General features: G+C 35.9%; 1 protein-coding gene across 5 annotated transcripts; it reads left to right on the top strand.

Annotated features, from left to right (window-relative positions):
* The first annotated feature begins 11,789 nt into the window (after nt 1-11,789).
* On the top strand, nt 11,790-48,283 carry LOC131054738 (uncharacterized). Of its 5 annotated transcripts, none has more exons than XM_057989336.2 (23): nt 11,790-11,923; nt 12,013-12,413; nt 12,925-13,614; nt 13,868-13,960; nt 14,293-14,564; nt 14,726-14,815; nt 14,939-15,073; nt 15,237-15,355; nt 15,759-16,061; nt 16,259-16,346; nt 16,658-16,988; nt 17,485-17,648; nt 17,784-17,901; nt 22,502-22,726; nt 22,852-23,042; nt 26,791-26,958; nt 27,081-27,186; nt 45,810-45,947; nt 46,046-46,210; nt 46,335-46,541; nt 46,649-46,843; nt 47,107-47,178; nt 47,364-48,283. In XM_057989336.2, exons 2-23 carry the CDS (start codon nt 12,363-12,365, stop codon nt 47,520-47,522), a joined length of 4,080 nt encoding a protein of 1,359 aa, XP_057845319.1. In that variant the 5' UTR covers nt 11,790-11,923; nt 12,013-12,362; the 3' UTR covers nt 47,523-48,283. The 5 variants fall into 5 exon arrangements, with proteins under 5 accessions (XP_057845319.1, XP_057845311.1, XP_057845324.1 ...); XM_057989328.2 differs by having other exon boundaries at nt 11,800-11,923; nt 12,006-12,413; XM_057989356.2 differs by having other exon boundaries at nt 11,826-12,413; nt 16,658-16,763; nt 16,875-16,988.
* Nucleotides 48,284-72,089: the final 23,806 nt, after the last annotated feature.

Raw genomic sequence — 72,089 nt, 5'->3', positions numbered from 1 at the left:
TTCATACATTCACTATCATTCATTTTCATTCATCTTATTGCATTGAAAAATAAACATATGCATTACTCATTATTCATTCTCATTCATTTATGTGCATATGAAAAGAAACAAAAATAGACATACATATTCATTTGCATTCATACATTCATGCTGAAAAGAAATGCATACATATAGAATAAAGCATATAAAAGACATCTCATAAGCGAATCAACACAAGTACAATGAAGTCAAATCGGATCTCATATATATATCATGTCATGTCTAAAGGTACAAAATGATGTCAAATGACATATAAAAACTCCCATCGGAGCAAGAATCATATAGGCTACAAAAAATGGGTGTGTCTGCAAAAAATATCCAAGCTACAACAAGAAATAATCTAACTAGCACCCTCTCCTTCATCGCCTGGTGGAGGAGGAGCCTAATGACCGGGATCCTGACGAGGCACCTACGCTCCCTCTGATCATGCCATATACTGCGAATAGGGTATCACCTGTTGCGCAATAGGAACTGCGACACTATATGCTGCCACATAGTAGGCTGCCCTACTACTCTGGAGAAGGACCTCCTGTCATAAGGCCTCTATCTTTGCTCTCGACTTTGCCCTCAATGATGCGATCTGATGATCACGCTCGACCATCACCTCGGCAAGTTGTCGGTCTCACTCCGCTAGCTGAGTCTGAGCCACTGTCAACTGTGACTACAGCTCTACAAGACGTGCTCTCATCGATCGCCCTACGTCAATCCCTTTCTCTCTCGCAGGCTCTCCACCCCCATCTCCACCTGTGGCTCCACCCTGCTCATCTCGCCGCTGCCGTACCTGTCTTGGAGTTGTTTGCTCCTCTGCAGTCCCACCCAATCTGACTCCTACATGTCCTAGGGATTCGCCCTCACCCCTCTGTTGTCCACCCTCAACTGGAACCCTGCTACTGCTAGCACCGAGATCACCACCTGTCTGTCGTGGAGCCTCAGCTCTCTGTGCCTGCCCCTGCCTGTGTCCCTATGCCGGTGCAGGGGCATCATTCTCAACATCCTCAATATGAGGAGCCTGCTCACCCAGATCCGTGAATTGAGGGAACATATGCTGCTGAAAATAATCTCTATACTGGGGCAATACCCCCATATCCACCACATCATCCATATAATCCCACCTCAGGCGATGTAAACTAGTCAGCTCCTGCATCGCCAAAGCATAGGACAACCGTGGAGACCATCCCTGTCTCTCCTCATATGCGTAACGAGCATAAGCTATGTACTCTTGCGAGATCCCCTGAGGCCAGCCATACTGCCTCATCACTCGAGAAACGACGAATTGCTCCACAATAGTCTGTGATCTCTCGATTAGTGGGCGTGTAATAAAAAGGTCCCTGCAAACTAGCCTCTAGTCATCCCACAGCTCTAAGCCTCTGTACGGTCTCCATACAATGACTATCAGGTCATCTAGCTACCATCTCCAAAAATTTGTCTTGCCCAGATGGGGCATACTTGTGACCTTATGACCTCACATCTTCGAATGTCGAGAAAATTTTCAAATCTACATCGAAAGTCGAGCACAAAAAAATATTTTTCAACTAAAGAAAAACAATCAAATAAGACCTCATTGCTAGGGGCATCTCAACTTCATCGCTTTATATCAAGTTGAGATTTCTCAATCATCTGGATCAAATCAATCGCTAGGGGCATATCAGTTTCATTGCTTCATATCAAGCTGATATTTGTCTTTTGTTTGAATCAATCTCTTAACGGTAATCAGTTTCATCGCTTTTCATCAAGTTGATTATTCGTTTAAACTCAATCAAGGGTTTAAAGAGTATCTTCGATCACACTCAATCTAAGCAGGTGTTCAGTATTCGTCGCTTTGGATCAAGCTGGACAGTTTATCTTCATCGTATCTTGATCAATCAAGTTCAAGATCGATTGTTATCATCACTCACTGTGTCTAGATCAATCAAGTTCTAGATCAGTAAGATCCGCTTCTTGATCAATCAAGTTCAAGTTCGGTATCTTTTGTTTTCTATCATTCCTAAGTTCAATCAAGTTCAGGATTGGTATTGCTTTAATTAGACTTCATTCAACTTCGTCGCTTTGAATCAAGCTAAACACCTCGCTTTTCATCTAGTTCGTGATCAATCAAGTTCATAACTGGTATCTCCTAGACATCAAATTTTCTTTGAACCAACGCATTGTTCACACATTAATTCAAAGAGGGGCAAATGTAATACCCTAAAAATGGTCATCTAAACCATGGGCCCTTAATCTCGACAACATCGCCAAGGTCTTAACCAAAGACAATTAAATAAATCTTGAGCACACAATGAATTCTAAAATCATCAAATGTCACATGGCAAAATTAATCAATCAATATTAATTAAATATTTATTTAATTAATTAAATCATTCCAAGTAAATCATTTAAAATAATTATCTTATTTATTTTAATTAAATATCTTTTGCATATTTAATTAAATAAATCAATTTGCCATTAAATCATCAAAAAGAGAAATTAATTTAATTAAATAAATCAATTTGCCACAAATCTTCAAAAAGGAAACAAATCAAGAAAGAGGAATTGGAAATTATGAGCACAAATCTTCAAAAAAGGAATTAATTGACAAAAAAGAATTAAAAATTGAGAAAAGAAATCAATTGGAGATAATCTTGAAAAAAACAAATTAAAAATTGATAGATAATCTCAAAGAAAGCAATTAAAACAATTAAATCTTAAAATTGAATGAAATAGAGAATAAATCAGTTTTATCTTAATTTTAGTTCAATTTCCTTTAAAACTGAGAAAAGCATCCAATCACATCAATTCACCTGGATCGTGCTTCCTCTTGGAAAATCTTGACCGCTCATCGTCATTTGATCTCAGCCTTTGGATTCTTTCTGAATTTTCTATAAATTCAGGCTCTCATCTCTCATTCAAAAATCCTGGAGAACGTATTATTATTATGCTCTTTTTGCTCTAGGTTCATTGATAATTTGCATTGATATATTGCATATTAGTTAAATCATTTAGATCATTTATCTCACTTATTGCTTAAATCTTGTTAGATTAATCTTGCATCCATTTACCTTGAATTCATGCTCATATAGATTAAATCCTTCGTTTAGGTGTTGTCTAGTCACTGGATAGATTAGCAATCTGAGAGCAATCTAAACTCGCATCTACTAGAAGGCAATGGGTCAATTTGTTATGGTTTTATTATTCATTGATTATATCTGTCTAACCATACATGTAATGCCTTAATTGAAGTGTTGTGTATTGCAGATATAGATACAGGTCCACTTTTCACACACACAAAACATAGCGATGATCAAGTAACTAGGTGAAGAGTTAAACGTTGCAGTTTTAAAAGAGTGTTGAAGATAGAAACATGAACTTATGTTCCAAACCGCATCAACAGATTCAGTGTATTGAGTGAGTTATGATTGACTGTTGTGAACTTTGTGAAGAAAAATGTATACTGATAATAGATCTTTAACCGATAATGATTTAAGGTTTAGTAGTGGATCTTATCATGATCATAACTTAGTAATGACGTGTTATAATTTGTGTGTAATTATAAGATGGTGTTTGAGCATGTACACGGATCAGATTTCTTAGGAAATAACAAAGTGCTTAGTAGAATGTGACAAGGGTTTGATTGCTTATCAAATCCACGTGCGGTGATGTGTGGTGATCATTCAACGGTGGAAATTGTCTAGAAATTTGTTGTAATGATATGTAATGTATTTTAGTGGATTGTTTTGCTGCGCTAAATGTAAATTCATTGTATTTTGAATATAGTTAAGGTTATGTAGCCAACCTAACTAAAAAGTGTATTTAGGGCTAGTTGGAGAAGAGATTTTGTGTCAGTAGTTTGAGAAGAAGGTATTGCCGAACTAGATTGAAGTGTTTGCATGTGTGTAGCAGAGTTGTGTTGAAAAGGATATGTACTAGCAAGCAAGGAAGTGTTGTAATTAGATCATTTTCATTGTTGTTCCCTAACAGTTACAATAATTTGAAATCCCTTAACAGGGTGGATCCTAACAGGTCTTATATTGTAAATCCCTTCACCGGGTGGCTCATTAATTTGAGTTTAAAATACTCTAACAGGGTAGAGCTCCTAACAGAGCTGAGGCAACCCCTTGACCAAGTGACTCCTAACAGGGTCTTCTCTTAACCGGGCATATTGTAAAGATCTCAACCGGGCACATTCCAAAAGAGTGCAAATATTTTGTGGGTGCTAATTCCCACTGTTGTTTTTCCCATTTGGGTTTCCACGTGAAAAATCTTTGTGTTCATATGGTGGTTGCATTGTTGATTTGAGCATTTGATATATTTAGCTTTTTTACATATTGATGAACACTTGAGTGAATGATTTCTTAAATCTACTTAAGAAGATTGTTTGAGTAGTTACCAATACAATTTTTTAAAGTATTGCATAATTGTTTGACTACTGATTCACCCCCCCTATCAGTGGTTACTAGATCCTTATAATAACATAGCCATCATGTCTCTTTAGGCATTTAATGCCTCTTCCCTCTCCTATCAAGCCCTCTCATGTTGCCACTTGTGACCATTGCATTGGTGGAAGTTGCAAACATGGATTGAGGATCATGTCCTCCTCATGCAATCCTAGCCCTTGCTAAGCCAGATCAATCCTAGCCATCCAATTGCCCATTTTTCCTATAAAAGGAACCCTCATCCTTAATTGCTTGAGGAAGCATTTTTATGTAGTTATTATGTTAGCATAGATACTCACATTTAGCTTTATCATAGTAATTCTATTTATGAATTTGCATAGCAATAGGAATTTATTTTCAACCATTCAATCCTTCATTTGGCATCCATGGTTACATTCTAAAACTGAGAGCTACGCTTAAGAAAGCTTTTGGCTCTTAGAGAGGAGAAGAACATGGGAGAGCTATTGAGAGCACAATGGGAGCATCTTAGGGAGTCTTCTTACTCTTCTTTCACTTGTTTATGCTTATTTTGTTTGATATTCATCTCCTTTGATATGCATTTGAAGGTTTTTAGAGTTTGTTGTTCTTATTTGGTTTGTGGTTGAAACTAGCAGTACTAACTCTTTAGGCTCTTGTTTGCTTGTCCCCTTTCACGTGCATCGGTAGTTAGATAGGTAAAGACACATAACTTATTTGAATTTTCTTGAGAAATCCTAATTTATCTATTTAGTAGACTAGAGCATCATGAACTAGAATGTTTTTTCTTTTCTTTTTTCTTTTATAGGAAATGAGGTTAAAAATTAATGCTTTCAGTCCTTGTAAATGGTGAGGTTTTTTTAATTCATGTGTTTTTAAGTGGCTTAATTTTCCTTTACAACGTTGCCTTGAAATATTTTAGTACTTTGGCAATCACTTTACCAAAATGTAAAATATTTCATAAGATTAAAATGGCAACCTAGTATTTTCATTAAGATGGTGGAGTTATCATTTTTTTATATTAAATATATAAAATAATTCCATTTTTATCTTTATTAATCTTCTATTACATTATTTCCTATTGTAGAATATAATATTTTGCATCAAATATTGAGTGGTTGGAAATGAGACTATAAACATTTCCAGTAACTATTTTGTATCCAAGGTATGAAATAAATTACTTTGTATCTCTTTTAGTCTTCCATTATATACTATTACTTTATAAATTATAATATTTTACATCAAATACTATCAAGGTAGATGAGACTAAACACCTTCTGATTAAGCATGTTCAATGTTCATTGTATAGAATTAATCACTTTAAATTTTTTGGATTTTCCATTATATGTTTGTCCAAATGAAAGTTTTTATTGTTTGGGTAAATAGGCTTTGTAGATATCCTAGAACTCAACTACAACAAAATTTCCGCTTCAAAGAACAATTGAGCATCAACAAAACAACTAGTGAACCAAATTTCAAGTGAGACATGATAAGCAATACAAATAAAAAACCACAAACATAAGGACCGACTACAACTTCCTTAATGTTTCTACAACCTCCAATTCCCCATCATGAAAGTTTTATGTAACTTATCTAACTCTTGCAAATCCTTCTCTTTAGTTCTAGCCCTTTTTAGCTTGCTTCTCCTACTCCTAGTATTAGGTTACTCCACATCGCTTCTTTTAGCTTGAGGAGCAAGGTCACTATAAACATTTTTCCATTTTCCATTTAGAATTTTTAATCTCGTTACACTATTTTTTATACTGTACTTGTTGAATTGTAAGGCACATTTTTTTCCTTAATCTTTTTTGACTCCTCTAAGGAAACTAATTAGTTATTGAGACAGTATCTCTCCCTCCTTTTATTGTCTTATAAGGATTTTATTCTTCTCTTGAATTATAGGTGGTCAACCTCAATTCTTCCCACTTTGACAAGACATTTCCATTTGTGAAGCAAAAGCTTATTGTCTTTGGGATTAATTTCCCATTGATATTTTCTATATTACCCCACATTGAAATTTTAATACTCCATTTATTTATCTCCATGAAGAGCCATTTAGTGAGTGTACTCTATACATCAAAGGATTCTTAAGTAACTATCACATTATGTATCATAAAATTCACCACCTCATCCATGCATTTCAATGAGCTTGGTTCCACCTTAGGAGTGCCATCAAATTCAACATTGTTCAACCCTAGGGTTCGAACCTCTAGGAACTTATCACCAATCATATATTCTAGTAGAGGGGATGTGATACCCTTCCTCTTCATATCCCTACCTTTATCTATAGTTATAGCATAGGCTTGTCTTGTGTCAAAAACTTGCCCATGCCTCTCCTTCATATTGTTCTCACCTCTATTTCTTTTCAAGTGTCTTATTGCCAAACCAAGACCACTCTTCACCTCCAAACCCATAGCCTTCACACCAATATCCATTGAGGTAGGGGAATCAAAGTTAAAATTATATTTTGGATCCAATCAAGAGTGGATGGGTTGGAAGAGTGAGTCCAAAGGGCTAACTCCATAGAAGCAACATTCTTAATGCTTTATGATTAACATACTACACATGTTTTTTTTTTCAAATATAAATTAAGATAATGAGCACTTGGTGAAGGGAAATCACTACAAGCACACACCTCCATACATTCACTAGCATAGTTTTTTAGAGAAGATAAAAGATAAAGAGAAACAAAAAATGACTTTTATGCTTAGAATGGTTTAGACAAATAAAGTGATATGAAGACAAATATTTGAATCTTCCTTCCAAAGTAACATACTTCAACAGACATATGGAAATTTCTTCTCAGTAAGGACCAATAGATTTTGCAAACATGTGTTTAGTTAGCTCATAGCAAATAGTGAAATGGGTAGGAATCAACCAAATTTGAATTTGAATTTTAAAATTTTAGGGAGCAAAATAATGGGTAAATATGGAATCAAGATAAAAATGTATAAGAATGTTTGTAAATGGGGATGGATGATAGTGTGGCTAATGGGTCCAAATCCACACAAGTTTGAAGCATTTTTTAATATGTAATTATATCAAGTCATTTTATCAAAATGGGCATAAAAATAAATAGAATTTGGCATGAATAGCATAAAACTAAATAAGAATTGGCATGAATATACAAATTTTACCATTACATTTTCCCCTCACTTTGAGGTGCATGTGAATCATATAATGCATCATGTATCTCAAAGAATGTATAACTCAAAAATTGCACAAAAAATACATAATCAAACATAAAAGGATATATGAGTCCATATATAAAGTAGTGGACCCCATTGCACGTCATCGCGTATGTTTGTCCTTTGGCGCACATCCTCTACAAGTACTTACAAAGAAAAGGATAAATATATGATAAGTATATTTTGTCGCTCGAGTAAAGAAAGCTAAAAGTTAAGTTTTATTATCATTGATCATGAAAGAGGAAGATAGAAAGCGATACGAGAGCATTTGAGTGTTTGTGCAATTCTCATCTCCTCAATTTTTTTTCTCTCTTTCAGTTTTACTAAACATGAATAAATCCTTACTTGGTTCTCTAAGTTTTATTCTTTTGTAAACACCAAAGATTCCAATTACACAAAGTTCTTCGACCATCTAACTTTGTTTTAAAACCTAGTTTGAGACCCAATAAGGTTTTGTTAACCCATCTCAGCCTTGACAAGCTTCTTAATCGATGGCAACAAACTTAACAAGTTCACAAATTAATTCACTTCTTTTAGAAAATAAGGTAATGATTTTTTGTCTATAAAGAAAGTGGTAACACTCCACTTGGTGTCATGGTTTTTGGATGATATGTCATATTTGGAAATACCATGTCACAATATATGATAATGATCTATTTAGGTATGCTTATGAGCTTTTGTGTAAGCACCTTTGACTATCGACAATATCAACATAGGAGTGTTAGTGGTATAATATGTCCCCCTTTAATTGGTCACATCCAATGAATGTGATAAATCTATGGGGGAGGGAAAACATTGAATAAAATATAAATATAATCTCAACATGTAAGATGTATGTAAATCATGCATACAAAAGATTCTAATACATGCATTATGTATAAAGCTATTAATATATCTCAAATAATAAGCATGACAAGTGCATGGGCCAAAGATAATCACCAAGGTGTCTAAATTTTACCCTAGTATAGGAAAATAAATAATAGTGATACAAAGCTCAATGAATAGGAGAGCTTGCATTATGTGGGAAACTAGGTTACATATTCCCTTAATATAAAATCTAAGAGCATGATCTTGCACTTGTTAGGTGAATTGATAATACATCAATGACAATATAAATCTTGATACATGAAACATGTAATTGATAAAGAGGGGAAGGTTATGGTTTCCCTATTGTAACTCTTAGTAGATGGTTAAGCCATATGAGTACATGATGTGATAGGAAAGACATAATGTATTATATTGCCAATCTAGCATTCAAGAGCATGATATTTCATAGGTTAGGTGAGTCAATTGGTAATGGTAATACAGATCTTAACACTTGGTATAACGAATAATTAATGGGGAGGGGGAGGTTATGATGTACATAATATAACTCCTAGAACAAGATTATGTCATCTTAGAATATGATGTGACAAGGAAGACATAATACACCATGCCCCTAATTTGGTAAGTTGACTCTTAGAACATGGTTAAATCATGTAAGTGCAACAACAAAAAATGTGATTGTGATAGGGTATGTCAAATGGTTGCTCCCATGCGGAAAGAAATGGAATAAGGCATAAATAATGTAATGGGCATAAGTGTGATCATAATTGATGCACAATTAACTAAGTGAAAAGCTAATATAATCCTCAGTGGCCAAATAACCATGATGCGATAATAAAGATAGGTAAAACATTGATGGATAAGCACATAAGGTGTACATATATAAGATGTGTTATCAAGACATGCAAAGATAATTATCCCCAACAAGGACAATATGATAATATACCTCTAAAAAAATGGCATGTAATTTAAATTTCATTTGAAGATAAGATATTTAAGTGAGATTGAAGCATAAGATAAAGACATGATCAGGTTCATAGGAAACCACATGAATGTTAAGGTGAGATGGCAATGATTGTTACTGAGCCAATTGCCAATTATTTGGTGAAGGATGAGCAAGCTTGTGAGTGACTATTTTAAAGAATGTACTTGGAATGTGCTTTGTCAATAGTTCTTGTTGGATGGATTGTTGGAAGATTGATGATTGTTATTGATACTAATACTAATAGAGGACAATCGAGGATTGATTGCCTATAAAAGGACAAGTGCTTTCGCCAAACATGCTTTTAATGATCTGTAAATGCCCTAAGATGATACTTTTATATACACTACCTTAGATGCATAATTTTAAATTTCCATTGCCTATGTTGACAAGTGATGTTTAGGTCTTAAGGTTGACCTTAGGATGCAAGAGCTGCAAATTTAAAAAATAGAGTACATGATCAAGTACACACAATCCTTTATAGGGAATGAGATCATAATTGCAATATTTTCCAAGAAAAAAAAGACTAGGGTAAAAGTACAAAGTTGTGTCACACTTTAGGCTAGCTTATTAGCACAAGCGAATTTAAGTATTTCTAACTAAAACATATTTTTGTTTAAACATATTATTTAGCAAGATTCATTATAGCTAAATTAGATATGAGCCACAACTTTTCCAATTGGAAGTGTCTACTAAGTGCATACTTTGTACCACTTTAAGTACAATTACCAAAAAAATAAAATTATTTTAAAAACGTGATTTTTTAACAACTCCTACTTTTAAAAATAATATTTTCAAAAAATACATAAAAATATCATTTTGTAGATCTATAAGTGAAGTTTTTTAAAATATATATCTTCTAATATTTTAATTAGTTTTATATTATATTTTTATTGAAAGCAAGTCACCAACACTAAAATATAAGGTTATTATATTGTCAAAGAAAAATACTAAAATATATTTATTTATTTTTTTAAATTACGGTAGAGAAAAGAATGTATGTCAAGATCATATAATTCTTTTATTTTTTGGATAAATAATTAATACAAAATGAATATATAAAAATAGTGAAAACATATCTACACTAAAATTTCAAGTCATCAATACCTATAAAAAATTGAATAAAAATAGATAAAATTTATTATATAATGAGTGACGCTCCATATAACTTCAATTTCAACATTTTATCAACAACTAAAATTTTAGTGCTTATTTTAAAATTTACTATTAAAAAATTAGAAAATCACAAATATTAAATATATTAATTAGTTTACATCATTTCAAAATTCAAAGCATATATGTCACTTTTAAAATTCAAAGCAAAATTCAAAGCATATATGTCACTTTCTAGGTATTCAATTAAAAAAATCAAATTAGCATAATTTTAAATTTTCCATGTTAACAAACAATGGTTAACAAATATATGAAAAGACAAACACATCTTAAAAGGGGGTGATAAATGATATAAAATAATGAAAATAATAAAAATAAATTAAAATAATATTAATTATTTTAAAATAAAATTCGTTTGATCATGTTTAGTTGTTCATCAAGATCACTCTTATATATTCATTATAAGAGTGAGCTAGATCAGATTATTTTATTTAATTTTTATTATTTTTATTATTTTATATCATTTATCACCCCTTTTATTAAGATGTGTTTGTCTTTCCACATCTATAGATTCTCTACAACTCCTCCCTTTTTTTGAATGAAAAATTTATTTTAGGAATCTATATATATTTATATTCCACTATAAACATACTATATACCAAGTTTGAATAAACACACTCATTCCCTTCCCCTTTTTGTCTTGTCTTCTTAAAAAAGATGAAGAAAAGACACTCCGCACATGCTGTGACTATGACAATGACTAAGGTTATCATCAAATATTTGAAATTTTATTTTCCACCATTTTTTTATTTAATAAGAAAATTTATTTCTTAACATTTTACTCTCTTTGGGCCCCACCCACCTGGCACCGACAAAAGCCATAACGTCAGAAAAAACGGCGAAGATCACGGACTCCAACCTAAAATTATTCACAATTTAATTCCCCATGCGTCGTTATTCCGATTCAAATGCCGTCAAACTTGGGTGCCCTTTTTCTCATTAAAGCTGCGCATTTACAGACGACAGGCCGTCAGACTGCAACCGTCAAATGACTATAAAACGGAATTTGCCAAACAGTGAATTCCGTTTCCGTTGAGCGTCATGACGGCACGGCAAATTTGCTCCGTCAGATCTTTACTTTTGAGTCTGCTGACGTGGCTCGATCGACGGTCGGCAAAGAAGGTCAAAATCCGAGGTGGACGGGATCAGGAGGTCCCGAGATAATTTCCAACGGAAATATATCAGACGTGGCGTGGTAATCGCGCTTAATTCATTAGAAAACACAGAACGGAGATTTTTAAAATGTGTACAGATATTGTTTTGGAGTGAAAAAGAAAAGCAAGAAATATTAAACAACATCAAAAGCACGGAGATGGAATGCTGAAGAACTGGTACGAGTTTGTAGGCTGTTTTTTTTGTTTTGTTTTTCACATTGTTTGAAGATCTTAAATCGTCTGAGGAAAATAATGCTAGGTGGCAGTTCGAAGCGTGGTAGATAGCAGCACAAGTTTCAGAGTTTGAAACCGGTATAACTCTTTGAAATAATGGAGGATTAATGTCAGAAGAGGGTTTTGTTTTCGGAGAAAGAAGTACATTGGAGTTTTGACCAGGTTTTGAAGTTCCCTGTTTCAATGGGGGACGGATTGTGAGCAACTTACCGAATTGCGGTGCAGCTGGAGAGTTTTGTTATCGGGCTTTGAAGCTTTTTTTTTTTGAAGTTGTGGAGTTGGGCGGCGGCTTTGTTTTTGGTTTTATATATAAAATTATTGGTCTTCAATGCTTTTGCTCCAAGTTGAAGCAGGGTAAATCGGAGAACAGCGTTTAGAAAGGATGATGTTCACGGAAGGGCTAGATTCAAGCGCCATTAACTGGGTTAGAAAGGTGAGTAAAGAGTTTCTCTATTTTTTTTTGTTGGATAGTTTATAGGACAATGTAGCTGATCTTTACTATACAATGGATTCCAGCAGTACTTTTCTGGTTGTTGTTGGTGTTTAGATATTCTTTTAGCTTCCAACTGAATTCGCTAGTAAGCGGTACAAAACGGAAGACGAAAACACAGAAAATAGAAGAACCAGGGAACTCATAATCCTGCTTCTTGTCTCTATTTTGTAGTAATAATTTAGCTGGTATTTACTTAGATCAAAGCTGTTCCTTTTAAAAAACAAAGCTATAGCCGCCATTTAAAGCTCTTTTGCTTTTGCGCATGTGAACAATCTTTATTGCTATTATAAATTTGTTTTTTATCCAATGCTCACAACAGTAAGAATGGAACCCTGGTTGAGATGAGTTGGTAAGAGACTATACATCTTTAAGAGAATTTTAAATTGAGCCGAATGTGTTGCAACAGTCTGTTTGAACTTGCCTGAGATCCGGAGTTTGAATTCGGAGGAAGTTAACTTTTTTGCAGGGTGTGGAGATTAAACGACATCCGACACAAGCACAGTATCCTACTCATAATATGGATCCAGTTTACAATGACCGAAGTGGAAGCCGAGGCTTCGGTCTTCCTCCGTCACAGTTGCGGAGTGCTCATGTCCTATCCGGTCCAATTCCCAATCCTCGATCAGCTCGAGATCCTGCTGTCAAAGAGAATGTTGGTAATCATACCTCAGAGTATGAAGAAACATCAGACTCTGGTGGCGAGCGAGAATATGGAAGATATTCAGGCGATTCTTCTCCACAGGAAGATCAAAATGGAAATCACTATAGAGACTTTGAACATGGTTATAATGGCACCGGTATGGCACGCCGGTCTATGCCCCCTACGCAACGCAGAGAAACATATACAGGCGATTATTTGTACTCTTATGGAAATTCCTCATTGCGCTCACAGAGGCAGCAGCATATCTCTAATGATTTACCAGAGCAAAGGAACTTTGGGCATCAACTGGATTTAGGAGCAGGCGAGCAGAGATATCCTTATAGTTATAATAGTAGGCAACAAAATGAATACATTGAAGATGAATCTTCAGAAAGTGGAATGAGTTTTGAAGAATTTGAAGATCGTTTTCCTAGAGATCACGTTATTCGCCAAGGGACAGGTGTTCCCAATTTTAAGGTTGTTGCGGAGAATATTCAAGAGGTTTGCACATTTAATTTCCTATATGTTCTTTTTCATTATGGAGAACGTACAGAAGTTTGTTAAGTTCCTTTTTTTGAGAAGAATAGTTGCTATGCAAAACTAGAATGTTCAGGAATATAGCGACTCCTTTTGGAAACATTTGCATAAGAATTACGCTTGTTTAGTGCTTGCAATTTAGAATCCCGAAATATACTTATTTGGCTTTGGTGGTCTGTAAATAATCATCCATTGATCCAATCTGCGTCCGTCACAGGATACAACCACTCATGCAACTAAATCAAGGTCCAAAATATTGCAGCAAAGGTCATCCGAGTTTGTTCCACAGCATCAGCCAACTGAGATGCGGGTAAGGCTAGGGCTACTTGAATTAATAATTTGGAGTTATTTACAAACGGCACATGCATCTTATCTTAATATCCATGTATGGATATGGCTTCTGAAACATATCATTCATCACTAAAAATGTAGTAATTGTTGATCAAATTTTTGTTTTAACCTCGATCACTAGAGAATATGTACATAGAATGAAGTCATAAATTATTATTTCTCAACTGCAATTTGTTTTTTTGCATGAAACTGTTTTTGTAATGGGGTCTATTCATCTTTTTTCTGTTCTTTGGTTAATAATATAATGCCAAAACAAGGAGTAATAAATTTGATTACCATTGTGTTATTTAGCAGCAGGATCTTCACAATAGTAGTAGCTGGCCTGGCAATTTGTCAGACATGGAAATGCCCAGTGCACCGCCAATTGATGGTTCCATGGGTGAACCAACTGTTACAGGCCTTCGGACTAATCCTGTCTATTGCTCTGAAACTTCTACTAGGAGAGACACTGTAGAAGCAGACATTAAGCGTGGTAGGGCACAACATCCTCTCCATAATGCAGTCTTGAATAAGGGACTGGATGGACATGACACAGTACGGAAAACAAAGGATGAACATGCAAAGTACGTATTTCTATACTTGCAGAAACACACTCTCTCTGTTGGCAGGCAGGACAATGTTTATCTCATTTGTTATTTGTAGATTTGTTTTGGTTAGTGACAAGTCTTAAGCTGAGTTCTTATTTTAACCCATTGCAAAAAAATTGTCAACACCACTTTCACAGGCCTGCTTCTGTGGTTGTTGGAGATACAACAGGTAATTCGTGCAAACAATCTACAAATATAGCAACTACCCTACCCACATTTCATCTCAGGTTAGTATATGGTTGTTTAAAGCATCAGTTTCATTCATGGATGACTATTATCTTAATGCAGGGGTAACAATTCAAATTTTTCTTGTTTGATCAAACACACAAAATGCCATCTTTTGGTTACAGTGGCCAAGGAGCTTGGCATGCCCTTATTGCCTATGAGGCTTGTGTGCGGCTTTGCCTTCAGGCATGGGCCAGAGGTTGCGTGGAAGCTCCCGAGTTTCTTCATAACGAATGCACACTGTTGCGTAATGCTTTTGGGTAAGTGGCATAATGAATTCAACTATGTCAATTAAAAATTTGCTCTTGTTGATTGTTGTGTTTATTTATCCTTTGGAGTCAAGGTGGTAGTAGAACCAACATTGAGTAACAGGTAGGACAGTTGTTTGATTTTCATATGACGTGCTTATCATGTCCGTTGTAGATTGCAGCAAATACTATTACAACCAGAGGAGGAATTGCTGAGAAAAGGCTCCACAGATGCTACCCTAGAAGGGTCTGCTCCTAAGCCAAAGAAAACCGTAGGAAAAATTAAGGTGCAAGGTATTATACCAATGGATTTAATTTAATGGTTCTGATGGATCTATTAAACCTAGGTGCATCTACAGTAGAGACAATTTTATGAAGTTTTAAGAGAACTGAGGTTTTCTATTAGACACACCAAATATTTATTTTTTTGCTTCTTGATCCAATGGTGCATTTTCTTTATTTGTTTTGAACCACAATTTTAGACGATTAAGAATGTTATTGGGGGGATTGTTGTTGGCGCTACACTTTTAGATGAGTCAAGAATGCATTGTGGGGGAGGTCATTGGTTGACATTGCTCTTTTAGATGAGTCAAGAATGCATTGGTGGGATCATTGGTTGACATTAATCGGTGTATTATTTATTGATTTATTTGAAAGGTGAGTTTGAATAAGCTTTCTATGCATGTTTTTGATATAGTGCGTAAGGTGAGGATGGTGCTTGATTCGCCATCTGGATGCACTTTTCATTCATTTGGATCATCACGTGTAAACTTTGGATCTCTACGTAGAAAAACTTCCAATCTTCAGTCAACACTTTTGTCTGGATGGGAAGCAGTGAGAAAAGTTCGTGTTGCACCCCATGTTCCCCTGCATGGCACTTACACTCAGCGTAGTATGGCATATATGCAAGCAGGTGGACGCTATGTAAGACAAGTGTCTAGCCTTCTAAAAACAGGTGTCACGTCTCTTCGCAGCAGCTCAGTGAATGAAACTACACAAGGTACCTCTTGTTTTTTACAACTTTTGTAGGGATTCAATATTTTTTGCATTAACAAAATGTCATTAAGAGCTAGCTTCAGGTTTTCCCTGGATACAGAGGGCTTTATTTCAGGTCCTGTTAACCAAACTATCAGGCCTATGATCAATCAAGATACAATATTACTAATTCCGATATGTTTTTCTGCATTTTTGTTACAGAGACTTACTCTTGTTATCTGAAACTGAAGAGCTCAATTGAAGAAGAAGCTTTCCGAATGCAACCAGGATCTGGTGAAATGCATGTCTTGTATGTAAAATCTCTGGCTAAAGTTAAACCTTTCTCTTCCTTGAGAAAATTGCTTATTTCTTAAGATTGTCGGTTCTTATGAGATTGAGGTTTGCTTGTCATTTCTGTGGGTTGAACATCACTATTCTCTATTTTATTTGAGCAAGAGTGTGATGCATGTTTGTTATTTGAGCAAAGAGTTAATGTCTCTTGTCATGCCGATTTCATTTTCCTCCACATGCAATTCATTATTTGTACTATCAAAATTTACAGCATCTAATAATTCAAGTCTGAAATTTCCTGCATTGCTTTGATTATTTTGTTGAATGAAGCCTACCAGAAAGTCCGGGGGACGATCTCATTGTAGAAGTTCAGGATTCCAAGGGTAATGTACAAGGACGTGTTTTAGTTCAACTTGCTTCTATTAGTGATGATCCGGTAAGCAATGCATTTCTCTTCTGTCTTCTCATTCTGAAAGAAATGATGTTAGCCATCAGTATGGATAAGATCAGAGACTACATTAATACTGATGTATACAATTTTGTGCAGACAGATAAAACACGCTGGTGGTCTATTTATAAAGAGCCAGAACATGAGTGTGTGGGGAAAATTCAGCTCTTTATAAACTACATAACAAGTACGGATGAAATGGGTGCTATGAAGGTACATGTTTTGTTGCATTTTTTCCCCCTTGGATTACTCTAAATGGCCTCTCTTGAAATTATAGTTATGAATCTTGTATATAATTGGCTTGTCACAGAGCATAGCATGCCGAAATTGTAATATGATGCATTGCCATGCATTTTCTGGAAACTAATACAAATGCTTTGGAGTTGCAAACTAACAGTTTGAGTGTACACTGAAATTTGGGTTTTGTAAGAAGAGTCTTACAACAATCTGCTTTTATATTAATTTTTACATATCATTTTTGCCTGTGATAAGACAAACGTTTTGAAAGCTTCCTAAAAAATGTTCTTTTCTATCCATTCTTTGGACATGAGAGATAAATGTTCATATATACACCACAAAACTATATGAACAATGGGGCACTTTTCAGTTTTATTAACTGCACAGCACGTATTCTGTGCTTTTCCTTTTGTAGACCTCAATTGAGTTGATAATGTTTTACTTGGTAAAATCTTTTTGTTTATTTTTGCAGTGTGGCCCTGTTGCAGAAACTGTTGCCTATGATTTGGTATTAGAAGTTGCAATGAGAGTGCAACATTTTCAGCAAAGGAATTTACATCTACATGGGCCTTGGAGGTGGTTATTGACAGAGTTTGCTTCATATTATGGAGTTTCAGATGCATATACAAAGTTAAGGTAGTGTGGATGAATCGTCTGGCTTTTTTTATTATCGTTTTTGTATTTGTAAATTGTATTTTCATATATGCTATATGAAATGTACTTTCAATTAATTTCAAGAATCTTTAATAATGTGTTTTTTGAAAAATGCAGGTACCTTTCATCTATTATGGAGGCTGCAACACCTACTGAAGACTGTCTTATACTAGTACATGATTTGCTTGTCGCTGTAGTAAGTGCTCGGGATGGGAATGCTTTAAGTCGACAAGAGGTATTTACACAAAGCATTGTTTATTTTACCTGCTGATAATGTGTGGCTCTGTAAAGGGAAAGGCTTTTTTTTGGTTGTTGATACAGCAGCTATTTTGCTATGTTGCCAGTTTTGTTATGGATCTTGGTTTGGGTTTGTGGATTTGGTATTCTTTTTTGAGTTTGGGTTCACTTTGGCTTCATTTGTTTAAAAACTCATTTTAATCATTAAATGGATTTTCTAGACCATTAATATCATCATCATCATCATCATTGACATTAGATGATTAAGGAACATTATAAGAACCACAAGTAGTGCTCGTGCTAGTGCCACTTGCACTAAAAGTGTGGTGGCATTTCAACTCCTTGAGTGCAATATGTTGAGAAGTGGGAATCCAAGACAGTATGCTTTGGCTTTATATCCCACAACTTCGTGTCCCTTTCCTTGTAGTCATGTTGTTTGTGTGAAAGTAGACACAAGTTGGGACACATGTATGCTAAGATCTTTTCCTTTTTTTGAGTACAATCTATTGCACTTTACTCAGTGGATGAAAGAATATGTACTCCAATAGCAACCTACGAAGACAAAATAAAGAGACAGAGTTACACTTTATAATTTTTATTTAAATTATAAGTAGAAGTTGAAACTTTAAAGACTTTTTTTTTTATTAAACTTGTCTGTGATGAAAAGCTTTGATTGCAAGGGGTTGTAAGTGTTGGAATTGTTGGCCATGGAAGTATCACCCACTGTCAGCATCCTTCTTAAACTTATCATGAAGAACCTCTATACTTTGACCATTTGAGTGTAAAAAATCAATGAACTCACTTGTGACTACATCTTGCAAATCAAGATCAAGGAAGAGTCTATGAAATGTTGCCTTGTACCCTTCAACAACTCCAAAATTTCTACATGGGTCAACTCTTGCTGGCACAGAAAGAATCTCGGCATTGTAGTATTTTGGACTCAATGTAAAGGCAAGATGCAAAGGGGTGGTCATCCGGTTCCTTCTTTTTTCAATAATTGTGTGCAATTGTTTGAAAAATGTCTCTTCAGGGTTTTACTCTTTCACATTTATGATGCTCTTCATTTTCTCAATCATTGAGTCAAGGCCCATCATATATCTCTCCCAAGAAAGGCTTGTGCATGCCAGTATAATGAATCATGTTCAAAATGTGCTTGGTGAAACTAGGTAGATACTCCACAGTATCCCACCAAGAGTCATCTAAAATCCACTTAATATTTGTTACCCCGTAAGTGATGTTTTGCCTTAATATAGACCAGTTTTGGCTAATCACCATGCTAGAGAGCACTTCTCTAACTTTCATTAGTCTTCTCAAGACAATTGTGTTAGAGCTGAAACAGGTCTTAACACTGTATTAAAAAATAAAATAATAATATTATAAAACAAATTTTAAATAAGAATTAGAAAGCACCATCAAATTATGAAAATTTAAAATATTATATTTCGTTTACTTTCAATACCTCAAATTTTGAAATATTTCTAAAAGTGTCTTGTGACATGAGGTGGTTGGTGATGAACATTTAGACGTTCTTAGCCTTTTCATACAACTTTTTGATCCAATCAATTTTATCCCCAATATTTGTAGCATAAGATTGAGAGAGTGGACTGCATAAGGTGTCATAAAGATATGTGAATAGTATTCCTTAACCAACAACCCAACTAGCCCTAAAATTCCTTGCATTGTAAATTATGAGCTGAACAACGTTACGGGGTCCCATGTTCTCAATGGCTGCAATGAGAATATCAGCGATAAATTGGCCATCTTTCACTTGCTCCTCACAATTTACGACTCTAAAAAACATTGCCACTTTAGGGGCCATTACTATGACATTGATCAAAGGCTGATTTTTTGAATCTTTCCATCCATATGAAACAATGGACACTGTCTTAACCAAGGCCTTTGACCTCTTTTTCCAATAAGGTGCCATGTACCTTCTCATAACCTGAGCCTTTGTACCCTTATGGAGCCTCATTAATTTTTCTCACAGCTCTTGCTAGTATGGCAAGTGAACTACATTGAAAGCCAACCTATTTGCATAAATACATCTTGCTATGTGTTGGTTGGCAATGTCTCAGCTCTCATTTTGAAATGTAGTTTCCAAAGGTCCCTTTGGTCTTTTGTTTGTAGTGGGTTCTACATCTTTAAGAGTGGCCAAAAATTGGCGGCTCCCTACCACAACATTGGGATTAGATGGTGGCATTGGGGCTTCATTTCCTTTGACCATTTTATTAAGGGGTGTTTGGTTTATGGCTTGCTAGTTCATTTGCTTTTTCTTGCTCCGTAATATATGCTATCATTTTTTCTGTTGGCATAGGTACAACAAGTTTTGATGCTTTGCCTAGGCATTCCACACAAATGGGCTTTCATCCGACCATATGAACTAGAATATCTCACATCTCTTGCCAATATCGTGAGTGAACTACATTGAAAGCCAACCTATTTGCACAACCCATTTGCATAAATACATCTTGCTATGTGTTGTGGTTGGCAATGTCTTAACTCTCATATTGAAATTAGTTTCCAAAACCTTTGGTTTTTTGTTTGTAGTAGTTTCTTCACTTTCAAGAGTGGCCAAATTGGGTGACTTTCTACCACAACACCAGGATTAGATGGGGGCTTTGGGGGCTTCATTTCCATGTCCTTTGATTTTTTTATTAAGGGGTGATTTGATTTATTGCTTGCTAGTTCATTTTCTTGTTCTCACTCCAAAATGTTTGTTGGCATAGGTACACCATTCTTTCCAGGGCAAGTTTTGATGCCTTGCCCAAACATTTCACACAAATGGGCTTTCATCCAACCATACAAACTAGAATATCTAATATCGTGTCCTTGGCAAATCCAAATATAACCCCTACAATTTTGAATCAGTTGTATCATATCAATAGACTTCCATAGAGGAGAACTCATATGTGTTTTGAATTTAGGTCAAGCTGTGGAGCTAGAACTAGATGCCATTGTGATGCCTATTGCAATTTTTTTATAAACAACACATTCAAACAAAAAAAATAAAAACGAAAAATAGATATATAAAACCTAGCTCTTTTGATACATTCATAGAAGGATGAAAAAACTTAGAAAAGCAAAGCAAAGGGTCTGTTTCATGTTTGGAAAACAAAAATGAAAAACTTTCCACTTTGCAAAAATTTTCTTCTATGATCCTCTTGGCAGCTTATAGACACTTGTAAACATGTAGGAATTACAATGCAATTGTTGTAGAACCTTCGAAGATCAATTTCAATTTCCTTTGTTGATTCAACAAGCAAAAATGAATGTTCAGTCTCGTGGAATGATATTTGTTTTGTGCAATAAAAATGAACTAAAAGGAACTTCTTTTGGTGTTAGATGTGTTTTAGAAGTGACTTTTAGGGTTTAGATCAATAATAGGGTGCCTAGGTCAAAAAAGCAAAAAAAATTAAAAAAGTGTTGTAGGATTGACAAGTTCACTTAGGTTATACCAGGTTTGTCCCAGCTGAACTGGGCACCTTTTTGTGCCCAGTTCACTTAGGATTGGCAAGTTCACTTTGGTTACGCCAGGTTTGTCCCTTGTTGGGATCCACAAGCATATTGGACTAGATCCCAGATCTAGTTTAAACTGGATCCCAGATCCCGCCTATCTATAGGCAAATCTGGCAACATAGCTATTTTGCCTTCGTAAATATTAAACATGCCACATAGCTGGAATAGATATAAGCTTGCTTCTTGTAACTTTATTTCGTGCTGCTCAACTTTTTCTTTAAAGCTATCTTACCATTATATATAAAATTATAAATTGCAGATGGCTAAGATAGATATTAGCCACGTATCTTGTGAATTGTATAATCTTAATTTATTGGCTAACCTCAAAATTCAGGCTACATATAATAAGTTGTATGATGTTAGTATGCTTTTTATTTTCTTCTTTTCTATTACCTTGTCTAGAGTGGCACTCTATATAGAGAACCTAATGCGAATATTTAAGTGCATGCATGCACTTTGTATACAAGCATGCATGTGCACATGCAAGTATGTTTCTGCATGCATACCGTATCAGGATGTGTGCTTGTGGGTAGGTACATGCATAGGGCTAAAATCATTCTTGGGATTGGCTTGGAAAAACAAAAGCTTTTTTCAATTAATTGGGAAATTTAGAATATTCAGAAAATAAGAGAAAAAATGTAGTTTTATAATTTCATTTCAAATCTCTAGAATATCATAATTTTGTGGATTAAATCTAGGATTAAGTCATGATTTTGTTATGCCTAGGATTTGTGCCTAAATCTACTAAAACATTGGTGATCTAATTCAGATCAGATCACTGATCAGTTTGAGCTGTGATTGCTCATAATAACTCACATTTTTTTCAGATAATAGGAATATTATTTGTGGGTACATGTATGGACAATGCTATTTTTGTTAGTATGTAGTATATAACTCGGGGAGTTTCTGTAGTCACATATTTCATTCGGTTTGTTACCCTCATTTGTGTGAGCATTCTCAATTTTGCTTATGTTGTGACAGTGGAGCTTTCTTTTAGGATTTTTCATTTAACTTATTTTGGCACGTTTTCATTGCCTTTTCCAGTTAAGAATTCACATTTTTGTAAATATATTTTGTGACAGAAACGGATTTTAGGAGACATTGAAGACCAAGTGGAGCAATTGCTTGCTTTGGTGTTTGAGAATTATAAATCATTGGATGATTCAATACCATCAGGCTTAGTTGATGTGTTTGGACCTGCTACTGGCATTGCTGCACCAGCTCTTACCCCTGCTGTAAAGATATATACTCTCCTCCATGATATACTATCTCCTGAGGTGCAGTTAAATTTGTGCAGCTATTTTCAGGTAAGAATCTTTACCTTATAGCTTATTATAAGTAAGTTATTTTAATCTCCAGAGTTGAGTAATTTTGTGTGATTTAGAAAAACATGAGCTGCACACTTAAGGAAGAATCACTAAGCTATATGCAGACTGCTGTGAAGAAAAGGTCGAGGCGACATATAGCAGAGACAGATGAGTTTGTAGCAAATGGCAATGAAGGAATATTGATGGATGCATTAAATATTTCAACAGCATATTCGAAAATGAAAACACTTTGCTTGAATATTCGAAATGAAGTTTCAACTGATATTGAAATCCATAATCAGCACATTTTACCCAGGTATGCTGTCATTAACCAGCAATTTTTTTTTCATTCTATTACTACTTGTGTATGTTGTGCTGATTTACCTTTGTGTTAGAGTATGATGCTAGAAGAGCTACTAGAAATCAGAAGTTGGAAATTTATCAACTTAATTCATAAGAAATGATACAATTGATTCTATGGTTATAACCAGCTGCAAGAATGTTATTATTCTTGCAGTAATAAAATGAACATTGTATTGAAATTTATAATTGGAGAATTTCATTAATTGAAAATTTATAGTGACAAGGAAAGTTTCCGTATATCCTACTTTGATCTTTGCTTACATGTGCTCCTTGCAGTTGTAAGGGCAATATCTTGTCTTTTTACCCGATTCAATAACAAGTGGATCCTCATGTTTTAGTTGTCATTCTGCTTGTTTGTTTATGTAATCCTAACAATGACTGGTTAAAATGCTCTGTGCAACTTTTCTTGTTTTGCACTTGCTCCGTCAGTTTGATTTCTCTTTCTTGTTGTATAATTGGGTTGAGAAGGGATGTAATGACTAGCTTCTTTTGGTAGAGGTTTGCTTTTTACTTCATTTATTATGAGTTTCCTATGGGTAGAGAGTTGCCTTTTTCCCTTACCATTCTTTTATTTGTACTTTGACTTGTTTGTATATCTATTTCATACAATGACCTCCAGTAAAAATGCTTAATGCTGCTTTTCTAATTTTCCCTACAAACCATCAATTCAGATCTTCTTTCTTGTATTTTGGTTTGTTAGAGGAGCAAGCTCACTAGTTTCCTTCAGTGGAGTTGTGTTTTTCCTTGACCATTTCCATTTATTTATTTGTTTGCTTTGCTGTTTCTTAAGATTCTGTGCGTAGTTGTAGTGGAAATCCTATATTGTGCTTTTAACATACATTATTGTTTATTTCATTCCTATAGGTTTGCTGGGGAATTATTTATTCCATAAATTGCAGTTGAGTAAGCTCACAGTTGCCTTCAGTAGAGTTGTGTTTTTCCTTGACCATTTCCATTTGTTTATTTGTTTGCTTTGCTGTTTCTTAAGATTCTGTGCATAGTTGTATTGGAAATCCTATATTGTGCTTTTAACATACATTATTGTTTATTTCAAAGAAAGAAAAAAACCCCCCAAAATTGCGAGTATACGCTATTAATCGCGGATCAGCCAGCTTGCCGATTTTTTCCCTTAATAAATTGCGATTTTATGGTCAACTTTTTTCAACGGTTAGTTCGCGATTAAATCGCGTTTTAGTTGGCTAAAAAATCACGTTTAATCGGCAAAAGAAAGGCAAACCCTAAAAAAATCCTAAATTGTTTAAAAACCCTGCGTGATGTCTCTTAAATATGGTCGACATGAAGGAAGGAAGAGCCGACGTGAAGAGAGAGCTACACCTGCGACAGTGGAGTCGGGTTGCGGAGTGAAAAAGTTTGGCCTTTGCAATTCTCATTTGAAACATATTTTGTCAACATTAAGAATATTAATAGAGTAGGCATTACTTTGTGTCGGGGAGATACAATTGTAAATCTATTTTATATGGCCTTCAAACCTTAAATAATATGTATGTTTAAAATATTTTTTTCTTATACATTTTTTTATTAAAACATTCAATTTTGCTTTTATGGGATCTTTATTTTTATAATCTTTTTAATTTTATTATTGATTTCATTTTTCAATTTTTTTTATCATATCTTTATTTTTAGAGATTATTGTTTATTTATTATATATTTTTTAATAAAATTAAAAAATATTTTTATTTGTGTATAATTTAGGGATTCAATATAAAAATTATTTATTTTGGGATCCATTTTTATATAAACAATCAATATATTGACTCGAATACATCTTTTATTTGAACTCTTTTTTAAGATTAAACAGGTCCATATTCAATCTCTATATAAATAACATAACCAATTTTTTTATAACTCAACTTTCTATTTCTTAGATTTAACTTTTAACTATATTATAATTATTCTATATACCTATTCTTTAAATCATGCTAAGGTGTAGTCTTTTTTACATGCTATGATTAACTCTTAAAGAATAAGTCTTCCTCACCAATTTTTTTTGTATCTTCAACAATAGTAAATATTCATAAAATTTAAAAGATATCCAAATAGAGGTTACTTGTTTATCATTGTGAAATAAATTTATTTTCTTGATTATAATCTTCTCTAATTAATAAAATAAATATGTATGAACTTTATAGTCTTGCACTTGCTAGCTAATTAGTGTCTGCCATAGGTCAAATTGATAACACTTTGTACACTAGATTTGACATGAAGTAACAATAGCAGAATTTTCCATGTTCTTCTACATGGGCAAAAACAAGAACTATTGTGGAAGACGAGCCAATTGACCTCGACAAGATTGATCAAGAGTTTCAGAGGATTGATGTTGATGATGATGATGATGATGATTTGCTTGAGCTTGATGATTTTGATATCATGGGGGAAGCCAACTTGGATCTTGAATGGATTGAATGAACTCAGACAGCCTCTACTAACCCAGGAGCTTCATCATCATTGGTTACATTTGATTTTTTGGAGCCTTGTATTTAGTTTATAGGTTGACTTTGTACAAAGTCACAAACTATATTGTAATTGACATTTTGACAGCTATCACCATCTAGTTATTATTTATATTGTGGTATGTTTCATGCAATGTAATCAGCGATATGAATATTAATAACGAAAATTTATTTTCTACAATTCATGTGTCGAAGTCTCTATTTCATCTACTTACAATATCTCTATGCTAAGGAAATGCCCTTAAATATATAAAAACGATAGTTTTTGATTGTTTTTCTTCAATTTTTTACATTTTTTTATAAATCCGATTTTTTACCAATTTATTCCCGATTTTTTCAAAAGATCTTTTACTTTTGGTTTGCCGATTAATTCCCCAAACGATTAATGCTTCTTTGGTTTATTTCATTCCTATAGTTTTGCTGGGGACTTGTTTATTCCATAAATTGCAGTTATTAATGTTTTGCATATCTATTTCATTATCATACAATAACCTCCAGTTAAAATGCTCAATGCTGCTTTTCTAATTTTCCCTACAAACCACCATTTCAGATCTTCTTTCTTGTATTTTGGTTTGTTAGAGTAAGCTCACTGGTTTCCTTCAGTAGAGTTGTGGTTTTCCTTGACCATTTCCATTATTTATTTGTTTTCTTTGCTGTTTCTTAAGATTGTGTGTGCTGTTGTAGTGGAAATCCTATATTTTGCTTTTAACAGACATCATCATTTATTTCATTCCTATAGTTTTGCTGGGGACTTATTTATTCCATAAGTTGCAGTTATTAATGTTTTGCATATCTATTTCATACAATAACCTCCAGTTAAAATACTCAATGCTGTTTTTCTAATTTTCCCTAAAAATCATCATTTCCGATCTTCTTTCTTGTATTTTGGTTTGGTAGAGGAGTAAGCTCGCTAGTTTCTTTCAGTAAAGTTGTGTTTTTCCTTGACCATTTCCATTTATTTATTTGTCTGCTTTGCTGTTTCTTAAGATTGTATGCGTTGTTGTAGTGGAAATCCTATATTGTGCTTTTAACATACGTCATTAATTATTTCATTCCTATAGTTTTGCTGGGGACTTATTTATTCCATAAATTGCAGTTTTAATGTTTTGCAAGGGCTAGTCCTATTCCCTCTGTTTGCGGGATTATAGTCTAACTGAATTTGGTTTTCAGTTTTGCACATATCCATGATTATGATTTGTAAACATTATGATGTTATCTATGTTGGACCAGTTCTATAGATCTTCCGAATATTGCTGCTGCCATATATAATGTGGATCTATGCAACCGATTACGAGCATTTCTTATCGCATGTCCTCCCTCTAGCCCTGCTCCACCTGTGGGAGAGCTTGTAATTGCAACTGCCGACTTCCAGAGAGATATTGCCAGCTGGAATATTAGGTATGCTACGTCCACTGTTAGTTTATTGTCTTTTTTTTAATGTTTCTTTGATTTCTTTTGCAAGTTTCTTAGAGTTGAACAAAAGCTTTTGTTGTGACCTATTCTGTGCTTTATATTTACAGTCCCGTAAAAGGAGGGGTTGATGCAAAAGAATTGTTCCATTTGTACATAGTCCTATGGATTCAGGATAGACGTCTTTTACTGCTCGAGTCCTGTAAGCTTGATAAGGTAATATTTATTATTGGTAATCAGTTTTATTTGTTTTGTTCAATTTTTTCTGTTTTGATGAAATTGTACCCTAATGGGAATATAAATGAATTGTTATCTAAAAGCAAAGAAATAAAATAAGACTCACTGTTAATTTTTTGAATTTTTGTTTGATTTGGCAATATCATTGTGGAAATCCTTATTGTTTCTGCTAGATTCCTGTAAGCTTGATCGAGTAACATTTTTATCTGTGTTGTTTGATCAGTACAATTTTCATCTTGTGATTAATTTGTTTCTTATATGGTAATGCAAATGGTTTATCATCTAAACACAAAGAAGCAAAAGAAAACTAACTTTTAAATTTTTAAATTTCATTTGATTCTGCAATCATTGTGAAAGTCCAACTTTGTACTGCGTGATTCATAATGTGATCTGTTTTGTTTGATCTATTTGATTTTATTTTCTGAAGTTATTTCCCATATGGGAATTCAAAGTTGAAATGATTCATAACCTATGTTGCCATTTTGGTGATTTGCCTATTTCTTTTCCCTAGGATTCATATGGTTCTGTCTATGTGTGCACATGTACGAGACTGCGTGCGCGTGTGCATGTGTGTGTGTGTGTACATATGTGTGCATGTGTGTGTGTACATATGTGTGCATGTGTGTATGTATGTAATAGAATACATAATACAGAATTGAGAACATACCTGATCATTGGAAATGTAATGTTACTTGTTGAATCATAAATGTTAAAAATAAAATGGTTTATATCATAGTAGCATTACTCAGAATTGGTATTGACTCAACAAGTCAAAGTGATAAAAATAGATTAAAATAATACATACCTTTGTTGCACTCCAAGCTCGATTCACTCTGCAAATATGCTTTCCAATAACTCCTCTCAGCTTGTTTTGCACCTCTGGAAGGCCGAATGAGCACAAAAAATCTAAGTACTGATCTTGGTATTGGTTCGGGTTTGGGTTAGGTCAATTTTTTTTGGCATTGCGATTGTTCTGGGTTCCTCCACACAAAAACATATTAAAATCTGAAATACATACCAATTTGCAGCAGTAATTAAGTTCAAAATGCCACACATAGCATCATATATTGTATAATAAAGAAAACATCCATTAAAATAAAAAACATTACAATGTCAATTAGTCAAACCCAAATCTCATGATATATATTATATATAAAATTAACTACATTGTTGCTTTACTCCTTGTAGGTAAGCATCAAGTAACGTTAGGGAAGATTGTCCAATTTGATGATATTGTAGACAAAAACTTGTAGGCAAACTTGGGAGCATAGTTGGCAAGCTCGGACTTAGAGAGGGTGCTTGGCAAATCAAATGAGTTTAGTCGGAGTCTAGGGGCAGCACCCCTCGCATGTGCCTTGTCACAATACAGATTGGGGTTGAGGGTGGAGCCCTTGCCACCAAGCCCAAATAAAGATCTTCAAAACCACACAGACCTTCATGGCATACATCATTTTGCATTCATGATAAGAGAAATATTTTTGTTTTGCATTCACAATAAGAAATGACTTTGTTTTTGTCTTTAAAATGCATTGGAATCCATGTATTAGGGTTACGAGGGGTGTTTTTGGGTTTTTGGTCGAAGTTGGAAGTCAAGATATAATAAATAAATTAAAAAAATAGAAATTTGTCGCCTAGGCATGAAAACCCACCAGATACATTGCGGGTTTGCTCAGTTTTGTCCTGATCGCAGTTGTATGTCTGGGGTGGGACCCTAGATGCCCCATAGGTCGAACCTGATCCAGATCTTTAGCCAAGCTAGACCTGGACCCAAACTGGTATAGCAAAAAATGAATTGTTTGACTATGTGGATGCTTGGTTTTCTTTGCTTGTTGTAGGCAAGTCTGCGTCTGAAACTCAGTGAGATTTTGGTGGACTTGGCTGAGACTTGCCAGTTATTCAGCAGAGGATTGGTGTGTGAATTTGGTAAAACTGGTTTGTTACATACCTGGACTCACAAGTTGTGGCAAGTCTTGGTGAATTTTTTTACTACCATTATGCGGAGCAGATAATGGCAACAAATTTTGTGGTGAATGGAAGTGTGAATTAAAGGTGCTGGATTGGGCTGCACAGTTGCAGAAGCAGAAGGTTTAGCAATGGTGGAAACACTTCACTTTGGCCAATTATGCTCCATCTCCAGTTTGACATACACTCTCCAAAGTTTATTTATAACCTGCATAACTAATGCTTGTGTGCTATCATTGGCTTATTTGACTTATATAAATCTTTTCTTTTGAACAAGTGCTTGCTTCTTCAGTTGTTCCTCTCCACTTGATCATCATAACCGATGTTATTCTTTTCTTTGTTTTGCTGCAGCTATTTTGCCAGAAAGCTGACTGATAACCCAAAATTTAGTCCTGTAATTAGTAATTCCAGGCATCGATTATATTCGTTGAATCTAGAGGAATTACGATGCAATATTTAAGTAGGCTAACTGGTCTATAACTTGCTGTGTACATTCATTGTGCATGTTGTTACCTTCAATTTTCTTGACTGCACTTTTGAATATTTGTGTATCCTATTGCAGTCTTTTTGGATGTAGTTTTCATCAAAATGTTTAGACTTCCTGAATTCTATTTATCTGTGCTTTGGAATGGTTTTGCCTCTACGCTGATTCTCCAGTGACCATCCTATATGTCAAATTGCTATGGAGTTCAGATAGCTACCTGCGGATGGCTGCAAACCAGTGTTCCACGGGCGTTGAGGATGGGGGATGGGGGGGACGCATTTTCGGGACGGGGGGACCAAGGGCCTAAATTTGGGGACGGCGGGGGGGTGGCGGGGTGGTGGTGCTCATATACTTATACATATACATATAGTACTTGAAAAACTAGTTTTGAAAAGATGTATGACAGTATTACAGTGTAAGAATTACATTTCAAATGAGACTATAGGAAATTTGAAATACTAAATCTAAATACCAAGATTTCTAAGTTGTGTTGTTATATGGAGCCTAATCAAACTCGGAGGTTAGATTTTCCCTACTTCTATTGGCGCAGTTTCCCCCTATATTTTTCAACGGGGGTTTGGGGGCAGCGCCCCCAAGTTGGGGTCAAGGGGCATTGCCCCTTGCGCGTCGGGTGTTATTTTTCTATTGGCCCACGTCCAATTAGAGTTACCCCTTAACTCTCAAAAAACTTAAAAAGTCACTTTTTTTTTAAATTTTAATTTTAAACATTGCATATAAGTGGGGGCGACAGGAGACGTCTAGGCGTCTCCCTGTCCTTGGAGAGACGTCTGCACATCTCTTGAAGGACGGGGAGACGCCCAAACGTCTCCCAAGGAGACATGGAGGTGTCTCCATGTCTCTCTGGGAGACGCCCAGACGTCTCCCAAGGAGACGTCTCCACGTCTCCTTGGGAGACGCGGGGACGTCTCTGCGTCCGGACGACGCTTGGGTGGCGGTGGCGGGACGGCGGGGGACGTCGCGTCCCCATCCCCGAGATGTTTCTGATGAGGGGACGCGCCCAAAAAGGGGGGGGGACGCGTCCCCATGGAACACTGCTGCAAACTGATTGAAAGATCTAAAATTAAACTTTTTACCTCTTTCCTAGGTAAAAATGGACAAGTGTAAGTCATACCATGTTGCAACCAACCTCTCTTATTGTCATGGTATCTTGGGAAGGAGTACACAGCTGGTTAGATTTTCTATTATCTGGGCATTGAATTAGACATAAGGGAAAGGAAGTATAAAATCACAGCAATATGGTTCTAGAATGGAGCTCGCTCAAGCTTCTCTATCTCAGCCTTGGGCTATTTATTGGCATCAATCACTCATGATCCAATGTCTTATGGTTATTTTGTGCTATAATTAACAATCTCTTTGGTAGGAAATTATTTGAAGACATGAATGTTTTGGTTGGCAGCTTAGGGAGGTTAACTTGGTGAATTTGCTATGCTAAAGCATTATTGTTTGAAGTACTGAGCAAGATATGGTAAACATGACATCCAACATCCAGGATCTTCTGTCTTCTCCTCTAGGGTTGAATCCCATTAAAGGTTGAAGCCAACTTGGAATTTCAACTTGCTGTATGACTGGAGGAGTGGTAGGATTTCGTATGTGACCCTAGAATTCACTCCAAATCTTTTCCATTGGTAAAATCTACTATCAGATATTTTAATGGCATGTATATATGGTGGCAGTAAATTTGACATAAAGGTGGCCAATTTTGTTCAACTTTACAGTAAATAATTTTATAACATGCTGATTTGGATATGTATTTACAAGCCTGAGGTAATTAAGATTCTTGATTTCCTACCATTACTGGGAAGAAGCTCAACAAAGGCTTGGTTATCTGCAGAATAACAGATCTTCAACCCTTGGTGGTCTGGTGTGAAAGATTCCTGTGGCAACTGCAGAGCCCTACTACTGGCAATAGAGAAATCTTTCTGTAAAGTGGTATCAGAAAATGGCAGAAAGATTCCTGCTTTGTTTTCACAGCCTAATGAGAAGGAATACTTGGAAAGCCCTTCATACTATCCCAAATAATAACGAGAGTGATCATTTTGCATGAAGGTTTGGCTGAAGCCTGAAGGTACTCTGATGTACTGGCACAGAGATGCACAAACTCTTGATTTCAGCAGACACTGTAAAAGAACCTCACTTAAATATTACTTGACATACAAATCTTTGCACTTTTGTGATTTGTGCCAATAGTATAGAATGTGTAAAAGTTGATGATACAACCATAGGAACCAAGAATTATCTTCAAGCAAAACACCTATCACACAAAAGAGATCAAACAAATATACTATGCTCTATAACAACTTGAAAATTCTATACTATTGCAAACACAATTGATTGATTACAATATTGGAGATTTTCAGTTACAATGAATTAATGACTCCCTTATAAAAAGATGAATGAAACCATAGATTTAAAACCCTAAGGGCTAGATTAAATTAGCATTCACCAAGTGTCACCATCATAACGAATGAGGCAGCTTAAGCTATTCTTAGCCTAATTTAATAAAAGGAAGAAACACCAAAGTTTAGCTTAAGTGAAAAAGTTATTAAAGAACCCAATTAATAAATAATTAGATAAATGTCATAATTACTCCAACACCCCCCCCTAAAATTAACTTAGGGATAAAGCTAAAGAGATAATATGAATGCAAAATGCATGCATGAATGAGTCCCAACAACTAGGTCTGATTAGGTATTCATGTACAAACCAATGCAAAGCAATGCAACTCTCACAAACAGAGAAAAGGAGAAAACCCAGTGGGACAAAACTCCTTTCTAAAAGAGAGAAGAAACAAACAAGATGATGCATCAAGGACTCAATGACACCCCCCAAGGACTACATACATCATGTATATACAATCTAATATCCCTCCATAGGAAGGAAAGAGAGACTACATGGGCCCCTCATAATGCATAATGTCTTGCAGAAATGGTGAGTGTTTGAAGACAAAACATAGTCCAATGCCTACAAACAACATTTCTCCTCTTGAAGATAAACCAAGTACAAATGCATGAATGCTTCTCATTCTGGATATGAATTGGTAGAAAATAGAATCCAAATATATGATGATGTCTCTGAAAACTGCTCATGTGTTGCCAAGTCCTTGGATAATGAAGATGCCACAAACCAATCAGGTACATACCCAATCACAATAAAAGGTGACAAATAAGGAACCAATGGAAACTGATTTTGAACAAGCTCCAAAGACAAACATGACGTTACAATAGTTATGCTATGATTGTCATAAAAAAGAGAGATAAACCCTCAGATGTGTTCTCCAAATTTAAAATGCGAGACTCCACAAACAATGAAGCAATGTCTATCAAATATGAGTCCCAATGAAGAAAACAAAATAGATGAATTATCTTGCTTAACAAGAATAAGAGTGTTAATCAATGAAGGTACAACAATTGTTTCTATAGGTGGGGCAACTTGAGATTTTAATACTCTCAAGCAAGAGTTGAAAAACATATGTGAGAAATTAGGACACAATTCATGCCCATGTTGATTGCTCTCACAATATTTACATCTACAATCCTTATACATGATTCATACCTCAAGATAGTCTCAAAATGGTACAAAAAGAGAAACCCTTGATACAAATAGAGACCTGATTTCCATGTATTTCAAGAAAGGAGCTCAAAAGGCAAAGATTGAGATCTTTGAGTACGTGATGAATATTTTGCTAAAAAAGGACTTGAGATTTGGATAGAGGACTTTGAGAGCTACGTGATGAATATTTTGCTAAAAGGGACTTGAGATTTGGATAGAGGACTTTGAGAGCTTTCCAACAATATCTGTATTTTCATAAACGAAGTTTAAATATGCAAGATATGGCCTTGAAAGCGCAAAACTTAAGGCTGAATTTGGAGGCCTAGTACGGAGAATTGGTGCAAAGTTTGACAAAACCACCTACAGATTTGGATTGGTGCTAGAACTAGCTTTCCGACAATACCTCGTTTGCGCAATTTCGACATTGTATGCCCAAATTATGAGCAAAAAACCAAAGATAGCTTTTTAGGGTTTTGACACTAAATATAGAATAGCTTTGCGAAATTTAGCTAGGTGCTATATTCAGAGGTAATCCACCAAAAAAGGAGGTCAAAGTTGTTGATGTAAGGTTGTGTCAGCGCTGGTACACATACATGCGTACTTTATGCTTCTGATTTGACTTTTTTAAAATGAAAATTTTTTTTTTATCTCCTTTTAAAAAATCTTACCCCTCATACATGAATTTTAATAAAATTCTTTTGAAATTTTTGGGTATTCCATCCTTCACTCCACGTGGAGAGTTTGTTTCTCTTTTGTTTTGATTTGTTATTGTCTTGTAGTGTATTTAGGAATTGATCTAGTAATTTGTTGAACTGTCACTGCTAGCAAACACATGGGTTATCTCCTATCTTCTTTGTATAAATACATGATTACAATTAAAGGAGATCAATTCAATTGCTCTATAAATTGTGATATGGTATCAAAGCCAGTTTCATACCTTTGCTTCAATGGTCACATTTACCTTGATCTGGTTGAGGTGATGATCGATATTTACTCTATACTGGCCGTGTGTTTTTCCAGTGCCTTATTTCTATTAATTGGGCTCCTTTATTGTGAGTTCTTGGCATTGCAAGACTCATTGTCATATTGGAGCTTGACATGTAGATCGCTGCAGCAGCAGACCGCAATTCGGATTTGAGGAGAGCGACGTTCGAGACCAGTTCTCCAGCTGCCCAGATCGTTGTGGAGCAGCTGTTGCGTGTGGTGGAGGGGGGAACACCTAACTTGCAGATTTTGGCAGTCAAGGCCATTGGCAACTTGGCTCTCACATTTGCAGCCAGGGAGAGCAGAATCATTAAGCCTCTGGTGAAGCAATTGGGTCACAGGGAAGCTTCTGTAGCTGTGAAGGTTGGCTTGGTCGGCCTCTGTGAGAGTGGAAGTCATCGACATGGGCAAATGCAGATCGACATTTGTTCGGGTCTATCTCCGATCATCAGGCAAGTGATCAAGAATTTATCTATGACCAACATATTGTGCAATAAATCAACAGTTCTTTGTTCCACGTTTGGTATTGATTGTTTTGGCCGCTTTCAAGTTGTGATTCATTAATCCTTCATTGGGTACCTTTATCTCTTCTCGTGGTGACACTGGTCTCAGGGACGCTCACAATTTGGAGGCAATTCTTGATCGGCTTTGTGTAAAAGCTTTCAAACTGGTTTGTTTCTCATGATTAGAGTTAGATAGTGCCGATTCAGTTAAATCAAAGTAGCTGCAAATTTCCATGGCTTCAGTTAGATCTGGTGATTCTTGATCGTCCTCATTCTTGTCACAAGTGGCTTTGTTGCATTCTGTCCATGAGTTTTGACAAGCTAGAATCAGAAAGCTTGGTAGTGAACTGATCATTCATCATCAGTAGCATCACGGTTTGAACTACAATATGATAGCTGCTTGGGTACATTTTTTATATTATTTTTTATTTTTTATTTTTTCAACCTATATCAAAGTATGACTTGGGGGTGTTCTTTTTCAACCTAGTTATTTTCATGGGTCTAAATGCTTATAGACAAAAGAGGCATCCGTCCAATATAAAATTTCATTGAGGAAAGTTGGAAAAACAAAATAAAATTAAAGTTTTTTTTTAAGCCTATGCTTTAAGCAGCATCGTGTAATCTGCAACTCTTCAAAGAGGGTGCTATTTTTCTTCCTTCTCTAACACAATGGCAGGGAGTTCTTCGAAATTTCTTCTCCCAGATTCCTAGTTACTACGTGGGAATAATTATTTTGCATGAAAACCCAAACTCAAAACTCATCTTGAGTTTGAAGAAGTTTGGGATGTGGTCAGTGGAACCACATCACGCCACAAAACAGATGTCGATGAGCAGAAAATAATTGATCAAGCCGACAGAAAGGCAAAATTGATTATTCTTTTCAGTGTGTCTGATGATGTTCTGCCTTTCATTCGGGACTCATCCACAACCAAAGATGCATGGGACATGCTAAATTTAGTGTATTGAGGCGAAGAATCAGAATCAGATTTTGAATTTGCAAAGTCAGCTCCAAAGCCTAAAAATGAGGAATGGAGAACAGTTAGAGTCCTTTCTCAAAAGGATTGTAGAGTTGAGAGCCTTGCTACAAGCATTAGGGGAAACAGTTGATGATGCTGTTTTAGTGCCTATTGTTCTAAGGGCACTACCATCAAGATACAAGGTTTTTGTGACAACTTTAAATGTCATAGAGACAATGCCCACTTTTGAGAAGCTCGTGAATCTGCTTCAGAAAGAAGAGTCTATCAGCCAAGATCACAGTGAGGAAGATCATGCCATGACATCCCGTCATAAGGGCAAGAAGCCAATGTAGCATTTCGGCAAACCTCACAAATCTGGAAATTCTTCCAGACCTCAAAAGAAGTGTCTAATTTGTGATAGAGTTGGGCACGATGTGAAAAATTGTTGGTACAACTCCTTTAACAAAGGATCTTCCAACAAACCACCTCCAAAGAAGCCATTTCAAAGTGGCAAACTGTTGGTGTGTTTTTTATGCACATGCAAACATAGAATAAAATGCCAAGGTATCTTATCCTCTCTTGAACAAAATCTCTCGAATGCTGAAGATTTGCTTAAGGATCATTCGAGAAGACTCCAAGGTTCTTATATGTAGGGTCTCTATGTGTGGATAAGCTCTTGTGATATGATGTTATTATGCTGGATTCACAAGGGGACTTACGTTGTATGCCTGAAAGCTTGATTTGATGGAACTCAAGTCCTATCTACTCATTGGGAGATAAAGAAATATCAAAAGCATAGGGTTTAGAGAATCTATTCTAGGACCTAGAATGTAAGAATATAGATGAACGACTAGGTGGAGTCCTACTGGGCTAGGTCTCACCATCAAACTGAACAATTCGACACCAGCTCAGTGCAATCTTCTAAGGGAATTTTGAAGATGTTCGAATCAATACAATCACACATTGATTATCATTCAAGTAAATGCATAAGCAATGAGTGTAGAACAATTCGAAGTTAGGCTCATACCAATCCAGTTGACCACACAAGGCATGCTCACAATCAGTAAGAGGCTAGTGGTATGGACTAAAGGATTCTACACGAGTGCATTCAACAATTTCCTTCATTCAGTCTAATCATCTACCATCTAATATGAAGATCCAACAAGAAACCATGCATATTTCAAGAAACAACACATTTCACCTTAACTTCAATGAAAAATGAAGTTCATTTACAATTTTGGGCAACAATTTTTTGCCTTCTCCTCCTACTCTACTCTAACTTCTATTCTATTTGCTATTCTATTCTACTTACTATTAGCTATTAACTCTTAACCTTTACAAATGAAGAGCTTGAGCCTTTTATAGTGCTCTCAATACAATTCAACGACTCAGATCAATTTGAGATCAATGGCCAAGATTTTACAATGAAAACCCTAATTAGGGTTTGTTACAACAAACTCAATTTGGCTAATTAGATAATTACAACACATTGGTATGACCAATAGATAGCAAGGGTAGGTGTCTCGGAGTTTGTGCCATTACTGGTGAGTTAGGTACATTGCATCTAGACATGCTGATGTGGAGCCCTTCTGATTGGTGAATGGTGATTGGGATGCCATCTAGGATTCCACTTCAACTTGCACCTTTGTAGATTGGATATATTCATCATCATGAAGAGATATCAAGAGATATCTCTTGATCCTCAACATTATCTAGCTTGCTCAAAGTAGTGGTGATGGGAATTATTGATATAGCTAAGTCCTTCCATCCTTGCTTGCTTGCCTTGGAGTGATTGTATGATCTCTCCTTTGCCATCTTATAATCTCTCCATGTCAATATGATAGAATGTGAACCTTGAAGATATCCTGCTCTACTACTTGCAGCTCCTGAATATGTGAAGTTTTTTAACCTAGTAGCACTTTAAGACTTCTTCATACATTCGAGGTGTTCTTGATGTTAATGAAACTTCTTGAAGGCCTCTTCCTTGTATCTTGACCTTGATGCTGAAATTCTCTCCTTGAGATCCTTGTTCTGATCCTCCTTCAACCTAGCCCATTTGATCTCTTTCCTTACCTCCTGCAAAATGAACAATTGCACATCAAACACACATGATATACAACTTGATCTAATCTTTGATTTTTTTGATGATTTCTTTCACAGTAATCAGTGAATTCGCTGTGTGGAAAGCAAACTTAATGTCCTAGAGCAAATCTGGGCTGTCTTAAGGTGAATTCGCTGGCCGATACGCTTGCTGGCTAAGCAAATTCACTTCTCTTTGGTGCTCAAATGATGAATCTCGCCTGCTCCAAAATATTAGACCTGCATCTCCAATGATGAAATTCGACCTTATGCTGATGGAATTCACTAATATTCTGCTGAAGTTTGCTAATTATGCTCCCATATTCACATTTGAAGAGAAGAGAATGTTTGAGTTGATGGTTAGAATGAATGTTCTAACTTTTCCTTTATAGGCGCTTAGGGTAAAGGTCATGTCTTTTGAGTATAAGGCCGACTCACTTAAAAATAACAAACCAACTTTCCCATGCTGGCCGACTTCACCTCTTGGATTTGAGGAATTTGTTTAATACATGATTTCAAAAAAATCGCTCTAGGCCTTTTGAAAATTCGCTTTCTTTCTTTAGGAAGGACAAGACCTATAATGAAAATTCGCTCTTCATCCTTAGGAAGGACATGATCTATAATGAAAATTCGCTCTTTGTCTTTAGGAAGGACATGACCTATAATGAAAATTCGCTCTTGACCTTGCTAAGGACAAGATCAAAATTAAATTGCATCATTTGATTTGATCGATCAAGGTCTGAAACAAGTAGTTCACTCTTTGACTGGCCTAAGGACAGGCCCTAAAATGCATTTCGCTTTATGTCCTCTCCAAGGACATGACCTAAAATGGAATTTTTGCTATGTGTCCTCTCTAAGGACAGACCCTAAAATGGAATTTTCGCTCTGTGTCCTCTCCAAGGACATGACCTAAAGACAAAATTCGCTCTTGACCCTCGGCAAGGTACGAAAGCGAAAATGATAAATTCGCTCTAAGACTTCTCAAGGACAAGGTCAAGGTAGGAAGTTGTTTGACAAGTTAGTCTTTCCGTCAGGATTCATATATGGAATATAACATTTAAGTATATTCCATATATATTGTTAGGATGTTTGAGAGTGGTTTCGGACCTCCAAGAGTTATAATGCAAAATCTAGTTTTTGGAAGATCCTTCAAATTTCCAGACTTAAGTCAAATTTCAGGGCATTTCAGGATCAGGATGACATTCCAGACTTCTAAAGCAAGTTTGCTCTGACCTTGATGTAAAGGACAAGACCTAGGAGGACACCATGCCTTCAACCAAGGTTTGATCTAGCAACTTGAAGCCTAACCAGATAGTACACAACCCTAGGAATGATCTAAATAACCCCTAATCACCCAACTGACTTGATTTCCACTCCACCTTCAGGAGATCCACCTGACTTGATGACCTTTGAGAAACTCAAACTCTTCAATGCAAAGGCTAAGACACTAAAACGAACAACAACAAAACTAAAAGAGCTAACTCTAGAAAGCAAAAAGTGGGGGTCCCCATTTGCAATGGGGCGATGTGTGAATACCTCACAACACAAACTCCGATGGGAGTAGAAGAACAAACAAAAGCAACAAAACAATGTTGTTGAAGTAGATGATTCTCTAGACGAGGAATATGTGCTATCAGCCCACACTTCAGAAGACGGTTCACAGTCTACCTCTATATGCTATGTGGACTTAGGTGCTACAAAGCACATGACTGGACAAAAGGAGTGGTTTCAAACATTGAAACCCCTTCACGATACAGTAACTCTTGGAGATGATACCACCCATGAAGTCAAAGGTATTGGTGACATCTCTTTGAAGTTTGGCATCAATCGTTGTAGAGTTGCTAATGTCTTGTATGTGCTAGGAGTTACCAAAAATCTCCTTTCTATTAATCAATTTCTTGACCACAATCTTAGGATTGAGTGTGATAGCAGTCAAGATAAAAAGATTTGTTTTATCAAAGATAAGTCTAAAGATGACAAGATTATTGCTAGTGCTACTGAGGTTGGAAGAATGTTTAGGCTTGATACTCTTGCTAATAATCAAGCCTTAGTGACTAAGGAAAATGATCTTTCATTGCTTTGGCATCATAGATTCGGTCACTTAAGCACTAGTTATTTGCTGAAACTTTGTAAGAATAACATAGTCAAAGGGCTTCCTTCACTTGAGAAGTCGAGTGCTATTTGTTCTAGTTGTATTGCTGGAAAACAACACAGAGCACCCTTCTATCCCAGTGAGCATTGTGCAAGCCAACCTTTGCAGCTGGTGCATATCGATCTGTGCGGGCCCATGCCACCTAGTCACAATGGATACAAGTACTTTCAGCTTTTTGTTGATGATCACATGTGGGTGTACTGTTTGCAGCATAAAGATGAGGCTTTTTCATACTTTAGAGAGTTCGGTACTCTTATGGAGAAAGATACGAATCATCGTATTCGTGTCCTCCGCTTAGATCGAGGGGGGGAATACACTAGTACAAAATTCTCCACATATCTGAAGGAACATGGCATTCGTCATCAACTGACTGCAACATACACACCTCAGCAAAATGGAGTTGCCGAACGAAGAAATTGCATCATCGTGGAGATCGTCCGCTCTATGTTGAAAGATTCTCAACTAGAGCATGCATGTTGGGCTGACGCTGAATGCACTGCAGTTTATCTTTTGAATCATGCTCCAACCAAAGTCCTTAATGGCATGGACAGGGGTGAAGCCTTCTATCTCACATCTTCGTGTTTTTGGATGCATTGCCTATATGCACATTCCTAAACAGAAGAGAAAGAAGCTTGACGAGAAATCCATGAAATGTATTCTTCTTGGTTATAGTAGTGAGTCTAAGGCATATCACCTTATGGATCATAACACAAAGAAAATATATATTAGTAGGGATGTCATTTTTGATGAGAAGAGTGAGTCAGGTTCTCCTTCAACATCATCACCTACTTCCGATAGTGCTCCTATATTGAACACGGATGATAAAAATGATGGGAATGTTGATAGTCAATCAACACCTACCAATGTCACCAGACCATTGCCAAAATGGTACACTAGTATCATTCGAGATGCAAAGCTAGATGGAGTTCCAGACACTTCAACTTCAAGACCGAGGACTCGCAACATGGCTCGTAATGAGGTAACCTTTGCACTTATGACTTTTGTTATTGAAAATTTTGAGCCATCTACTATTTAGGAGGCACTTTAATCAAAGCCTTCGAAAGAGGCTATGGATGCAGAGTATCAATCTCTAATGAAAAACAACACTTGGGAGCTTATTGATCTACGACTTGGTAAGAAAGCAATTGGTTGTAAATGGATTTTTAAAACTAAGTATAAAGCAGATGGTAGTATAGATAAACATAAGGCTAGACTTGTAGCCAAGGGCTATGCCCAGAAAGAAGGGTAGATTATGAAGAAACCTTCGCTTCCATTGCAAAGATAAAAAGTATTAGAATGATTTTTGCTTTAGCTGCCCAATTTGGATGGAAACTGTATCAAATGGATGTAAAAAGTGCGTTTCTAAATGGAGACCTTAAGGAAGAGGTCTATATGACCCAACCAGAGGGATATGTTTCACCTGGTAAAGAAGAAAAGGTGTGCAAGCTAATCAAGTCCCTATATGGTCTCAAACAAGCCCCGAGAGCTTGGTATATCAAAATTGATGAGCATTTGCTAAAACCCATGTCTACACCTTTGGAATTAGGTTTGCAATTATCTACATCTGATAATTGCACTATTGCCTAGGCTTAAAGGTATGGCAAACAAATCACCATATCTTTGTATCATAGAGAAAATATGCCAAGACCCTGCTTGAGAAATTCAGAATGATGGATTCCAAACCCATGTCTACACCTATGGAATCAGGTTTGCAATTATCTACATCTGATACATCTTCTTAGGTGAATGCAACTCTGCATTGTTAGATGATTGGAGCTTTGATTTACTTGACTTACACTAGACCGGATATTAGTTTTGATGTTAATTATCTATCAAGATTCATGCAAGAACCAAAATGTGTCATTAGAAAGCAGCAAAACTGGTACTAAGGTATATCCAAGGTACAATGAATCATGGTTTGGAATACAAAAGGAATGATCAATTCTTCTTGACATGGTAGACAGATGTTGATTATGCAGGTTCAGTTGATGATAGGAAATCCACATCTGGATATGTTTTCTTCCTAGGTTCAGGACCTATTTCTTGGGGAAGTAAGAAGCAAACTACAACTTGTTCTTCAACAGAATCAAAGTATCGTGCGACAAGTGCAGTTTGGCTACGTCGTATGAAGGATTGGGGGTACCTCAAACTCAGCCTACTATCCTCTATTGTGATAATTAGAGTGTTCTCAAGCTTGTTCGTAATCCAGTGTTTCATGAACGGACTAAGCATATTGAAGTTGACTGCCACTTCATACGAGAACATGTTCAACAAAACAACATTCAGCTCCAGTTCTGTTCAACTCAAGACCAACGTGCAGATATCATCACCAAGCCTCTCACACATGTGAAGTTTGAAACATTTCAAGATACTCTTATTAGTACTTTAAAGCAATGATGTAATAAGGGGGAATGTTGGGTATTCCATCATTCACTCCACGTGCATAGTTTGTTTCTCATTTGTTTTGATTTGTTATTGTCTTGTAGTGTATTTAGGAATTGATTTGGTAATTTGTTGAATTTGTCACTGTTGGCAAACACACGGTTTATCTCCTATCTTCTTTGTATAAATACATGATTACAATGTAAAGGAGATCAATTCGATTGGTCTGTAAATTGTGATAGAAATTAAAAAAGGGAATGCAAAAATTTTGTGACTTGCGATTGAAGTTTTATGCAGTGATGGAGGAGCCAAGGCACGACCGTACAAAGTTTGTGCCTTGAACTATGTGCCCCCAGATTTTTGCCCTAAATTTCATAGTCATGGATTTTGACAAATAGATAGGCATTTTTAGGGTTCTCAGCCTCTCTGAAAACAATGTTGACATTGGTTTTGCTCCGAAATGCCTAGAATTTTTAGCTACCCCTAGATTTTGCCTCAATTTTTGTGCCCTAAGCCAAATTGACTTGAAATTTCAACTACTCACATTTGACGAAACAATGGTTGATCTATAGGTTTTGGGATACTGTGAACACGATGGCAATCTCCGTTTGAGCCCAATGTGCATAGAAAAATCACCAAAGGTTGGATGCCTTAAACACGTGGACAGGAACTTGACAAATTTTCTTTGATACCATGTAGAAGTTGATGATACAACCACCGGAGTTAAGAATCATCTCCAAGCAAAATGCCTAACACACAAAAGAGAGAAAACAAAGATAATATACTCGATAACAACCTGAGAATTCTGTATTATTGCACACACAATTGAGTGATTACAATTTTGGAGATTCTCAATTACAATGAATGAATGAATCCTTATTAAAGGATGAATGAAATCCTAGATGCAAAACCCTAAATGCTAGATTAAATTAGCATGTGCCAAGTGTTATAATCATAATGAATGAGGCAACTTAAGCTATTATTATCCTAATTAAATAAAGAAAAAAGCACCTAAGTTTAGCTTAAGTTAAAAAGTAATTAAAGGACCTAATTAATAAATAATTAGATGAATGTCCTAATTAGTGCAACATAATTCTTATTTGCACAAATGTGTAAACTGTAAACAACAGTTTTTTATATCTTTGATAAGAGTTATGTTGTTAAAAGAAAAAAAACAACACATTATTCTGTTAGATATCAAGATACCAATTACAATGAGGTTCATCTCCTCATATAGAGTTTGGAAGATGCCAATAGATAAACATGACAAGTCAACAGATAAGATTTTGCACAAAAACCCTAGATGCTGGTCTGAATTCAACAATAAAAATGGCTCAGAAAAGAACCTTCACGATACAACTCTTTAGAAAATCCTAGTCACAGTTAACATAGATAAACCACTATTTTCCAACAGAGAATTGTTGCAATTTTTTTTCACAACAAACCCCCTGATTATAGGAATATGCTATTTGATTTTCGCTTTCAACGATTCACAATTTTTGTTCTATTTTGAGCCACAATTTTCATAGAAAAATAGCACAATTTTCACCTCTTTTTTGGCCATGATTTTCCACTTTTAACAACAAAAATCCACTCGCGATTTTCAATTTGCAAACCCTTGAATCTTCTTTTGAAGAAAAAACCATGCCACAAATTTCAGTCATTCCTTTTCACGCAATCCCCTGCTCTTATATAGAGTTTTGAAGATGTCGATGAATAAACATGACACATCCTAGAACCTAGATGCTAAAAAGGAAATAAAAATAAAATGCTAGTTATAAAGTCACAACGGTGACTTTATAACAAAGGTAAGCCTTAACTTATAAGTTACAGCTTTAGCCTTTATGTGATACAGGTCTGTTTTATGTAAGTGGAAAAACTTATCAATGAATTATAGAAGTTTGTTTTTGTTCTGTCCACAATTTGAAGAAGGTAGGTGAAGTCTTTTTGAATTGTTCATTCCATGCTGGACAGAAGCAGTTTGCAAAACATTGTGATTTTGTTTTCAATTATGTTCATGGAGTATCCTCACATTTTTAGATCCCATACTCCATTGACCTCCCGCATGGATTTTCAAGGTGCAATGATTCTTTGTATCAAATTAGCTGTATTACAACAATAAGCTAAAGCAATGCATTCTTCTTTTGAACTGGCGTGGCACGAAGTTTGCAGCATAATTACAAAATTTGTAAAGTAAATTGTAAGGTTGCTAAATATCTGATAGAATCATTTCTAATCAAGATAAACTTGTTGGCTTCTTGGTTTTGGACTGCATTAATGGTAGCTCTTGGAACAAAACTGAAATTTAGGTCTCTGTACCATCCTGAAACTAATGGTCAAACTGAAAGTGTTAATCAAGTTGTGGAAGACATGCTCTAAATGTATGCTATGCACCAACCTTCTAGATGGGAGGTTTTTTTCCATTTGATTGAATTTGCATACAACAATTCTCATCACTCACCAATTAAGATGACACTTTTCAGGTTCTGTATGGCAGAAAATGTAACAGTTGTATAGTTTGACTTATTCTTTCTTTCATAGTCTTTTCTATTGATTTCATCTTGCAGGTGTTTTGACTATGTAAAGAAGGTTATAGGGCTTTACAAAGATGTAACTGCAAATAGCAGAACTTTTGAACTGAATACTTCAACATACAACCACAGTAGCCATAATACTTTGCAAATAGAAGAATCTTTAAATTGACTGCTTCAGCATATAAGCACAGCAGCCATTTTACATTGGAAACAGCAGAACTTTAAATTGATCACTTCAACATACAACCATAGTAGCCATGTTACAAGCAAAATACTATGTAAAATATGTTTGAACAAATAAATAGGAAAAGCAATGTGAAGAAAATTAAATTAAAATCTTTTTGAACTATTATCCTTAAACATGTAGTCCATAAATAATTTGTCATATAAATTATGATTTTGGGCAACAAATAGAAAATATTAGTTGATTAGGTTTAGAGATAGGGTGAATCAGTGTTTTAAAATACACACCTGTTAAAACCAAGAATGTGTGATTTTTTTCCCGTTTGGCTTTTTGAGCTACTATGCATGCATGCATGTTTTAGAATCTTAGATATTTATTTAATGCAATTCAGAGTTTTTTGATTATGCACTCCATTTTTCAGATTTCTACAAAGAAATCCCATTTTAATCCATTCCATTATTTAAGAGAAAATTTTGAAATCATTGGGTTTTCACTGTGAAGACCTAAGTTCAAACCCTCCAAAAAGTTACAAACTTACATCTAATGCAGACTTCCAAGTGGTGACTCTTTGTCTTTCATCGTTGGCCTCTAGTGTTAATATCTAACTTCTAAGTTGTTACCTAATGCTAATGCTCATTAGGAGCTAAGTTGTGTTATTACTTGTAAGGAGCTGATGTATTGGGCTCATTTAGACTCAGATGCTTGTTTGAGCCATATTTGTAAACTCTCAAGTTAAAAGAAAAATAAAAGATGCAGTCTATTTTCTGCATAGTAAAAACATTTTTACAAGAATTTTTAACTGCATGTTTCAGGTGAGATCAACTGAGGTTACGACACAACATTCAACATCACCATTTGTTGAGGACATGTATGAACGCATTAAAGACACATTAAATGAATATGAAATCATTGTTCGTCGCTGGCCTGAATACACATTCGCTTTAGAGAATGTAAGTGGCCTCTTTTTTATTTATAGTTCATTTTTGGTTGAATTCATCTCCTATGCGGTAAACCTTGGTATTTGACTAATCAAAGGTTTTCTATGAAGGCCATTGCTGATGTAGAAAAGGCAGTGCTGGAGGCATTGGAAAAGCAGTATGCTGATGTTTTGGCACCGCTTAAGGAAAATACGGTGCCTAAGAAATTTGGTCTCCAATATGTGCAGAAGCTTACAAAACGTCGATCAATGTGCCTTTACAGTGTTCCTAGTCAAGTGAGTTGAGTCTTCCCTTGAACATATTTTTCTGATATTTTAGATTTTGATGCTGAGCATAGCAGTTACTTATCCTAATAGATACTATTTATTCATCCTGATATGAATTGTACATTTCTTTCAGTTGGGAGTATTCTTGAACACTATCAAGAGGCTTCTTGATGTACTTCGACCTAAAATTGAGGCACAATTGAAGTCATGGGTCTCATGCCTGCCTGAAGGTGCCTGTGGAAATATGATATTTGGTGAACACATGAGTGAGATCACTGTTATGTTGAGAGCTAAGTTTAAGAATTATTTGCAGGCCATTATAGATAAACTTGCTGATAATGTGAGTATATTTTGTAACGCTGTTGTCCCTTACATTCAAAATTTGAAATATATGATTTGGAATGATGATATTGCTTTTGTTTCCCTTGTATATGTTCACTATGGCAGACTCAAGTGCAACGCGAGACCAAAATCAAAAAAATTATTCAGGACACAAAGGATTCAGGTGGAGAGTCTGAGATTCGAGATAGAATGCAGGCTTTGAATACTCAACTGATTGAGACAATCTCCAATCTTCATGATCTATTTACAAGCCGTGTCTTTGTGGCCATTTGTCGTGGATATTGGGATCGCATGGGACAGGTTCTCTTTCTGCAGTCAGATATTTATAGGACATATGATGCTGTCAATCTGTATTTGACTGTGATAGTTGTATTTCATATGGGATTCACTGGGAGTTTTAGACTTGAATAAAATATGTTCATTGTTTTTTCTTGTTTTTGGGCTGTGGTTCATCATAAAGTTCTTATATTATCTTTGAACCATGTTGCACCATAGCAAATGTATTGATTTTCTTTTAGTGATGCATGCAGAATACTTATTGTGAAATATTTAACTGGGTGCAGGATGTTCTACACTTCTTAGAAAATAGAAAGGAAAATAGGTCCTTGTACAAAGGTTCTCGTATTACTGTGGGAGTAAGTCACACTTTGTCCTCTATTTATATTTGTTCATCAAAATTACAGTATCTCCAAGGTCCTCCAAATGTATGTTGTCATTTTTTATACTTAATGGATTTCTAAGCATTGAATTAGTTACGAGTGTCAGGCTATGGACATTAGTTCTTGAGAGCTTCATGACTCCTACTTGTTCTTCTTCGCAGATTCTAGATGATACTTTTGCATCACAGATTCAGAGATTACAAGGTCATGCTCTCCAAGAAAAAGACCTTGAGCCACCACGCTCTATTATGGAAGTTCGTTCAATGCTTTGTAAAGATGCTCCAAATGGTACAGATTCGTCAAACTATTACTACTTCTAAGGTTGCATCAAATTGAATCCAGAAATTCTCTTCTAGAATTTCAGTCTTTTTGTACTGTTACAAAAAGAACAGAAGCAATATTTGTTGCTTCTGTAGAAACTGGAATTGGGCTGGGAGAAATGAGAATTTTGATCCATCAATAATGTTTTGGATGTCACAAGTGTATATTTTTGTTGCCTTTTTCAAGTTCATTATATCACATATTGTATTTATACTGTCGAGAACACACCAATCATTGCGTAGGCTTTGAAGCTATCAAGACAGTGCATTGATATATTATGGCTAGGAATTTCTTGCTTATATGGCAACAACGATTGATAGTTGTTTGTTTGTCATTTTTGAGGATCATAACAATTGTAAGTGCTCTAAGAATTGCGACTTAAGACTTACCTATGTAAGTTGTGGCACAATGATCCAAGAACATGTAAAATACAGGGGTAGTGGGCTTACACTTGATCTTAAAACATGCTTTGAGCACTACAGGTGGGAAGATTTTGAGAAATGTATGCCTAATGTAGGACCGCAGGTTTACAAGACAATTGAACGAGTGGGAGATCCATAATAATAAACGGGTTATACAAATACACAACTTGTTTGTAAGCCCGGACATAAACTCAATTTCGGCACTGGACAGACTAATGTCAAGGGATTACAGTTTTTAACTGTATTGGGCCATACAGGTGATACAGATTGCTAATTCTTGTAGCACAAGTCTGCACATTTTTGTTATTAAGTTTTCAATCACTCCTTTTGTTTTTGCACTTCTAGTGATAATAGGATGAGTTTTTGTTTTTTTTAAATGTTACAATATATTTATTTCTACCAACTACTTTTGCTCGTGAATGAAAGCTACAACTATCTTCACAGTTTGTCACTTATGTATTAATTACAGCCATTGTACTCTTGAGAATTTTTGGTAGAACTTTAATGTGGCATAATCTGGTGTTACTTGATGACATGAGATAATCATGAAAACTTGAAAGAATATGAAGGTCAAGATGCTACTTGTATGTAAAAATTTAATTGAATAATGCTTTTGGGCTCAAACACCAGCATATTTATTGGATTATAAAAACCTATCAGAAGGATACAATCTGTTTTAAAATCGTCATAGAATTCCACTTGAATCTTCTTCAAGACTGTCGAAATTTGAGATCCAAATTTTTTTAGTAGTGTTGTTCGAAATGGCTAGAAACTTTTGCAAAAGTATCTGCACTGATCGTGCTAATGATATTCATGTTTGCATCCATTTCCGTGCATGTGCATAGAATGTGCAGAACATACTTTCCTGTTGTGACAGGACTGGACCTTGGTGCTTGCAATGTTTGTCTGTTGAATACGGTCTCTAGTTTTGTTAATGCTTGAATTTGCCAAAATTTTACGAGTAGGTCACATTGAATTCTCTGCTGGGTGCAGAATGTTTTTGTTGTTGTCCCACAATGACTTGAAATGGTCATATTTCGACTAAAATTTTCTCGTTGTTATAAGTTTTAGATTTAGAAAATTTATCTAATGTATTTGATTATCAAAATGCTTACTCTTTATGAAAGATTGCATAGACTAATGTTACACAAGCCTGGTTTATCATCATTAAGAGTTGGTATAAACTAGTGAAAAATACTGGAGTATTCGTGGCTGCGGGGAAACTTTTGTATGAACATAAAAAAGCCCATATGTAGGGTGCAAGATTGTGGCTTTGAGAATAAATATGTTGAACACATGTAAATGCTGAGGGCGGATGGGAGGAGGGGTGGTAGAGAGCAGGAAAAGGGGCATGGGAGGAGAGGGTTGGAGGGGGGCAGGTCTGGGGTGAATCAATATTAATCAAAATTCATTCATTTATTTATTTTTCATTCATTCATTAATTGCTGAAAGAAAGAATAGGATCAAAACATGCATCACACAAACACCAAGATTTTTACATGGAAACCCAAAGGAGGGAAAAACTACAGTGAGTTATCACATTCTTAGAAACAATTGTTACAATGTTTGTTTAGGCACACTGCCAAAGAAGCTTTCTGCTCTTGGAAGGACTGCAAGCTAAGGTTTACTTCCCCAGAGCAAGATCATAAGACATGTTGAGAGAACACACTATCTCCTAGCAAGATACATGAATATTACAATGAGAGAAGGAATATGAACTACTATAGTAAAAGCATTTGGCATATGTTGAAGTTGTAGTCCTCTTTGTAGCACAATTGCACTATCATATTGATTTTGGACGTTTCATACTTAACTTGTTGAGAGGACATACTATCTCCTAGCAAGATACATGAATATTACAATGAGAGAAGAAATATGAACTGCTATAGTAAAAGCATTTGACATATGTTGAAGTTGTAGTCCTCTTTGTAGGACAATTGCACTATCATATTGATTTTGGACGTTTAATACTTAAATTTACAACCAAATTAATTTGCATGTTAATCAGAACACCACCTTCCACAAATGATTAGGTTGGCATCCATTGGATCTATCCAAATGTATACATCACACACCAAGACTAGGTTGGAGATCTATCCAAGGCATGGTTCAACCTTAAACACATCTTATCACATTTTTCAAAGCAATTAGAGTAGATCAAGATCAACCGCAATTGAAGGATCTCAACATGTCGGTCCAAATACCAATACCACTGTCAAAATTGTTGATTGATACCCTTTACATCACAACGGAGATACCAAAATCATTATGCGGATCGAAATGAAAGAAATGGAAGTCATCTACAACCTTTCTGCAAACATCTTTTCAAGAAATCAATTGTCAAAAGGCAGATATAAAAGGTAAGCTTATTGAATTGGTAAATGTTGTGTAGACTAGATAGACTTTGTCACATTAACATAATGAATATTCTACCATAGGGCACCAACGATTTTGAAACTTGCATCGTTGAACCCTCACATTAACATAATGAATATTCTACTATAGGGCACCAACGATTTTGAAACTCGCATCGTTGAACCCTTGCACTATGCTTAACATATGATCAAATCTGCATAGGCATACCAACCATTGTAGAAGAATGCAAAGCATTCTAGTGACTCGACAAAGACACATTACACTGTCAATTATATCTTGGAGAACAAACGTTTATAACTTTTGTTGTAGAGGGTATTATCTCATGAAAAAGTGAGTGTAGACATCATAGATGGTACTCAACTTAACTCTAGAACTGCATAACCAAATCATGCAATGCGATAGAATGCAGACGACAATATGAACCAACAAACTTGGAAAGACACATTGTTCAACACTTAAATTTCCACAACATAGGTATGAATCCAATCACAAATGTCAACCAACAATCTCCTAAAACTAGTAAACACCAACAATTGCAATAGCATCCCACAACCAAAGGATGAAGCATAAGTAACAATGTGTTACCATATGCTTGCAATGAACTTCTAGATTGTCTTTCATGTTGATCCCAAGATACCATCTGTGTTAGAGGCACATTTGCTCTCAAATATATTGGACACACATCATCTGATTTATCAGTGACCACAACACGTGTTCTATTCATCTCCTCAATGACAACACATACTATTAGACATTAGGTTGACATCAGTGACAAGACATATTGCCAACATTCTCCCCCTTTGTCATTGATGGCAACATATATATATCTATAAATTTTTATCAGCACATACTCAACCTTTGTTAAACACCCAACTATATACATTTTCTCACCCTTTGACATCAAGGACAAAGGGCATATTATCAACCAAAAATATTGTACAAGCTCCCCCTAACTATGTGCACTCATTATAAAGCTCTCCCCCTTGGGTGAAGAACCCTAAAAAATTGATACTATGTACATGAAAATTTAAAAAATGATACTACCATCCATTGCAAAACATATTTTTTCTCTAACTATGCACTAGCAACTCCCTTGGAGGGTAAGATACCCTTGTACATTACCTTGAGATGAGCCAGAGTTGCATCCCAATTCACCTTTATTGAAGGAAGAATTTGATTTTGACATTCAAATTATATATACAGACCCTCTGCTTTATCTACATTATCAAGCACTTTAATTTTTTGTTCTATCTGCTCTGCTTCTCCTAATACTCTCGACAATGAAGCTAATCTCAAGTTTACTATCTCTCTAACATAGTATATTGTTTCTCTATTTGATTCCTTTGACCCTACAACACATATAGTTGCAAATGAAGTTTCTCCACTTGGACTCTGGTGGAACCATCCTTACCTTTTGTCAAATCATAGGCCTCAACCAATCGAAAGATTTGAGACTCAATTGAATCAATCTGACTTTTATTATTCTCGGTAGACTCAAGCCACCTTAAATAGAATTAATAAAGAGAACTCACTTCAACAACACATTCTTTAACCTTCTTCAAGTTCTCTTGCAATTTGTTGTGTGCATTGGCACAAACACTTCTGCCATTCTTTTATCATTCAACTTCCTCAAAGCTTCTTACTTTGCTTTTTGCTCAATGTGTGATGAATGTTCTTTGAAAGAATCCATCAGAAGCCTCAACCTTTGTTTCAGGGCTAAAGAGGTGTTAAGGTTTACTTAAGGTGGGTCTTCTTGAATTATACTTACTGCATCATCAATTAGACTTGTTTTATTCAATGTTCTTGCACAATTTATTTTCTTATTGATGCATGTATATCCCCAAGCTGCAAATTATGAATGGGAGAGATATGTGACAAATCAATTTCATGAGTTGGGATCTACAATACCTGTGATGTCACCGTAGGCTCAAATTGCATCTCCAGACCTAATAGGTCTTTGAAGGAATCAGAGGTTCCCTAACCAACTTCTTGACTACATTTTGAATCATCCTTAACTTTAGCAGTCTCTATATTTTCTTCATTTCCTACATTCTCCTCTGCACCTATATTTCTAATGTTCTAAAAGTTTTTCTCTACATTTTGATTTGTATTCCCCAAAGGGGGGATATTCTCTTCATTCTGTAATTCCATTTCCCCTTGTGCATTGATATCATTCTTCTCTGGAGGAGAAGTCTCCTTATTCTCTTTTGTATCATGCTTTTGCTTAGCACTATCATGTTCAAACAAAGGAACATCAAAAGTAGACACATCCACAATAGAAATGCTAGGAATCTCCTCTAAATCAGAGTCATCTTCTTTCTTCACTTCTCATTTCTTCATCTCCTTCATAATTCTTGTTGTTATTTCTTATATTTCCTTAAGCACTTCATCCTCTCATACTTAATAGGGATTTGTTGATTTTAAGGTAGTGCTCGTTAACCACAAGCAAACATCAGATCTATTGCCTTCCCAACCATAGACGATAAGCTCTTATCGTCACCCCCGAGCACACTACATAAATTTCTCACCATCAATTGATCTGCTTATATATGAATTCGACCTACCTGATTATAATCGAACTTCTGTCTGATCTCAGTTCCATAGAGGGAAGACCACGTCCATATATATCTGTCGAAATGAGATATCCAAGAGTCGACTCTCATCAAGGAGGCACGACCTTCATGAAGCATCACATGCCTTCAAATGAGGGGTGCTGAAATTTAACCAAAAGTCGGCCCCTTTGAAACAAATCCGATAAGTCAAACTCAATAATGTATGTTTAATCATTAAACCTGATAATGCATATGTGACATAATAAAGATATTTAAGGATTAATATAAGTTGATAGATTCATCAAATGTGTAAGGCCAATAGGCCATTCACACATTTGATCTTGCTGAGTCGGCCTGTAGGATTTCTACCGACACTATATCATCAACACTCCCTCTTAGCTAGGGAGGAATCCTTCTTAATCTCTACAAGTCACATCACCTCATCGATAACTAACATAATGACTACACTCATGTGAATGAAAGAAACTTATCACCTCATCCTGATAGCATATCACCTCATCGTGATATTTGACCACAATCACTACTCCCAGAGGGTGAATACACACAAATGCTGAGTCATGAAGTCTCTCACACGACATCCACCATACCTACTCATAGAGGGTGGAACAAGGGTTGGAACCTCAAACTTCTCTCACAGAGAAGAATGCACAACAAGGGCTGATACCTCAAACTTCTCTCACAGAGAAGAATGCCTAACAAGGGCGGAAACCTCAAACTTCTCTCACAGAGAAGAATGCATAACAAGGGCTGATACCTCAAACTTCTCTCACAGAGAAGAATGCATAACAAGGGCTGAAACCTCAAACTTCTCTCACAGAGAAGAATGCATCTCCACCATGCCAACTCGCAGAGGGTGGATCCACCATACCTACTTGCAGAGGGTGGAACGAGGGCTTTCACTGCAAACTTCTCCCAGAGAAGAATGCATTAACAAGGGATTGCACCTCGAATTTCTCACAGGAAAAGAACTCATTAACAAGGGATTGCACCTCAAACTTCTCTCTCACAGAGAAGAACTCATTAACAAGGGATTGCACCTCGAAATTTTCTCGCTCACAGAAGAACTCATTAACAAGGGCTTTCACCTTAAATTTCTCCATCATAGAGGAAAATGCATTAACCAAATCTTGATTATGACGTGGCTTCTTCTGAAGCTGAAATGTCAGGCTCCCTCTGAAGCTGAAATGATAGGCTCCCTCTGAAGCTAAAAAACAAGCTCCCTCTGAAGCAAATATCAACCTGTTGATCTCTTCGTCCAAGGTTACTTCTGACGATATGTCAGACTCCCTCTAAATGCTGATTCTCTCTCTGCGAAGAAATGCTAGCAATCTTCCTACCTTGAATAAAGATTCGTTAGTACCTGAACCTTGGGTAGAGGGATCGCCAATGAAAAGCATAATTCTGGCAGCAGTGCCATGCACATAAGCCCCAACCAGCCCCATGGCCACGCTAAGAGCAGTTCCAGTGCAACGTGCATCTCTTGCATCTGTCTGCGCTACCCACGGATCTGCAAGTCTTCCAAAACCAAATTCAAAGTGAATTCACACTAGGAAGATGTCAACAAGAATCAAGCGATGCTCTGAGCAGAGAGGTCGTCCTTGATGTTGATTAAATCATCAACAATCTTACAAATAGTGTCAAGCGTTCTATCAATTTGTTGCCATAAATTGGGATTGGGAGCAATACTAGACTTACTAAGCCAATAATGCCCGGCCATGCAACCCTCGTCCAAATTGGCAATCGAACCAGCCTCAAGCTCTTCCAAGGCCTTAAAATTGCTTTGAAACTTGGGTTCTATTGCTTCCATGAATTCATCCCTAAACCCGATTCGGCTGACATCGATATACAATCCAAGCTCCTTGTGCTGATAAAGCCAATCCAAGTACCGATTCCACAGGGCTGCGGGCTTCATCTCTATCTCTTTCTTTTTCTTCAAAGAATTTGTATCGAGCACATAAACCTCTCTAGCCACAACAACCCGAGTTTGAGTCACAAGCCGACATCTTTCAACGTTGACAATGCCGAGCTTTGAAATCTTGGGCGAAATCCTGTGACTAGGCAGCAGGCAACTTTTTACACAGGTTGTTGTCTGCGTTTCCTCACAAAACTTCAAACAAAAAGGATTTTGGGCCATCATTCTTGTTCTTGAGGCCTGGGGAGACTCGATCCCCTGATTGCCACCTGATTTGTTTAGACACCTATCCGACGCCACTATGAAGGCTGAAGGTTAGCGAGTGTAATTGCTGCATTATCCTCTGTAGTCGCCTTTCGATCTGGAAGAGATCATAAATATGCAATTTTTTCTGATTGAATTTCCCTTGAGAGCACAGGATCTACCTTCAAGCGCTTAGGCTCTATAGAAGGAACCTGGCTCTGATACCATTTTGATTTTAAGGTAGTGCTCGTTAACCACAAGCAAACATCAGATCTGTTGCCTTCCCAAGCATAGACGATTTGTCTGATTCTGATTTCTTGGAGGAGGAGGAATCAGACAATGATTCCTTGACTGATAATGAGGAAAGCTCTGACGACTCAGAGTATGAGAGTAGTAAGAAGAGGAAATCAAGACCCTCTTCTTCTAAGAGCAAAAAACCCCAAAGCAAACCCTTGATTAGTATTTCTTCAGAAGAAGAGTACTTTGATTTCCCTGAGGAGAAGAAGAACCCTAAGGGGGTGCTAAAGGAAAAAAGTAAGAACCAAGCCTAGCCCAGGAAGAAGAAAAAGAAAACAGAGGAGACTGGCAAAGAACCAGAGGAGATCGGCAAGGAACCGGAAGAGGACAAGCAAACAAGGACCCTGGAAGCTAAACAAAGCCTGGATATGGAGACTATGGAGGAGACTCTCAGGGCCGCCGACACTATTTCTGCCCTCCATATCTCTAAAGATGAACAGATAACCCCTGGAAAAGTGACTCCTTCTCCTGGTCCACCTCTCGATGCCTTGAAGGGTTTTATGAAAACCATAGAATGGCTTATTGATGGGAATAAGAAAACTGCGGATGAGTACAAAAAACTCTGCAACAGAGTCCTGATCCTGGAGACTATTAACATTGGAGAGGGGAACACTATGGCCGATTATATCGAAAATCTGAAGAACACAATTACTAAAGCGGAAGACATCAGAGATGCCTTTAATCCCCGGTTTGAGAAAATTGAAAAGGAGATACAGGATAGAAAAACCCTGGAGGAAAGTAGTGAAAAAACGCTCTCGGACACAGTTGCCAAATTGGACAAGATAGAGGAGTGCCTCAAGAACATTGCGGAGTAGAGCCTTAGCATTATGAAAATCTCAGCCAACAACACCCATACCCTCATCAGCAAGCTTGATGACGAAAAGGAAACCCAGGAAATTGACCTGGATGCAGAAGGAACAGGGGAAGCCCAAGGTCCCAGAACTTGCACCCGTGGAAAGAGGAAGGAAAAGAAAATGAATAAGGACCCGGAGGAGCTAAAAGCAGTTGGGGCGACCTATGATGAACTGGTGACTAAGACAGAGGATCTGTTAAAGAAAATTACTATGTAGTGTCTCCTTGGGTTCTTTGCTATTTTTTGTTGTTTAGCTGTTTTTTCTGTTCGTTGGTCTTTTGACCAGACGCTCTGTATGTGGACTCTTTTTTCTCAGCTTTCTTTTTAACTATGTTGTAATGGTTTCGGGTCCTTAAAACCTGTTTTTCAATCAATCAGAACCATAGACGATAAGCTCTTATCGTCACCCCCAAGCACACTACATAAATTTCTCACCATCAATTGATCTGCTTGTACATGAATTCGATCTGCTTGATTACAATTGAACTTGCTATCTAATCTCAGTTCCATAGAGGGAAGACCACGTCCATATATATCTGTTGAAAGGAGATATCCAAGAGTCGGCTCTCATCAAGGAGGCATGACCTTCATGAAGCATCGCATGCCTTCAAATGAGGGGTGACAGACTTTAACCAAAAGTTGACCCCTTTGAAACAAATCTGATAAGTCAAACTCAATAATGTATGTTTAATCATTAAACCTGATAGTGCATATATGACTTAATAATGATATTTAAGGATTAATATAAGTTGATAGATTCATGAAATGTGTAAGGCCAATAGGCCATTCACACATTTGATCTTGCTAAGTCAACCTTTAGGATTTCTACCAACGCTATATTATCAACAATTTTCACCCTTTGCTTTGTTCTCAGCTCCTATGATTGTCTCTGTGTAATCTTTGATATTTCATCCTCAAACAATAAGGATCCAACCCTTTTAAGAGCTTGTTCACTTAATTATGTTTCTAGCTTCACAACTTCATCTCTTTTTTAATTAGGCCCTCTAGAAGCTAAGCTAAAATGTCACTCAATGCTAGATTGCACTTCATCATATACATTATTATTGCTTGCTCAATTATTTCTTGATTATACAATGCCACATCCAGATATAGCTTATTTGTTTCTTCCAGTGTCCCATGACACTCAATTGCATTGAAAATAACATCTAGACTAAAGGGATCTTGTTTAGTTGACTTTGGAGGAGTCTTCTTTGTTTTCTTAGCCTTCCCTTTTTCTTTTCCTTTGACACTTTCTTCGTCTTCTCCCTACCATGTTCTCTTTTCTCTTCTTTTCAGTATGAATCTCTCTCTCTCTCTCTCTCTCTCTCTCTCTCTCCATGTCTATTGGATCAATCTTTTCTCTTCTAGCCTATTGCTTTGGTCTTTGTTTCTTCTTTCAACAAAAGCAGTGTTTTTTCTCACAATAGTTGTCGATCTCCTTTTGCTTGGCGCTGTTTGAGTGATTCTAGAAGGCTTAGGAGGTGCGGCAGTTGTAGTAGTAGACCTTTTGTTGAACATCCAGAATACTGAGAGGGGAGGGGTGAATCGATATTCCCTTGAATCTATTAAAATTTTTAAACAACCATCCACATAACATAACTTAATTTGCAGAATTGAAATGAACAAAAAACAAAAATATAGTATACCACATAACACTAGGTTTTATACGTAGAAAACCCAAGATGGGAAAAACCATGGAGAGGATCAACTCTCAATATTATGTAATCAGTTACAAAATACAAGGGTGGCTCATTGCCCAAAATATGACGACTCACTATCGAAGGATGGCTTATAGCCAATATTACCAAATTTTGAACTGCTAAGATTTTATCGATGATATGCATAAGATACAATTTCACTGAGGTGCATGTAATCACTTTCACATTCATTGTACATAATCACTTTCACATTCACTATACGTAATCACTTTCACATTCACTATAGATCACATGATATGATAAAAAAGATCACAATCCTATCCTTCGCAAAGCAACTGTATATATACCAATCTGAATCTTCTTTAAGTCAACTCAACCAGAGGAAGGGTTAGACCAAAACCCTTTACAGGCTACTACTTAATTAATCTTACCATACCAGAGAAGTCAGCCAAAACAAAAGGGAACTTCTCCACAATCATATAGCGAATGATCCTGAAGAAGACCAGATCAAAACCTTCACATTGCACTATGTTGGTAAGCATGGTATTCTATTATCGGACCCAAAACTATGCCACAACAAAACATTATCACCTGAAATCTCGAATATAGTAGTTATACTAAATACAAAACATGTTCTCAAAATCTTATGAGAATATTTGTCAACACGGAGCAATGCAGACCCAAGAGGATATATATCAGACTCAAATGTATGTCGAAGCTTGTCAGATTCATACCAAAGTATATTAAAATCATATTGCCGGATCACAAAACTACCAATGACATCAATGACAACATTCAATCTCCCCCTTTGTCATTGATGGCAACATGACAACTAACAACTATCCACATATATACAAAATAGTATATCTACATAGCTACTCATTCCTCACATCCCCTTTGACATCAATGGAAAAGGGTACAAACAAAAGTGCTATATACAAACTCCCCCTAAAATATAATTGAACTAACTGGAGGATTGTTTGATTTTTTGAATATGTGCAGTCCAACTACCTGTATTGTTATCCCAATGTTGAATAACATCTGTCAGAAGTTTTGTTTTCACTTGGAGGGATACCAGAGCGTGCTCTACTTCTTCTATTGAGCTTGGATAGGCCATGGTTCACCAATGAAATGCAGTCATTACAAAATGTCCCTTAACTGACCTAGAGGAAGGATAATGTTATCCCTGTGCTGCTGAAGTTCAAAGTACTTTTTGTGCATTTCCTCAATAGCTGATCTTCTTGAGCTGGAGGGATCCTGAGATAGCTGAAAGTTGTAATAAGCTTGTTTGATTTTTGATTCGATGGAGTCAATCTGTTCCCTAATGCTCTTGGAGGTCTTTGGCTATTGCAGACTATACAAATACAATGCATTTCCGCCAGAAAGACATGCTTGTCCTCGAGCTATAAGTTGAGATAGATGACTGTGTGAATTTGCACACTTACCTTTTAATCTCTGTAAGAGCTTCTCCTTTTCAACTTCCTTTTCTCTTGCAAATTTCACTTCCATGAAGGATGAATAGTTCTTTAAAGAAACTAACAAGATTTTACACTTATCCAAGCTGGAGGCATATGTATCAACTAAACAATCTAGGATGGAACTCTATAGTGTAACCATTGCCTCTTCAATCAACTTATTCTTTCCCTACAGATCCTCGAAGAGATCTTTCTTAGCTGAAGCCTGAATGGCTTCTCCAATCTGAAACTTTTGAATTGGATCAACTTTGGTAAAATCAATAATTAACCAAGAAGAAGTAATTGGTTGGAAGGTAAGGGGTGCAACAAGTAAACTCTTCAAAGACTCATCAAGGGTACCGGAGCTCGTACCTTCATCTTCTTTTACCTTAGTGTCATAAGTTATGACACATTTATCGGATGATATTTTTTCCTCTTCTTTCTTTTCTCCCATATGATCCTTCCCCACTTTAGAGTTGTCCGAAGGCGCATCAACAACTTTACGTACATCTATTGGAGGATCTTCATCCATAACAACATTATCTGAAGCAACATTATCTAAGGAAACATTGTTTGTGACAACTTCAATAGACAAAATCGCAGGTGCATCTGTACATGGACCGATATAATCAACTAACAACAATCCAAGTTTACTTGCTATAGCCCCGCGCAATTCTATTGTTTCCAATTTAAATTTTTCTACAACTTGTATATCTTGCATAAGGATATCTAATCTCTTCTTGGTCTGGAGCTCAATTTTGCAAACTTGCTCAAGGGAAGCTTTGTTTTTCTTAGAAAGAGTATTGCCAACAATTTCCAAAGCATACTTCTTAATTTCTTGATCCTCTTTTATTGCATTTTGCATACCCTCATCCAAAACTTTCCAAAGAACTTATGGTATATCCTTTTTGAAATCTTCTAAAACAAGATCTAATCTAATGCAATATTGTACAAAAGCCTTTACTATTGTTTCCTTATCTTCATCATCAACATCAATATACATATTACCAACCTCTTTTAAGTTTCCTTTAAATGCTATAGAGTTGAACAATGTGTCGATATCTAGAGGTTCCTTGATTACTTTCTTGCCTTTGCCCTTTCTGACATGAATTCTGAGTTGTTTTGGTTCTGATTCCTCAGACTCTTCCTTTGATCCTACATTAATTATTTTCCTTTTGACTTCCTTTTGCTTTCCCTTCTTGTATGGGGTAGATGAGGAATCTCTTTCTTCCTTTTTATTGAATTCTCCTTCACTTCTTCTAGAGACATCTTCTCTTTGACCGTGGTTTTAGATGAAGAAACGATCCTACCAGATCTCTTGACCTTCTCAACGTCTTCTGTAGAAACACCAACTTCCTTCAAAGATACAATAATAACCTTTTGTACATTCTTCTTCCTTTCCTTCTTGGTTTGTTCTATGTGAGATTCCATAGATTTTTCTTAAGAAGTCCCAAATATTTTCTCAGTCTCATCAACCAAACTTTCCAATAGAACTTTTGCTAGTCCTTCCACAATATCCTCAGAAACTTCATAACCTAAAGGAGGGATCCACTTGGTTCTTGGAACTATAGCTTCCATAATGCACTTATCTATCATGATCAAAAGTGTGATATCATTTTTGTACTTTTCCACAATTGACTTAGGGATCCTTTCCCTATTGTGCATCTTATACTGAAAAAATAGAGAACAATGAGGTAAATACAATATATTGAGCAATATTATCTTGAAAACTCCTTAGTGTTCTGCAATCTGGTGCGTAATTAGTCTATGAGATCCCCAAAATACCCTACCAATTTCGAGAATCTCTTGCATGAAGTAGAACAAAATGCATAATGCTAGGATTCCATATTTGAATGCATGCTTCATTTATTTGCATTGTTTCAGAATCTCAACAAATTGCAATTTTAACAACTCACACAGATCATAGTCAATATTTTTCTCAACCATCTCATAAGCCATGTTAATTGTTGTGGCCGAAATCGAGTTATCCTAGTTGGTAAAGTAGTTCTTATTACCAATTATCAGAGATGTCAAACTTGGTTGCCAGATGGATTCTAGTCTGGATATGCTCCTGATTGTTGGAGTTTTTCTTTGGGTTATAGATTGAGTTTGATATTTAGGTGTTGGTTGTGGCATTTTGATTCTGGTTTACATAAGCTGGTTTTTGGCAATAAGAATGTTTGTAAGACTGGTTCGAAAAGTCTTCGATGGCCTTTGAATATGCTATAGTTTGTGTCGCAGTTTAGTAAACACCATTTAATGGCTCGTATAGTATTATCAGTTTGCTTCTATGGTGGATTCTCTATTCCACAAGAGAGCTATGTTGATTTGTGTTTGGGTTATTTAGTTGTGTTTTGGTTTGGTGTGTTCGGATGAGCTATCTTGATTGGATAATGTATGCTCAGATTGTGGTACCTGCAAAAGAGACACAAACAACACAAACACACTAATGGGACATATATTAGAGATTAAAATCAATCAAACACATTAGTTAATAAAAAACTCTCAAAATCGTCTCATTGTCCTCTATCTCTAAGGATCTTCAAGATTCAATGTGACCCTCACTTGGAAGAGCACTTGATCTTTAAGATGACAACCTAAAGAACAAGATTTAAATGATATGATCTAGGATCAAAATGAATGCAACTAAGATCCTAGCTAGATGATAAAATGATATGAAGAGATGAAATGCAAGATGGAATGCAAGATGTGAAACTAAGATTGATTCTATATTGAAAGCTTATGGTGTGCTAATTAGGCTAACATGGATATTGCTATGAAATTGATATACAATGTTATGAATTAAGCTAGCATGACAATGGGTTTAGCATGATACTATCAACATAATGAAATCTAAACTAGCATGCAACTAAGATGATCTAAGTGTTTGAAGATGACAAATTGAGCTTTTTGATAACCTACACAATGACTATAAATTTGATGCACAAGATGATGGATGGATTGAATGAAGAAAGGGGGTTCTATTTATAAAGAAATTAAAGAAATGGATGGTTGAGATTGAGTAATATCAACAAGGGCTAGGATTGAAAGTTATCAATCCATGAGGGGAATTTGATCCAATGCCAAGTTGACAAATGTCACCTTGAGATGGCTTGAGAGGATGCTAAGCAAGCATTGGATGCTAAGTAATCATTAGGGGTAACCTCAACAGATGACATCATTGGATAGTGCTATTATCCAAGGGAGTATGCTATTCTCCAAGAGGTAAACTCTTGTGCAAAGTTGAGGGATGGCCAAAGGGACAACCATCATGGGCTAGGATGATGTCTTATAAGAGACATTAAATGCTCTTTGAAGACTTTGGAGGTTAACTTGTTGAAACTTAGACAACCTTACAAGTTTGGAAGATTCAACAAGTTAACTTGTTGAATAAGGTAGAGTCTTCAACACATTTAGAAGACTTTCTTCCAAATTTGGAGAAGTGACTCCTCCAAATTTAGGGATCTGACATGATTAGAAGAATTAGGCCAATTAATGAGGGGTTAGAGGGGTTCTAGAAGAATGTTAGCATGCTAATGAGAAATGTAGGAGAATGCAAGTGGAAGAAAATAGGTATTTTAGATAAAATAAAAGATTTATTTTAGCCAGAAGGGACACAACTTGCATTTGTAGGATTGTACAAGTGGGGAGGACTATTCACCAATAAATAATAATTTATTTAAATACAAAGGAATTTTTTATTAAATATAAATTGAATTAAAAAGGAAAAGGGGTTTTAATTAAATAAATAGGATCTATTCAATTAAATGGCTAGAGGGGTACTTAATCAAACCTTAATTTAATTAATAGTGATGAGTTGAGACTTTGCCATATTTTTATCCTCAAAACTCTTGAGTTTTTGTTATCTTTTGGTTTGCATAGTAGTAGTGATGTATTGGAAGTTGACTATATGTATTCCATTTGTTAAGCTTGAACTTATTAAATCATGCTTTATCTTTGCCAGTCTATTCCTGCAGCCATGACATTTATTGCTGCAACCATGTGATTTATTCCTGATGCTCTGCAAAAAGGATTAGAAAATCTATTTGATGGCAACACACAAAAGAGCACAAGAAACAAACGTTAGTGTTAGCAACAAAAGATTATCCTAAACAGGCATATCAAGAGAGATATTAAGCATGAAATAGAAAGCATATAAACATAGAATAAAATAGCTAATCAAGATGCTCATAGTTGCTCCTCCCTTGTTCCTCTCCTCTCCAAGTCCCAAATGAGTGTAGCTCTCAGCAGCTTTTTGCACTATGGATGCTTATGGAGGATTGAGATTTAATATTAAGCTTCAAATATGAAATGAAAAGCTAAATACTATGCTATTGATGCTAAAATGATTGATTTTACCAAAAAGACAAGATTTTAGTTATGCTATGCTAAATGCTCTCTAAAAATGTCTATAGCCTAAATGCATACAAGTTTTCAGGATCTGGATTATGAAGGAATGGGCTCTATTTATAGGAAAAATGGAGCAATGGATGGCCAGGATTGAAAGGTTTAATCAAGGGTCAAGCTTGAAAGTTGGGGATCCAAGTGCACAATTTGCACCAATGAAATGGTGACAAGTGTCAACATAAGATTGGGTTGAGAGAAGAGGTTGGAGGCATTAAATGCCTGAGGAGACCTCATGGTTATCTAGAAGGTAAGGGTCAAGCCTAAATTAGGATTACCCACTGGATTAGGAGTTAATGCAAGGATAAACCTTTGTGCAAATGATTAAGAGATAATCATGGTCAAAGCATTAAAGGCTTGATGAGACCCTTGGGTTGGGTAGAGGTTGAGTCAAAACAAATGTTTTAACCATGTGGGAGGGTTTGAGGTAACCATTAATGGTTATTGGAGACTTTGGGGATTAAGTGGTTGAAGGTTGAAAGCCTTCAATGGTTATCAAAGACTTTGAGCCATTTAGTGGTTGAAGGTTGGAAGCTTTCAAAGGTTATCCAAGACTTTGAGACATTTAGTGGTTGAAGGTTGGAAGCTTTCAAAGGTTATCCAAGACTTTGAGACATTTAGTGGTTGAAGGTTGAAAGCCTTTAATGGTTATCAAAGACTTTTAGGCTTTGAGAAGTGACTCCATTTTGCTTAGGAATGTGACAATAATTAGGGGATGGATTAAGTTAATTAGGAAGGGGTTAGAAGAATCTAGAAGGGGATTAGATTTTGCAAGTGGATTTGGTGGGTGAGGGAAAATAGGATTTTATTAAAATAAAAATTCATTTATTTCAATAAATGTGTGCAAGTTGTATTTGGATAAATATTCAAATAAATATTAATTTATTTAAATGAGAAAAAGGAAGATAAAGCATTAAAATGCTTGAAGACTTTGAGGGGAACCATTAAAGGCTTGAAGACTTTAAGGAAAACCATTAAAGTCTTAAGAAGACTATAGAAGGAAGCCATCAAGTTTGAAGACTTTAAAGCCATCAAGTTTGAAGACTTTAAAGCCATCAAGTTTGAATACTTTAAGGGAAACCATTAAAGGTTTCAAGTGGGTGAGGATAAATAGGATTTTAAATAAATAATTTATTTAAAATAGTTGTGCAACTTGCTTTTGTAGGAAAATACAAGTGGGTGGAGGATAAAGGTGTTTTAAATAAATTATTTATTTAAAATAATTGTGCAACTTGCTTTTGTAGGAAAATACAAGTGGGTGGAGGATAAAGGTGATTTAAATAAATTATTTATTTAAAATAATTGTGCAACTTGCATTTGTAGGAAAATACAAGTGGGTAGAGGATAAAGGTGATTTAAATAAATGTTAATTTATTTAAATGTGAGAGGTGGGATTTTGGGGGATTTAAATAAATATTAATTTATTTAAATGTGAGAGAAGATTTAATTAAACAAATATGATTTATTTATTTAATTAATGGTATGAATTTGGTTAAGTGAATTAAATCAAATAAATTGAATAATTTATTTAATTAATAGGAGAAGAGGGTTAAGATGAATTAATTAAATATTAATTTAATTAATTATTAATTGATGGTTAAATAATCAAATAAATACTAAGTATTCATTTAATTAAGTGGACAGATTTATGTGACTACAATACCTGTTGCCATGCAGATTATTTAGGGTAATATCATATGTGAATTAATAGATGTGTTAATTAAATAAAATGCGTATGTATGTTCTTGTATGTTATTTCTGTTGTAGTGCAGGTAAAAAATGATGTCGCGGTGGATATTCATCTATTGCACCTGATGAAGGAAAGATACGTAAGAGATAACTGAAGATCAAACTGTAGAGGACTTGAGTAAAGCACAAGGTACGACATAAGAAGAGCAATCAAGTGACACTACCAATGTCTAACTTCCATGGGCATTGAATTTGCAAATACCGCCATGACATGCAAAGACTGTGGTTCGGTTTAGATCCACGTTTCCTGTAGCATAGCTCCAGTTATCTTCTTTATCGGTCTATCATCCGCCTCTTCTTCTAGGTGTGATTTGTGTGGTCTATTGTAGTTGATTTCTTTTAAATGAGAGCTCTTCTTCTTCTCAATCTTAGTTAGACATAAGAGAGAAGAATAGAGCAGAGGATTTTTGATAAACATTCTTGAGTTTCTTTTCATATTAAAACTATGTAATCACTTTCAGAAAGCAATGAATAAAGTTATGTTATTCTGATCTGTTAAGAGTTGTTTTCGGGAAGCCTGGTATCACTCATCGAAGGGGGCCCATTTGGTGAGTGTTCCTATGCGTTCGTTAAAATTAGTTTCCTTAGTAACGATAGAAGTTATTGTGTTGACTATTCCTGCAGCCAAGCCAGAATAGAGTAATAGTAACTTCTGTTTATCAACATTGAATTTGTCCAGTTTTGCTTTTACGAGTTTATGCAAAAGTCTTCATGTAGCCTTTTCATAGTTTCCATTCTTGTTTACCTTTTTCCGCATAATGTTAGTTGCTGCAGTAATGTAGAATAGCTATTGCAGGAACTTAGTGCATATATAACGCAGACCCATTTCAAGTACTACGTCCCTGGGTTGACAATCAAATGAACACTAGCTATGGAAATAGTGACTTTACCAAATGAATGTCCAAAATTCGGGTTGAGACCTCAATTAGAGTTATTATTCTTATTGTTGGGTTGAACATTTTTGGCGCCGTTGTCTGGGATGGTGTCAAACTAAGAACCTGTTATGGTTATTATCTTTTCAGTTTTCAGTTAATTGTTTTTCTTTTGGTATATCGGATTGTTCAAAAAATTCCATGAATCTACATGCATAGATGAAGAAGAGATGTTCTAGGTAGATTTCTGCCCAGTCATCTTAATCATGTAGAAAATAATTCCTCAGATATAAATCCTTTTGCTAAATTTTATCAAACCCCAGAGAATTTGAATCACCCTGAATCTGAATTCCCAGAAGGTAGTCTTCATTTCCTCTTTGGACCTCAAGAAGAAGAATTTCATATAGTAACAACCCCCACAAGTCCAATGCAAGGAAACCCACCTCTTGGTGGAAATAATCCACCACCACAACCAAACCCAACATTTGAATTCCCCATATCTGATCAACATGATAATGCCAATCTCAAGAACATTCCAGCTTCTTCCCTCCCTAAATTCTATGGATTGGTGACAGAGGACCCAAACACATTTCTGTTTGAGTTTGATGCTCTCGGTAGGAGTTTTGACTATACTACAGATGCCCATAGACTCAAAATTTTTCCCACCACCTTGAAGGAGTCATCCTTGAGATGGTTTATGAGGTTGGGGAGTAGCACAATCAATACATGGGATGAGATGAAACGATTGTTTCTTACAAAATACAAAGATTATTGTAGAGGCACTGATTGTCATGGGGATGATATCTTTAGAATGACACATAAAGAAGATGAGATTCTTGAAGATTATCTGGAGAGGTTTCTATTTAGTGTAAAAAAGTCCAAACATAGTACTCTCAATGAAGATACCGTCAAGTTGATATTTTTGAGGGGAATCAGTGATGAATGCACCGATTCTTTGGATCTTATGGGAGGAGGTGACATTACACAGCCCACTTGGGCTTAAATAGGAAAAATTTGTAAGAAGTATTCTAGATTTGCTTCTAAGAAGAACATGCGTTTCAAGCCAGGAGCACCATCATCAGCATCTGATACTGGAGTTTCTAGATTGGAACTTAGCCATTTATTGAAGGACTTTAAGAAGGACATTATAAATAATATGGCTACCCAGTTAGATACACTTGCAGCTAAGAAGAAGCATGAAGAATCTGATGCATTTCTTGCATAATTCTACCCTCATTGTCGATAGTGAAAGAAGGATTGCCAATGCAAAATGGTTGCAAATGTGGAAGTTCTTGACTTCAAGCCAATATAAGGTGAGGATGAGCAAGTCTTCTACATTGCTCAAAGAAGGCCAAATTTCCAAAGACAAGGTATGCCTCCGGATCCACTTTCTTTTTCTAGTTATAGTGGAAATTCTTATGTGCCAAATAATCAATGGCAACCACCTTATACTCATAATCTTGGTAATTATCAAAACGGGTATGGTTCTCAAGCCCAAGGGCAACATTTTGGTAATAAAATGCCACAATGGCAGCAACTACAAGGGAATTGGTATCCACCTCAAAGCCAAGGAAGTCAGTTTCAAGGGAATTGGCAACCTACTTCTCATTGGAGAGGGAGTCAACCATGGAATCCCCAATCTTTTGGTTATCAACAGCCTATTCAACCACAACCTCCTGCAATAATGCCTCCTCTTGCAGCCACTGCAGCCCCACCTAAGCCAACGCAGTTGCCTACTCAACCACTGCCAAATCCTAATATTAAACCTCAACAACAACAACAAGCTTATTCAACAGATTTTAATCAATACCCAGCCTATTCTCTATCTCTAAGTGATATTCACCTCCGATCTGGGACAACTCTGCCTAATCCATATCCTCCAGTTATCACTGAGGTACAAGAAGAACAAGAAATCTCTGATCCAATAGATGCAATACCTCAGAAGAGGATATTACCGCCATTTCCCCAGAGATTGCATGAAAAGGAAGTTCACACAGACCAAGAGCAAGGCTTTGATATTATAGATCAACTAAAGCATATTTGTGTTAAAATTCCATTGTTGCAAGCAATAAAAGATGTTCCCATATATGGTAAGGCATTGAGAGAAGCATGTCTAAAAAAACCTGACAGAAAGAAGAAGGATCCACAAACAATGCATGTTATGGGTCAACTAGCAGATATTATGTTAGGCAAGGTTGCAATTCCAAAATATTCTAATCCAGGTAGTTCTGTTGTAAGTATAGTCATTAATGGCAACCAGATAAGAAATGTTTTAATTGATTTAGGGGCAACCATTAATGTGATGACAAGAGAAGTAATGAACAAGCTTGAAATCAATAGTTTAAGGCCTACACCCACAGTTCTGCAACTTGCTGATAGCTCTACAACGAGACTTGATGGTATAATTGAAGATGTAGTGGTTATTTTGGATTCATGGGAATACCCTGCAAACTATATGATTCTATCTCCAAAGGCAACACTGGGAGGATATCTGGTGATTTTGGGAAGACCTTGGCTTGCCACAACTGATGCATATATTGGATGTAGATAAGGGGATATGACTATTTCAGAAGGGAATTCTACAAAAACATTAGCCTTGTATTCTCCTACACAACCCCAGCTTGATCAACAACAAGTCGTTTGGCCTATTTTGGGAGAAGAATCTGAGGGAGTTGACTCTATTAATCACCTTATGATGATTAATCAAGGGCCATTCATGCAATTACATGATGAAGACTCAATTGTTTATAAAATTTTGATAAATGAGTTGATACAAGAACAACAATTACAGGAGTTGGTTCCAAATATTGCAGGTTTGGACTTTCCTGCAGCCACTGATATATTGCATACTTTGTTGCCGCAGGAAGTATCTTCTTCTCATTTTTCTGATATGAACAAGATTGATCTTACTATCAAGACAAAAGTTGATTTGAATAAATGTTTGAATATCAATAGAGAACTTTCAGATACTCAAAAAGAGGCCCTTGTGGACTTGCTGAAATATCATAAAAATGCTTTTGCATGGGATTACAAGGATATGCATGGGATAGATCCAACAGTTTGCACCTACCGTATCTATATAAAAGGAGAGTGTTCCCCACTCAGACAACCTCAAAGAAGAATCAATCCTGCCTTAAAAGAGATAGTTAAAGAAGAATTGCAGAAGTTGTTAAAGGCCAGGTTTATCTATCCTATCTTTGATAGCCAATGGGTATCACCTTTGGTCATAGTCCCTAAGAAAGGAGGAAAATGGAGGGTATGTGTTGATTATAGAGCCCTGAACTTAGCAACAAGAGAGGATCATTTTCTATTACCATTTGTGGATCAGGTATTGGATTCCTTGGCTGGTAAGAGATACTTTTCATTCCTTGATGGATTCATTGGCTACAATCAGATTCAGATAGCCCCAGAGGATCAAGAGAGGACAACATTTACTTGTCCTTGGGGCACATATGCATATTCTATTCTTCCTTTTGGGTTATGTAATGCTCCATCAATTTTTCAAAGAGTAGTGATCAATATCTTTTCTGATGTTTTTCAAGACATCATGGAAATCTATATGGATGACTTTACAACTTATGGTTCTAAATTTGAACAAGCATTAGGGAACCTGAAAAAAGTTTTGCAGCGATGTGAGGACTATAGTTTGTCATTAAATAGTGAGAAATGCTTCATCATGATGTAGGAAGGAATAGTCGTTGGTCATCATATCTCTGTAAAAGGAATACAGGTGGATCCAACAAAGATTGAAGTCATTCAGAATATCAATGCCCCTGGGAAGCAAAAGGATGTAAGAAGTTTCCTTGGTCATGTTGGATACTATAGAAGGTTTATCAAAGATTTCAACAAAATTGCAAGTCCCTTATATTCACTGCTTACCAAGGATATAGAATTTAAATGGACCTCTGCATGCAATAAAGCTTTCTTGAAGCTTAAGCATGCCTTGACTCAAGCACTAGTTCTTAAAGGTCCAAATTGGTCTTTACCATTTCAAATCGATACCGATGCATCTGATTATGCAATAGGGGAAGTGTTAGGACAAAAGATTGATAAATTGGAAAATGCAATATATTATATTAGCAAAGAACTTACAGGGACCTGAGTTAAATTACACAGACACTGAAAAGGAAATGTTAGCTGTTATATATGCACTCAACAAATTCAGGCACTATATCACAGGATATCCCATATTTGTGCATACAGATCATATTGCAATAAGATATCTCATGAATAAGCCTTCAATAACTGGTAGATTGGCTCGCTGGTTATTGTTGATGCGGGAATTTGATATCATAATTGTTGATAAACCAGGGAAGTCTAATGTGGTTGCAAACTATCTTTCAAGACTTCAGTTACAAGAAGATTCTACAGTGATAGATGATGCTTTTCCAGATGAACATTTATTTCTTCTCCAAGCTCATACTCCCTGGTATGCTGATATTGCCAATTATTTAGTTGTTGCTAAAATGCCAATTCATTTCTTTCCTAAAGAGAGAAGATTGTTAGTTGAAAAATTTTTTAACTTCTCATGGATTGCTGATTGTTTGCTTTATACTGGGCCTGACCAAGTCATGAGAAGACGTGTGAGAGAAGATGAAACATATGATATCCTGCATGCATGTCAAGATGAGCCATGTGGAGGACATTTTGCTGCCAAAAGAACAACACTGAAAGTACTAAATACAGGATACTATTGGCCCACATTACACAAGGATGCAACACAATATACAAGGAAATGTGACAGATGCTAGTGTATGGGAAGACCTACAAAATCTGATGAAATTCCATTATATCCATAAATATCAGTAGCACCATTTGATAAATGGGGTTTAGATTTTGTTGGCCCAATTGATCCACCTTCTAATGGCAAATCCTACATTTTGGTATGTACAGACTATGTAACAAAATGGGTGGAAGCTCCTGCCATGACACATGCAAGAGATAATAAGGTGGCTGAGTTTCTTTATGAAGAGATATTTACAAGATATGGAGTACCAAGCGAGATTGTCTTAGACCAGGGACCTCAATATACTTCAACATTGATAACAACTTTGGTCAATGAATATAATATAAGGCACATGAAATCTACTCCATATCATCCATAAGCTAATGGACAGGTAGAAGTTACAAATAGGGAGCTTGAGGCTATTCTTACCAAAACAATATCTGTTCATAAGAAAGACTGGTCTCATAGGCTTTCAAAAGCAATTTGGGCATACTGAACAATTTGGAAAACGCCAATTGGTTTTACACCTTTTGAGATGGTTTATGGAAAAACAACAATGATGCCTATTGAATTTGAGCATAAAACTCTGAGGACAACTTTACAATTAAATATGACATTATCTGAAGAATAGAAAGAATGTATTTAGCAATTGAATACTCTAGATGAATGGAGGAAAATAGCTGTCCAACGGACATAACTGATTCAAAATTAGAGAGCAAAGTGGCATGATAAGTATATCAAAGAGAAGAAGTTCAAAGCAGGTGACTGGGCACTACTATATGATTCCAGATATAAAGATGCTATGGGGAAGCTACAAACCAGGTGGCTATGTCCATATGAGATAGAAGAAGTTTTCAATAATGGAGTTGTTCGTTTGACCACAATTGATCCTGTTCGGTTTAAGCTTTTGGTGAATGGTCACCAACTGCATCTGTATCATAAGACGACCACTAAAGAGGAGTTCCTACAACAATTTGACCAAAAGGATGAAACAAAAGTTCCTGCAGCAACTGACAAGGTTCTTGTA

This window comes from Cryptomeria japonica, chromosome 2 (assembly GCF_030272615.1).
Source record: "Cryptomeria japonica chromosome 2, Sugi_1.0, whole genome shotgun sequence".
NCBI lineage: Eukaryota > Viridiplantae > Streptophyta > Pinopsida > Cupressales > Cupressaceae > Cryptomeria > Cryptomeria japonica.
Note: the sequence above shows the minus strand (reverse complement) of the source record. Positions and strands in the feature narration are given on the sequence as shown.

Coding starts and splice junctions, on each gene's coding strand:
- LOC131054738 (XM_057989336.2), top strand. CDS start 12,363: ATGATGTTCACGGAAGGGCTAGATTCAAGCGCCATTAACTGGGTTAGA. Junction 46,211..46,334: donor TTTACAGTGTTCCTAGTCAA/GTGAGTTGAGTC, acceptor CATTTCTTTCAG/TTGGGAGTATTCTTGAACAC. Junction 47,179..47,363: donor GTTCTCGTATTACTGTGGGA/GTAAGTCACACT, acceptor TCTTCTTCGCAG/ATTCTAGATGATACTTTTGC.